Source organism: Chiloscyllium plagiosum, unplaced genomic scaffold (assembly GCF_037043375.1).
Source record: "Chiloscyllium plagiosum isolate Xiang-an unplaced genomic scaffold, Cpla_swu_hap1 HiC_scaffold_18, whole genome shotgun sequence".
Lineage (NCBI taxonomy): Eukaryota > Metazoa > Chordata > Chondrichthyes > Orectolobiformes > Hemiscylliidae > Chiloscyllium > Chiloscyllium plagiosum.
In genome coordinates, this window is record NW_028270156.1 from 21,928,288 (window position 1) to 22,000,376 (window position 72,089).

The following is a 72,089-nucleotide window of genomic DNA, read 5'->3' on the forward strand; positions in this document are numbered from 1 at the left end:
TTGCTGGACTCACTGCATAAACAGGGTGGATGTGAAGGCAGGTGAGAGGCTAGGAATATTGCAGCGAGTCATTCAGCTCCTGAATCCCCAAAGCGTGTCCATCATCTGCAAGGCACAAGTCAGAAATATGATGAAATACTTGATACTTACCTGGATGAGTGTAGCTCCAACAACACTCGCAAAACTTGACACCATCCAAAACAAAGCAGCCCACTTGATTGGCACCACATCCACAAGCATCCATTGCCCCTGCCACCAACACTCAATAGCAGCAGTGTGTACTGTCTGCAGAAATTCAACAAAGGTCCCCAGACAGAAACTTCCAAGCCCATGACCACTTCCATCAAGAAAGACAGATACCTGGGACCACCACCTGCTAGTTCCCCTCCAAACCACTCACCATCCTGACTTGGAAATATGTCACTATTCCTTCAATATTGCTGAGTCAAGTTCTTAGAATTCAATCCCTAAGGGCATTATGGGTCAATTTGCAACATGTGGACTTGCAGTAGTTCAAGAAGGCAACTCATCACCACCTTATCAAAAGCAACGAAGGACAGGCAATTAATGCTGACCCAGCTAGTGATGCCCATGTCCCAGGAATGATAAAAGAAAAGCTTCAGAATAAACGAAGCAAACTGAATTGGTTCCACCATCATGTTTGAGTCAGTCGTGTCTTCACAGATACAGGGATCCCACTCCTCAGCTGGAGTTCTCTTAGTTCAAAAACGACTTGCTGAAAATTTTCTTCAAATTCTCTCCCTGTTGTACTTGATCTTTCCTCAGTATTCCATCTCTTTCTCTCTCTCCATTTCTCCTTTCTTCTCTTTTTCATGAATTTCTCATTTCCATAACTTGAATTTAAAATTTCTCTTACACTAACTGTTTCATCTCTCTTATTTTCCACCAATAAACCTTTCCCCATTCCTTTTAAAATTTCAGGTTTCTGGCTTTCAGGGAAAATTCTATTCCAAAGTGTCTTGTGAAATCTTTCAATTGTTTGAGAATCGTAGCATTTAAATATTTAAAATTAACTTCCCCTAATACTGCTAGAAGTAATCTGGCATTGCATGAAGACATTTCTGTACTGTAGCAATGTAAACACAATCCATTTATAGGTATTTCCTTTAAAATTGTTTTTGATGTGTCAATTTACCTCATTCTTTTATTTTGACTGTGGATTCATTTTGTCACATGAGCCAGCAATTTGTTATGAACAGAGGTTTGGGTTACGCAAATGGTTGCTCCAAATCATTGAACACCTGAAAGATAAGGAACAAAGATTAGGGCAGTACAGTTATTCTGAGGTTAGCACTGCTGCCTCCCAGCACCAGGGTCCCGGGTTCGATTTCAGCCTCGGGTGACTGTCTGTGTGGAGTTTGCACATTCTCGCTGTGTCTGCATGATGTTCCTCTGGGTGCTCCGGTTTCCTCCCACAGTCCAAAGATGTGCAGTTCAGGTGAATTGGCCATGCTGAATTGCCCATACTGTTAGGTGCATTAGTCAGAGGGGAATGGGTCTGGGTGGGTTATTCTTCAGAGGGTCGGTATGGTTTGGTTGGCCGTAGGGAATCTTATCTAATCAAACCTTCCCTCACTGATTCGTTGGAATAAATTCAATTTAAAAATGGATTCTTTCCCTTCTGAATACAATTTCCCAAACCCAAATGAGCTTCGGAGGGTCAGTGTGGACTTGTTGGGCCAAAGGGCCCATTTCCATTCTGTAGGGAATCTAATCTGAATCTTATGTTTGATAAGAGCCAATTTAGCAGGACTTTCTTAAGTTATCAAAAAGATTGTTGAGATTCTGTAGTTCTTACTCCTTTTGATTCTATTCAATTCCAAAATTCAGGTGAGAGCCCTTTTGTTGTCCTGTTGCTGTTTTATCTGGCTGCCAACTAGTAGACTTCTTTAAAGACAAAAAAAACTGCAGATGCTGGAATCCAAAGTAGACAGGCAGGAGGCTGGAAGAACTCAGTGAACCAGGCAGCGTCAGGACGAGGAGAAATCGACATTTCGCGTGTAACCCTCCTTCAGACTGGGGGGGCTGGGTGTAGGGGGAGCTGCACCCACCCCCCCAGTCTGAAGAAGGGTTCCACTCGAAATGTCGACTTCTCCTATTCCTGCTGCTGCCTGGCTTGCTAGGTTCTTCCAGTAACCTGTCTGTCTACTACAGCTTGGTGACTCCTAGAAATCAGTAAGAAGACTTTCATTCCTGAAATGCACGAGTGACTTCAGGATAGTTCTTCAATTTCAACCTTCACATATGCTAATGCTCAAACCCAGGCTGCTATATAATGGAACATTCATGACAGTGTCAAGCTCCTGGGAGTGGTCATCCACAACAAGCTTTCTGGGACTTTTCATGTGGATGCACTGGTTACAAAGGCCCAACAACATCTCTTCTTCCTCAGGCAGCTGAGGAAATTTGGCATGATGGCAAATACTCTTGCCAACTTTTATAGGTGTGCCATCGAGAGCATTCTGTCTGGATGTATCACTACCAGGTGTGGCAACTGTACCATTCAAGATCGGAGATAGTTACAGAGAGTGTTGAACTCAGCCCGGACAATCACAAAGGCCAACCTCCCATCTATAGAATCCATCTACCAGGCCCACTGTCAAAGAAAGGCCGCCAGCATTCTCAAAGCTCCATTCCACCCTGGCAATACTTTTCTACAATCTCTACCATCGGGGAGAAGGTACAGAAGCCTAAACACACGCACAGGCTGGTTTCATAACAGTTTCTACCCTATTGTTGTTAGAATACTGAATGGACTCACAAACTCTTAACATTTGCCTGTACCTATGTTTTTGTTTTTGCTGCTGTTTACCTATTATTTACAGTAGCGCCTCGACATACGAACGACCCCATTCACGAACAAATCGGTTTACAAACAGGATTGTACGTAAAATTTTGCTTCAATTCTTACGAAATTCAAGGTATGAACGAAGGTACGAACGAAGGTACGAACGCAAAAAGCCCGTGTGTGACCACGTGGTTTCATTGTTCTGCTTTGCTACACGCGCTTTGAACGCAAAAGCTCTCGGGCCCCATGTGATCTCATTCAGTTCGTCTTTGGCGTGCACGCTGTGAACATCGTTCGTTGCTACGTCCAAGCATTCTTACGCCTTTTTTTTTGGTTTTTGCATTAAATTAGCCCTCATTATGGCTCCCAAGAAAGTGAAAAGTGGTAGTGATAGTGGTGTTAAGAAGCCTAAACATATTACTGTGGAAACGAAGAAGGAAATAATAGCTAAACACGAGAATGGTGCTCGTGTATCTGATCTCACTAAGCAGTACGACATGGCGAAATGGATCAATTGGGAAAAATTGATTCAGTTCGCAAACTTTTCGGATCGCGAACCAGGTCCCGGAACAGATTAAGTTCGTAAGTCGAGGCGCTACTGTACTTATCTATGCTACTTAACTCTGTGATCTGCCTGCATTGCTCACAAGACAAAAGTTTTTACTGTGCCTCGGTACATGTGACAATAAATTCAATTCAATACAATTCACCGGTACAGTCAAAATTGACTTTTTAACCTTTTAATGTATTTGCTGCTTGCAATCTGGTCTCCGCTACACGAGGGAGACAAAATACAGACTGGGAGGCTGCTTTGTGGAACACCTATGTTCTGACTGTAAAAATGATCCTGACCTTCCACTTGCCTCAGATGTCAACAAATCACCATGTTCCCAGGCTAACATTGCTCTATTAGGTTTGTTGCAGCGCTCCAGCAAGGCTCAGTGCAAACTGGAAGAGCAGCATCTCATTTTCTACTTGAGGTCCCTGCAGCCTCCAAGATTCATAATTGAGTTCAATAATTTTACAGCCTGAAAACCTTTATCTATGTCCTTGTACCATCCCCATACCTCAGGCTTCATCATGACATGGGCTGTTTTCAGCATAGCCAACCCATTTTCACCTACTCATGGTCCCCATTATCAGTTTTCTCTTCCCTGGCTTACCATCATCTATCCTTTTCTCAGCCTAATTTTCTTCCCCTTCCTCTGGCCTCCATCTCTACATTTCTCTTCACCCCTAACCCCCCCCCCCCCCCCAACCTTTATCATCAACAGAAGTACCATTTTCTCCTCGCTGCTATTAGTTCTGCAGAAGAGTGTGGACTCAAAACATTAGCTCTACAGATTTTGCCAGACCTAAGGGGAGGCAATAGCCTGGTGGTGTTATTGCTAGACTATTAATTCAGAAACTCAGCCAATATTCTGGGGTCCTGGATTCAAATCGCACCAATATGCATTTTGAATTTAATAAAAGAATCTGAAATTAAGGGTCTAATGATGACAATTATACCATTGTTAATTGTCAGAAAAAAAAAAATCTGGTTCATTACTGCCCTTTAGGGAAGAAAATCTGTCATCCTTATCTGGTCTGGCCTGCTTGTGGCTCCATACCCACAACATGAGGTCGATTCTTAACTGCCGTCTGAACAATTAGGGATGGGCAATAAATGCTGGCCTAACCAGAGATGCCCACTTTCCATGAGTGAATAAAATAAAAAGCAGAGTTTCCCCAACAATTTCTGTTTTTGTTGGCTTTTTAACCCTTGTCCTTCATTGGGGAAAAAAAGTACACAAAATGTGTCTATAGTTTGGGACATAAATCACGGGGGGTAGTGTGCTGTTGGTTAGGGGACTGCCAGCACATCATGTTCCAGTCTGGTTAGAGTCGCCTCTTCCCGCCACTTTGCATGTTGTTTGGAGTTCCCTTCATGTCCGTGGAAGTAACATTTGGTGGTTCTCTCTTTCTGTTTCCAAAAAGCCACATAAGTTATATCCACAGCCAATTTTTTTGGCTGTATCAGCCTCTTTTAACAAAAATTGTTAAAATTACAAGTTAAAACTATCTAGAGTACTTTGGGGTTCTGACCCCTTGCCATGACAAGAGTAGTTGCAGTCACCAACCTCCAATCCATTTCTTGGCACTGTTAATATTTTCAGTAATTACTGGGGATGATCCTTATTAGAAATTATGCTTTTCATCAAAAAAGCTTGAAGGGACCAATGGGGCTCCTCTTGCTCCATTAATAATGAGAAGACGTATTCGTGGCCAAGTAATCTCAAGGCCTCATGCTCTGATGAATTTCCTAGTAACTAGATCAATATCACTGTGAACTATGCGAGAAGGCAGTGTCCTTGGCTCATGGTCTTTGAAATATTTCCCTGCCCTGTGCCATTCATTTTATTTTTCAATAAGTTTCCCCAATTATCAAGCCATTTAACAAATATTCTCTTCCTTCCTCTTTTCTACTTGAAACCTTTCCTTCATAATGTCACACAGTCCATTTTTTTCTTAGAATCCCTACAGTGTGGAAACAGGTCATTTGGCCCTCCGGATAGCATCCCATCCAGACCTATCCCCCTACCCCCTTTTCCTTTCAACCCTGCATTTCCCATGGCTAATATACTTAACATGTACATCCCTGGACACTATGGGCAATCTATCATGGCCAATTCACCAAACCTGCACATCTTTGGACAGTGGGAGGAAACCAGAGCACCCAGAGGAAGCCCACGCAGACACAGGGAGAATGAGCAAACTCCACACAGACAGTTGCCCAAGGGTGGAATCAAACCCGGGTCCCTGACGCTGTGAGGCAGCAGTGCTAACCACTGAGCCACCATGCCGCCCTTTTCCCTTAAGATGTACCTGACCCAAACACTCTGTTCCTAATTACATTCAACAGATTTCATCAGTTATACATTCTCTACAGCAGCTTATCATTTATCTTACTCTCTCGTTGATCCTTTCCGTTCTCCTTCAAACCCACAATTCAAAACTGTTTATCTGGTTGGCCAGGTTGGTTGTGTGAGGTTTTCTACTGTTGGTTGTATTGTAGCTCAGTGGAACCTGCCATATCGGTTGGTTAGTTTGAGAAGAACCTGGCACCACAGTAGAAGGCAATGGCAAACTACCACTGAAAGCAGCCAGGAAAATAGTTCACTTCATTTGAATTTCCTAACCAGACAATCATGTCAATATTATACCACCATCTAATGGATGCTTTGCATCTTTCATAGATATTTGGAAATGCTCCGTAGATATGAAGCAGAGGCAGTATGCTTAATAAAACATAGATTTAATAAAGATGAGGGTTGTAATATAATAACATTGTGAGACTGTCTCAGGGAATATTATCTATTGTACTGAATCAAAACTGATTGCTTCACAGAAATATTTAAAATCCAACTAACAGAGTTTGGTGTTATGCACCAAGCATAATTTCCTTCCACAGGAGTTCAGCATTGAAGGCATTACTAATGGAAAAAATGAAAGACAAGCTGCAGAGAAAAGGAAATGAAATTCAGCCTCAAGAGAAAGTGATGATTGAAATAGGTGTGTGTGATAACTCCAATACTTTTATGACCCAACTGACGGTGATATTCACTTTGTCAAAGATCAATCTGGATAGAGTGAATATGCAGAGGGCGTTTTCACTAGAGAGAGAGACCATGATCTGAGGACACAGCCTCTGAGTAAAGAAACAACTCTTTCGAACTGAGATGAGAAGCAATTTCTTCAGCCAGATGTTGGTGAATCTGTGGAACTCATTGTTACAGAAGGCTGTGGAGGCCAAATCACTGAGAGCATTTAAGACAGAAATAAATAGTTTCTTGATTAGTAAAGAATCAAGGGAAGGCAGGTGAATGGATTTCAGAAACATTAGCCATCATCAAATGGTAGAATAGACTTGATAGACTGAATGATCTAATTATGCTCCCATATCTTTTGGTATTATAGTCAGCTACACTCTGCTTTACACCCGAACCAATCTCAGGGAACATCTTTGAGACACCCGCACCAATCAACCCCACAGCCCCGTGACTGAACATGCCAACTCCCCCTCCCACTCTGCCGAGGACATGCAGGTCCTGGGCGTCCTCCATTGCTACTCCCTTCCCACCTGACACCTGGAGGAAGGATGCCTCATCTTCCACCTCAGGATCCTCCAACCCCATGGCATCAATGTGGATTTCACGAGTTTCCTAATTTCTCCACCTTACCCCAGTTCTAACCTTCCAGCTTAGCACTGTCCTCATGACCTGCCCCACTTGTCAATCCTCTTTCCCATCTATCCGCTGCACCCTACTCTCCGACTTATCACCTTTACCCCACGTCCACCCACCTATTGCACTCTCAGCTACCTTCTCCTCAGCTCCACCCCCTCCCATTTATATCTCCCCCCCGGAGGCTCCCACCCTAATTCCTAATGAAGAGCTTTTGCCTAAAACATTGATTCTCCTGCTCCTAAGATGCTGCCTGACCTGCTGTGCTTTTCCAGCACTACTCTAATTTTGATTCTAGTCTTCAGCATCTGCAGTACCCACTGTTGCCTGCACTCTGCTGTCTGTCAGCACTAAATACCATTTGGATAGAAAACTCTTTAACCTTAGTCATCTCCATGCCAAAATTAAACTGACCTCCATAAACATAATTATCTAGTTTGTGGATAAGTGCAGTGTCATTGTCCACTCTGCTCCAGGTTTTCAAGATAGCCTCAAACTCTTCAATTCTCCATGATAGAAACTGAGCCTGTCCATAGAAATTGGTGAAACAAAATTCATAAATCTGTTGAGACCTGGTCAAATCCCATACCTCCCATACATGTCGAAGAAATGACTCAGGAATAAGTTGAGCACTAAAATAGGTTGGCCTGGCCAGTGCTTTGTCATGTCCAATGAACATATAAATTTAAGCAGAGAAACATAGCAAATAAGAGCAGGAGTAGCCCCTCTGCCATTCAATGTGATCATGGTTGATCATCCAGTTCAGTACCCTGTCCCTACTTTCTCTCCATACATGTAAATCCTTTAGCCCGAAGAATTGCATCTAACTCTTTCTTGAAAACATTCAATATTTTGGCCCCAACTGCTTTCTGAAGCTCACCACTTTCTAGCTGAAGATATTTCTTCTCATCTCAGTTCTAAATGGGCAATGCTATATCCTTAAACTATAAGCCCTGGTTCTGAACTTCCATGTCATCGAGAACATGCTTCCTCCATTTACGTTCTCTAGTCCTGTTAGAACTTTATAGGTTTCTATGAGATGCCCCTTCATTCTTCTAAACTCCAGTAATAAAGTCCTAACTGGTCAATTTTCTCTTCATACATCTGTCCTGCAATCCCAGGAATCAATTGGGTAAAACTGAACACCCATACCTTGATAGTCACTTCTCTTAAAAGGTCACCATTGATGCGGAAATCCAACAATGGATAACCCATGCCAGTTTAGCCTTCTATTAACTGTAACATTGAGTATTGACAACAAAGATCAGTGCAAGTCAATATAAGTGCTAGTATACAGAGCAGTTGTCGTCATCACACACCTTTGAAACTTTATTGCTGGAACAGCACAGCAGGTCAGGCAGCAAACAGGGAACAGGAGATTCGACGTTTCGGGCACAGGCCCTTCTTCAGGCACCTATATTGCAGTGAGATCTGGAATGTGCCGAAGTAACACGTAAGAGAACAAAAGAAATTTTGTCAACAACAGCTCCACCATTTTCTCTGGATTAAATAGTCCAATAACTGAGCAAATGTCCTTCACAAAGTCGGCTCCACAAACATTCAGGAAAAAATGTCCTGTCAAACCAAGTGCAATGGATGGGATACCATTGACACTAATGAGTGGGATGAACTTGCTACTAATTGTTCAGGATATGGCTATGTGTTCAAGTTGTAACCTTCATTAGCTCACAACATCTTAATAATGAAGCAGAGCAGAGGAAGAGATGAAAAGTAAAGGAAACAAATCCTGCCTTCCAGATCCCACTAGATCATGGCACCTACTGCTCCATGCACTAAAAGATCATTAGATGGAGAATTGAATTTTTCAGTCACATGCAGACCCATGGGAGAAATGTTTAACCGTGAGTAGACATTATCATTGAAATGAGGGACAGTCAATGATACATTGACATTAATTTTGAACATTTCACTGCTTTTTTGCGGACAGTTCTCAAAATTGTATTATTTTGAAACATTAACACTGAATTAAATATTCACAGATCTACAAATAGTCCAGTATCGATTTTTCTCACAATCAATTTCATTCTATTTTCATTGTCATATTATTTGTAATAACAATTCCTGGTATAATAAGCATATTTCATTTTGAACTTGTGTCCAGACACAACCTCCAAGTCAGACAGATAATTATGTATATTTATTTAATTGAAATAGATTTTTAAACTGTGCCTACAAGGTTAAAATTTTCATATATAACTGTAGATATGCTTTAACAACAAAACAAAATTTATTACATGCTGGTAAAAATAAAAGTGGAATCTAAATATGGCAGATAATTAAAACAATCTTAAACTCAGAGTAAAGCAAAGTTTCGATCTGTTTTTCAATTTTATCATTACAGAGACCATGGTCCAGAGAGCTCACTCCCATATCTCAATTATTTTATTTTCTATTTCCCTGACTCCTCTCAGTTTCCTTGCCATGGACAATGAACACAGATTGTTGAGTCCTTTCCACATCTGCCTACAATGAGCATTTCTCAAATCTGAGAGCCTAATCATCCTCAGTTCAAATAACCTGCAGATTTCCAGCTACACACTCTATTGGTTTGAATTTTTTACAAAGGATACCTTTCAATTCAAGTAATTGTTTCCCAACTGTGTTGAATTCTTCTTCTGGGATAGTCACTAAATTTGCTTCTAATCTCAATACTGGTGTCCACTGAACTGAACAGAAACATTTTTTCTAAACTGAGTTAAGAAAAAATTCTGAACTGAAAACCAAATAAAAAAAGGCTTACATGTTTACTCTACCAGTCATAAACCTAAAAGCATAAACATCTTCCTATGAAACCACATGTTACCCGCAAATTACAAAATGCTGGATTTATTCACTTTTCCAATGGGCATTTGAATCTTGTTTATTTTACAAGAAAACTCTTCACAGAAGTAACCAACAGCTACGTGCATTTATGCTGAGATCCAAATTCCAAAAATGATGTTTACATATAAATTATACACCTTTCACTCCATAACAAAATCACTGGAGCAAGAGAGAGTACCTAATACAAATATTTTTGCAACATCTTTGAGTGTGGAGTTGCAGGTAGACAGGGTAGTGAAGAAAGCATTTGATACACTTGCCTTTATTGGTCAGTGCATTGGGTACAGGAGTTGGGAGGTCATGTTGCAGCTGTGCAGGACATTGGTTAGGTCACTTTTGGAATATTGCATTCAAGTTTGTTCTCCCTGCTATAGCAAAGATGGTGTTGAACTTGGCATAGGTGTAGGTGAGAGGAGAATGATTTAAAAGGGACTGAGGAGCAACTTTTTCATGCAGAGGATGGTGTGTATATGGAATGAGTATGGAACTCTCTACACTAGCACTTATTTTGACTTGCACTAATCTTTGTTGTCAAATACTCAATGTCAAAGTTCATAGAAGGCTGAACTGGCATGGGTTATCCATTGTTGGATCTCTTCATCAATAGTGACGTTTTAAGAGAGTTGACTATCAAGGTATGGGTGCAGAAATGATTGACAAGGTTGTTGCCAGGGTTGGAGGGTTTGAGTTGTAGGGAGAGGCTGAATAGACTGGAACATATTTTTTCCCTGGAGCTTTGGATGCCAAGGGGTGATCTTGCAGAGGTTTATAAAATTATGAGAGGTGTGGATAAGGTGAATAGCCGCTGTCTTTTGCTCAGGTTGGGAGAGTCCAAAACTAGAGGGCAGAGGTTTAGGTGAGAGGGGAAAGATTTAAAAGGGACCGAGCGGCAACTTTTTTATACAGAGGGTGGCACGTGGATGGAATGAGCTGCCAGAGGAAGTGATGGAGGCTGGTACAATTACAGCATTCATAAGGCATCTGAATGGATATATGAATAGGAACGGTTCAGAGGGATATAGACCAAATACTGTCAAATGGAACAAGATTAAATTAGGATATCTGGTTGCTGTGGATGAGCTGGACCAAAGGGTCTGCTTCCGTGCTGTACAACTCTGTGATGCTATAGCAAAAGATCATGGCCACAATACATGCAATAATATTGGAGCAGCTGGACCTTTTTAATCAGTCATGGGATTTGGGGATCGCTGGCTGTCTCAGCATTTATTACCCAACCCTAGTTGCCCTGGAGAAGTTCGGGGGGAGCTGCATTCTCGAACTACTGCAGTCCATGTGCTGCAGGTATTGTTCCCAAATTTTGACCAAGAACTAATGATCATTAATTTAACTGAGTAATTTAGAAGAGCTGATAAAAGAAAACTACAAAAGTGAAATGAATGTTTAGGGATGGGCAACAAATGCTGACCAGCTAGCCACACCAACACTCCACAAATGAATTTTGTTTTAAAAATTTGTAATCTTCGGCCGGCAAGTTTATTTAAGAAAAAAGTTGGCAAGTTTGTGTACATTTGATACGGAAATCCACTGCAACTCTAATGAAAAACAGTGGAATTTATCAGAAAAGGGCAAAAGTCAGTCGTGTTGGAACTCTTAAAGCATTTTGTGATTTACTGGAGAGTCTTGTGAGGGATAGAATTGTCCTCTGCCTCTTACAAAACAAGTATCAAGGGAGGGACATGGAGGATCAGGATTTGTTCTCCTCAGAGCAGAGGAGACTAAAGGTGACAAACATAGAAACTCAAAGAAAGAAAGGGCTTTGTAGGGAAAGCTGTTTGCTCTTGGTAGTGCATTACATACCATACATCATATGCTTAAATAACTGGGAAATGAAACAGAGGCATTTTGATCAGAAAGTTTACCACATTTATATTCATTAAGATCTGCAATACACCACCTACAAGGGTGTGGATTTATAGTCCATATGGATTGTAAAATGAAATTGTATTTGCAATTGAGGAGGATCATTTGCAGGAATATGGAGAACAATCTGGATGATAGGATGAAGTTGGACATCTCTATCAAAGAAGTCGCATAGCCATGATGGGTCAAATAGACCTCAGTAATGAATTTCAAACCTTTGAAGCTCATATCTTTGCTCGCAAGAAATTGAGACTCTGTGCAATGAAAATTAACCTTATCAGAATCAGTCATAGCGTTCCTTGTTACAAGTCGACATCAAAGCACAAGTTTAATTTGGCAACTCTTGTGCTGTCTGATCCTCTGACACAGAAGTTCCAAAGGCCAGACAGTCATTCCAGCAGTGTAGACTGGAGTTGTACGTTGCCTCCAGGGGAATACCAATGTAGCAGACTCTGAGGCAATATATAGGAAATTGAAAATTCTGATGGACACGTGGGGGGGACGATTTTCACAAATCATTTAAATTTAGAGAATTTGAAGGCAACTGACTTATTCAAGCTTAAGAATGACTCAGAAAGTATCAGGGGATTTAAAATTGAGCCTAATTCTTAGGTAACTATTAAACTGACACTACAAGCACATTGTCTGATCTCTGCCACCCCATGCATCTGAAGGACCTAACCCAACATGACCCATACAGACATGACCTGATCTCCTAACCCAACAACAACCCCACTGAAATCACCAACCCTCCAATTCCCCATACTGCAGTCAAAACTTTCAGAACTGATATCTCATCTCACCAACCCACATCCTTGTCAAAATAACCCTTCCTGGACCTAAGCCAGCCAAAACTAACACTCACCCACTACAACACCAAACCTCCTGGTCCCACTGTCCAAACCCAACTCCCAGCATGAAGCCATCGCTCCGTTCTGACCCAACTTGAGAGTAACCACACCCCGTGTCCAGGCAACGGACCAACATACCCTCGATCTGAGTTTCCCTGACCTGAACCCCAAACTTACCTACAGCACATATCTATTTGCCCTACCTGGTACATGTGCCCTCACCCATCTGGAGCCCTAGTATCCCACCTCCATTCGCATACCTAGAATCTTACCCCCACTGCGACCTAGCACTTCAACACCTGCCCCAACTACCACCTTAACCCCTAGCCCACCTGACAGACTACACCTTCACCATTTGCCGCTTTATCCGCCTCACCCATCTGTCACCCAACTGGCATCTTGCTGTCTAACTCATCAGGCAAATTCCTCCATTACCTACTCCACCTGCCACCTTACCCCCTCACTTACATTACACACTAACCTGTCTTTGTTGCCATCATTGTGGCTTTGGGCCTATAAGTAATCTGACCGCTGAAACTTGGCAGCATTGACAAAATAGGAAGGGGCATGCCTTGATCTGCAGAAATGCTCCTGCACTGAATGGCTTTCTCCTGTTGCCTCACATTTCGATTTGGGACAGGACAGGTTGAGAATTCTAACTGAAACAATCATCTACACGTAAGTGGTAATCTCAAAAGAGAATTACTACTGATTCAGTCTGGTTCCAACTATAATTCAAAAATATCCTCAGAGTCAGAGTTAAGAACAAGACTTTCCCATGCTAGAGCAGTGCTGGATGCAAGTGTAATCATGTTAGTATCTAACTAAAATGGGATTCTCTCAGGGACTTCAGATCAGCAGACAATTGACAATATGGCATGATTTCCCTTTAAAATTTTGATTGGTTCTCTTAAGCCAACGGGCTGTGAGGGATACATATTGCATTTAAAGAGCACTTGATTAATCAGCCTACTTGTGTTCAATGGCCTCAAGACTGTTCTTAAGTCATAAAGTCATAGAAGTTTACAACATAGAAACCTTTGGTCAAGTTGGGCCCAGCACTGTGGCCCAACTTGAACATGCCACCCAGTTTTCACAATTTGAACTAGTCCCATTTGCCTGTGTTTGCTCCATATCCTCCATACCTATCCCATCCATGTACCTGTCTAAATGTTTCTTAAATGACAAAATTGTATTCACCTCCGCCACTACCTCTGATATTCACCACCCTCTGTATGAAACAGATGTCCCTCAGGGCTCTTTTGTATCTCTCCCTTCTCACCCTAAGCCTACGCTCACTAGTTTTGGACTCCCCTTTCATGGGTAAAGCTGTTTACTATCTATCTACCTTATTTATGTCCCTATGATTTTATAGACCTCTATAAGGTCACCTCGCAGTCTCCTACGCTCTAGGGAAAAAAAACACAGCTTATTCAGCCATACCTTTTAACTCAAACTTCCCAGACTGGGTAGCATCTTAGTAAATCTTTTCTGTACTTTTCTAGTTCAATAATATCCTTTTTGTAGTATTGTGAGCAGAACTGCATGCAGTACTCCAAACGTGGCCTTACCAAGATCTTGTCCAGCTCTCAACTCCTTAACTCTGACTGATGAAAGCAAGCAGGCCAACAACCTTCTTCACCTGTGTACCCCTAGATCTCTTTGTTCTATAACACTCCCCTGGCCCTACCATTGACTGTGTAAATTCTGTCCTGGTCTGACCTACCATAATGCAACACCTTGCATTTATCAAAATTAAACTGTATCTGCCATTCTTCAGCCTACTGGCCCAGTTGTTGAAAAACCCGCTGTATTCCCAGAAAACCTTCTTCACTATCCACTATACCACCAATCTTGGTGTCATCCACAAACTTACTAACCATACCTCCTCAATTCTCATCCACATCATTTACATAAGCGATGAATAACAGTGTACCCATCACCAATTCCTGAGGCACAAAGCTGGTGACAGCCTTCTAGTTTGAAAACAACCTTCTACCACCACCCTCTTTCTTTGAACTTAAAGCCAATTTTGTAATCAATTGGCTACCTCTCAGTGAATAACCTTACTCAACAACCCACCATGCAGTATCTTGTCAAATGCCTTGCTACAGTCCATGTGGACAATGTCTACTGCACTGACCACATCTACTTTCTTGGTCACCCTTTCAAACAATGAGTAGACAACTAGGCCAATCTGCAATGTAGATCCAGGAGTGAGCTAAGACTTTAGTTTGATTCTGTGTGTGCTTCTAAGCACAATGTTCAATGTGCTTAGAACTTTTTTTCAGTAAGTTTCAGAATTTAATGGGTTATAGTTAATCCTTTTGGAATTAAGCACTTTGAGCAGGGGTCTGTACAAAGAATTTTGATCTGAAGTGAGAACGTGTTCTCTTAATACAGAAAACGAAACCATTAACGTAGGTGGATGCAAATACTGTGCATTAATTTACAAAATATTGTATTTGTCTGGGAGTTGGTTAGCTCAGTTGGCAGGACAGCTAGTTTGTGGTCCATACAGCATAGATTCAACTCCTCCACTGGAAACCAGTCCCCTCACCTGAGGTGTGGTGACCCTCAGGTAAAGACCTGTACCAGTCATCTTTCTCGAATGAAGGAGCAGCCTAATGGTCCAGTAAGTCTTTGGTGACTGTAATGCATTTACCGCTTTCAATTGCATGTAGATTTTCTTTTCTCATGCCAACTCTTTTCTTTCTTTCTTTCCCAAAAGCTAGTGGCTCATACTCTGAACAGAAAAATAACAATCAAAGTATGTGAGACCTTGTTCCAAAGAGCTTAAGCCATTAAAGGCCTGAAGACTTGTGGGTGGATGCAAAAACTATGTGAGGGTTTATTGTATTGTTGTGCATTCTTATTCATTGCTACATTACGTTGTATGACAAATTTGTAAAATATGGACAGTGCATACCTCAGTAACATTCCTATGTTGATCAGATTTCCTCTTCAGCCTTTCACAAGGACAGCTGAGATTGCACCTCTGCATTTTTCTACAATTTCTTTCCAAGATGTTCTGAACGCTCAAGTACTTTTCGTCATCAAAAGGACACACTTTCTGTCCATTTCTCATCCCTCCCCCAGAAAGCAGTAAGTACAAATAATAGCTCTTTAGAAGCTTTTACATTGCTCTCGGGTGTGTTTCCACTTTGTCAACGACTGACAGCCACACATGCTGTCAGTGATCTGCCTTTACATTATAGCACACGGTCAGCTCAGTGCATTTCAGACACTTTAAACAATGTTCCACTCAGACCATGTTACTGGTTCTTGTATATGCAGCAGCTTCAGAGAATGACAAAGAGAGAGGAAATCAGTTTGAAATAAGATTGATGAATTCACAATCAAATTTGGCTTGAAATTAACATTGATCTCATGAGCAGCAACATGAATTATATTCCAATTACACAACAAATGCCGTAACTTGAAAGTTAACTTCAAGGTAATTCATTTTGAAAAATTATTATTGAATTTTAAAATCTACCATAATGAGAACAGAAGAAGTTTTAAAGTTCATATGATACTAGTTTCTTACAGTGATCCAACTTGGATCAATGTGTTTGAATAAAGCATGTAGCAATGGACATTGCACTTTGAATTAGGCACTGCTGCCTGGTGCTACAAAGACACTGAACACAAGCAAATGGCTCTCCGCTGCTGACTTATTCTCTCACAATTCTCCTGCTGCTGGGAGTTTGAGATGCAGCCTCCCATTTGCCCACCATCACTCCCAGCCAAATGGAACACAATCATTGTCCAGATTAACTGAATGGGTACACAACTTTATCATTTGACTTTTATTCTAGTGTTTGGACAGTATACATATGGTATTGGTAACTGAAAGGAAACTGAGGATTTTGTGGAGATAATAACTGTGTTACTATTTTGAATTGTTATAACAGATCATACTGTCAATTTCATGTTCAATTTCATGGGCAAACATTCATCATCCTTTCGGCATGAGACTAAGGACTCCCTTTTTCAGGTTTCCAATTACGTACATTGTAATATAAGAAAATGAATGTTAATGTGGTAGTCAGCCACTGTATGCATCATTTTCCTGAATACAGTATAATTTGATGTAGTTCCATGCCTCTGACTAAAATTACCTTTTATAGTCTCACCTTGAGCTACAAGGAAGACATGTGAGAGAGATAAAGCCTTGAATGGAGGAGCAGCTCCTTATAGATTTTGATAGCACTTAAGAGGGTGACTTGCTCTGATTACAAAATGAATTTTCCAGGGTATTTTGGGGATGAAGTGATCCTGTGCCCCAAGTAATTTGAGTGCTGTTCTTAACTATGGTCACCATTTTTTTGCCATCCTGCTTTCACCCCTTCCCAAAACAACGTTTTATTGTTTGAACATTCGGTTCCAAAATTCTTCACCTTCAATGATCACACTGCACCGTTTTTGCTTCTTGCAACAGGAAACCCCCAGAAACATCTTCCTTTTCCCTCCACTTTCAATCCTCTGACAGGAACATTCCATCCAAAACATCCTGATCCTCCTTCTTTTGGATACTTCTCCTGCCACTGGGCCTTCTTAAAACCTGATACATAGCCAGTGTTTTCCAGCACGGATGAATGGCAACCAATATGAAATGTAAGCTCTGATTTTCATTCAGATGAGGTCAGGTGAGCAGAGGCAGGGGAAACCCTGGTTCCACAAATCATTTAAAATAATGGTTGTCTGCATACTCCCTGTTTGGTCTCAAGGCAGAATGGGCTACCTCACATATCGTAAGAGGTTAAAGATGACCCCAATGCTTTGGTTGACGGTGCCCCATCTGAGAGGTTTGTAGCATTGGCTTCATCGTTTTAGTTACTGAGCTTTGGAGGAGATGTTGCCCTGTAACAGGTTGAGGTGAAAATGTTGTTGAACAATTAGATTATCCTGGAACAGATGATCCATCCTGGGTGTCCCCCACGGGAGAAATGTCACTGCCACTAGCTCGTGCAGAGTGCCTGATTGGAGCAGACTTTCAGATACGGCATCAGGGATGGCTTCACCCTGCCACCACTGCCCGTGGAAAATAAAATGCTGTGATTTGGCAAACTGGTGAGTGAGAGATGTGCCAACCTCACTCTCCCATCTACCTGGCCTCTTACCACTCTGAATGTAGCCACACTATGATCCATCTTATCAGTACAATGTTATAGCATAGCAGTGAACAACAAAAAGAAAGTCAATAGACCTGTCAGCTGCCATTGAGAACAAGCAGATCCACTTGGAGTTACAGCCGTAACGTATGTGGGCTCTCAGCATATGTGCAGAGCATTTAACTCAATCATATTGTAAGTAGCATTAATTTATGAATGAGGGAGTGTTTGCAAGCACTGCAGAATTGAACAGAGCAACTATTCTCATGACCCATTTTTGCTCTCATTAATAGGCTGTTGCAACGAGGGGCTGATGGGCAAAAGAATGGGGCAAGTTGCCCTCATTTCTCAGCACAGGGCTAGTAGGTCTTGATAGAGAGGTCTACAAGGGGAAGAGAATTAATTTACCCTGATGATCAGGGGAAGCTGCCTGCCACTACAGGGATAGAGCTTGCAGCATGGTAAAGGCTGCAGGAGACCAGCACAGATCCAGTGCTGCAAAAGATTCAGTGACCTGCTGCGTTCCCTCAAGTATGGGTCATAGATACCAAGTTCATAGACTCCAAGTTTCAAGATAAGAGCCATATCTGCATGTTATTCATGTGGTGTGAGATACAGCGCATACTATCCTTCAGCATTGAGGCTTTTATGTGTTAGCAGGTCGTGTGGTTGCGCACAAATAGTTATGAGCAGGCAGAGACTAGAGATTAAGATCTGTATTTGTGCTATGTATAGAGTCATACAAGGCGGAAACAGACTCTTTGGTCCAACTCATCATGCCGACTAGATTTCCTAAACTGAACTAGATACATTTGTCTGCATTTGGCCCACATCACTCCAAACCTTTCCTATTCATGTACCTCTTCAATGTCTTTTAAATGTTGTAATTGTACCAGCCACCACCAGTTCCACTGGCAACTCGCTCTGTATATGCACCACCCTCTATGTGAACAATTGCCTCTCAGGTCCCTTTTAAATCTTTTCCCTCTTGCCTTATGAAAGGATTGGACACTCTGGCAGTAGGAAACATATTTCCACTGATGGGTGAGTGCTGAACCAGAGGACACAGCTTAAAAATACGGGGTAGACCATTTAGGACAGAGCTCAGGAGAAACTTCTTCACCCAGAGAGTGGTGGTTGTGTGGAATGCTCTGCCCAGAGGGCAGTGGAGGCCCACTCTCTGGATTCATTTAAGAAGGAGTTGGATAGAGCTCTCAAAGATAGTGGAATCAAGGGTTATGGAGATAAGGCAGGAACAGGATACTGATTAGGAATGATCAGCCATGATTATATTGAATGGCGGTGCAGGCTCGAAGGGCTGAATGGCCTACTCCTGCACCTATTGTCTATTGTCTATCGTCTATTGTCTATTAAACCTCTCTAGTTTGGTCCTCCTTGCTCTGGGGAAAAGACCTTGTCTATTCACCTTATCTATGCCCCTCATGATTTATAAGCCTCTTTATAAGGTCACCCCTGAGCCTCGTACGCTCCAGGGAAAAAAGTCCCAGCCTATCCAGCTGTGACTCAAACCCTCCAATCCTGGCAACATCCTTGTAAATCTTTTCTATATCCATGCAGAGAAAAAGGGTGAAGAGCAACAAAGAGAAGATTGGAAGTGAGTCAGCCGGCTTGAGACTGAATGGAATAGATGGCCATCATGGAGATTGCCACAGTGCCTGAGGAACAGTCTGATAGAGGTAGTGAATTGACACTAACCCGTGGTAAAGGTAATGTGGAGACCACAGTAACAGTTGGTGGTAATCATGGAGCACATGCTGTCATTTCACAGAACACAATGGGACATTGCAATGAAATGGAGTGTGGTATTACTGCATAAGGGTAGTGCAAGCATGATTAAAAGCAATAGCATGTACTGGAATTTGCCTCCATTGTAAAAAGGGCTGTACCAAAATTTCTCCTTTTATTTCTCACAGAGGTCCCAGCAGTAAGCTCTCATCTCACTCCCATCCCAACCCCACTCTACCCCCACCTCAGGGTAGATCATTCTTTACACATTAAGAGCGCCAAGTGGTGTGCAAGGATGCAACATCACATCATCTTAATAAACTCAGATAGAAATACATCGGAGAGGGTAATGTTGATGGCATAGGGTGAAGGGCACTGTACCATGCTACAGGCAAAGATATCAGGATCAGAGGTACCTGTGCTCAGTGCCCCGGTGAAGACAGGAGAGTGACAATAAGGCTCCATGGGCAGGAACACAAACATTCAGGAGACCCCTTTAAGGGGCAGTATTTGTCCAATCAGAAATGGCGTGCAGACATCTAGTGGGGTTCCCTGAAGCTCTGGAACTGTGAGTAGAGGAGTCCATCACCCCATGATACATTGCCTCAAAGGCTCAATCCTATGAGTTCGGACTATGAGAGATCGACCAATCTCATGGAGTGACAAATGACCAGCTCTCAGAATGGATGCAGTCTCTCAGACAGGAATGGACGCAAGTCTTACTCTGTAACCTGAGTCAGTCTACTCAGAATATAAGCACTGACATCCTCAGAATACACAAGGAGCTGTGTATCCTGAACAGGATGGCTGCACTGTTGGCACAGTGATTGCTGAAATGGACAACTGGTGCCCTCCAGTGGCCAACTACATCAGCCCTACTTGAATCCCAACCCAAGGCTACACAGGTCTCTGAGGAGGGCAAAAAAGCCAAGACCTTTGCAGCATTTTTCCACCTTCTGTGGCTCTCTGCCAGAGGCCTCACCTGCCCCACGGCTGCTCATCGAGAATGCAGAGGCTGTATTCTGAAGAAGGTCTCAATGGGTGCCTGCACACACCACGCAAATACCGAAGTGAGCAACTTGCTTCCAGCCCCTCCATGTCAACACAAGGGCACTTTGCACAAGTGTATGGAGGCCCAGGACTCTGTCTTTCTTCCATTTACATGTTTACTGAAGTGACATGTCACATAAATATAACACTTGAACAATTGTAAATATAGATCATTCCACACCTATGTGACCCATGATTTGGTTGGGCAGTGCACAGTTCCAAAGGATGCTAAAATATGAAGGCTCTTGTTGCTCACAATTGAGAGTGGCATGCAGAGTTAGAGCTTGGCATACCTTCAACCATTACGTGATTGGTGAGGTGCATGAAGAATTTGTCCTTCTTTGTTGATTCACATACATTCAGAGGACAAAGAACAAGCACTAAGGTGCTCCTTACATTGTTCTTTTCCCATCTTGGCAACCTATACAAGGCACTGGTAAGACTGCACCTGGAGAAGGTGCACAGTTTTGGTCCCCTTATTTGATGATAGGTGGAGTGGCATTGGAAGCAGTTCAGAAAAGGTTTCACTAGATTGATCCTAGAGACGAGAGGCTTGTCGTATGAAGAGAGGTTGAACAGTTTAGGGCGATACTGACTGGAATTTAGAAGAATGAGGGAGATCAAATTGAAATGATAAAAGGTCATAAAAGCGATAATAAAGGAAGCCTCCTCTTGTGGGGCATTCGAGGATGAGAGGTCATAGTCTTAAAATAAGGTGTAGAAAATTTAAAGGTTGTGAATCTGTGGAATTCGCCACCCCAAAGTACGATGGATGCTGGGACAGTGAGTAAATTTAAGGACGAATTAGACAGATTTTTAATTGGTAATGGGTTGAAGGGATATTGTGAGAAGGCAGGAAAAAAGGGGATGAGAGTCATATCAGCCATGATCAAATGGAGGAGGAGACTCAATAGGCCGAATGGCCTAATTCTGTTCCTATATCTTATGAACTTATGAACTTTAAGGGATAATTAATGAACAGACAATATGACCAGATGTTTCTCAGTAAATGGACCTTGAAGAGAACTGAGTAAAAGACATTTGACAACAGTGCAGTGCTATTCCTGCTTTGGCTCAGCCATCTCGGCTCAGTAGGTCATGGAAGTCCAGGGGAAACTGGTCATTTGAGGGTGGGGATTCATCGACAATCCTGGTATCGTATGAAGTGCTTTTTCCAGTTTGCAGAAGAACAGAGGAGTGAGAAATGATGCACACACGAGCCCGGTTCCTGAACATGATCATTGACCATAATGGATGCGTTCTGAGCTCCTTCAAGGAGGTGCAGAAGCTGTAACATGACCATGCATAATAATCCATATCTACTTCAGTAATTCAATAGCTTCTCAATGCTGCATGATTGGGATTTTGTCTTAAATTGCATCAATCGCTGCATTTTGGGCACAGTTTTCTATTGGACAAGTTGGTAACTCCCAAAGCTCCATAAGCCTGACCACAGAGCCTCATTGTCATTTGCCCTGCCTTCCCAGGGGCACTGTGCTCAGTGCTCTGACACTGACACCGTTTCCTGCATGCTGCACAGCGCCTATCGCTCTCATTTACAGTCAATGGTTCACTAATGCCCTTCAGAGAAGAAAACTACCACTGTCACCTGGTCTGGCCTCCATGTGATGTAGCAATGTGGCTAACTCTCAGTTGCCCTCTGAAATGGCCGAGCAAGCCACTCAGTTGTATCAGTTATTACAAAGTCCTTTCAAGGGCAACTGGAGTTCGGTGATGAATGCCAGTGATGCCCATATCCCACAAATCAATAAAAAAAACACATTCATCTGGATGGGCACATGAATAGGAAAGGTTTGCAGGGATATGGGCCAAATGTTGGCAGATGAGACTAGATTGATTTAGGATGTCTGGTCAGCATGGGCGAGTTGGATCGAAGGGTTTGTTTCTGTGCTCTACAACTCTGTGACTCTATATGAGTACACCAGATTGTGATAGTGCATCCACTGCACATTGTTGTGCAGCATGCTCAACAGGCATCCATCAACCCATATTGGAGAGTTCACCTGAATGGTTCATGTACCTGAATCTCTGGTGGCTGCTGTCACATCCTGCCATGGATTGTAGGTTTCGAAAGTGTGTCATCAGCCAAGATCTTAACAAGTAGCTCTTATCCCCTAAAAGCCAACCCCAGATTGGTGTCAGTGGCTGAAATGTATAGGGTACTTGGAAATAACTCCACAGAGGCGGGTATCCTGTCACCCAATCACCCTTGATTTACATGTGCATTGTACTTGACACTAGTCCAGCTCCCTCAGAGCCAGCTCTCAGAGTGGGCAGAACTTGTGACACTCCTGTTTATGTCTGTCAGCCAGGGCTCCCTGATTAGACTAGGTTAACAGCCCCAATCAGGGAACTCATGTTCTATGAGTTCCACCTGGCTGACCCCGTTACAATCATTATATTCCTCCCCATCTCAGTACGGGGGTGTAGGCCTGTTCTTTTTCTTGCAGAATCTCCTGGAGCATTTTCACACCAGATCCGGTCCCTCTGACTCAACCTCAGGTATGGACGGCGTGTACCAGACCATCGCCTGCCTCTTGCACCCGGAGTGATTCGGAAGTAATGTCTTTTCTTCTTCTTCAGGCAGTAAAGGCATCAATACTGTGCCATCCACCATATCCATCTCAGACTCCAAGGTTCTTTAGATGCTAGTCAGAGGGGGAGAACCCATGGGTTCTGACAGCCATTCCAGATATTTTGAGAGGCTGGTTATGTTTTACTTCAGCTCCGTTTGCGAGTTTGCAGTTTTCATATGCTCCACACACTTGTTCAGAACTGCCTCACCTACCTGAGCTTTGTACGACCCAGGACCCGATCTTGCCTTAACCACACTGGGCCATTTCTGTGTTTTCAGCACCAAACCTCATCTCCTGAAGTAAACGGTCTCTCTCACTTAGAGGAGCCTTGTGTCTGGCATTGGCGTTCCTGCTGCCATTTCAACTTCACCCCCAAGGTCTGAGAAGATCAGATTCAACCTGGTATGGAGTCTCCTCCCCATTAGCAACTGTGCTGGAGCTATCCCTGTAGTTGCATGAGGGGTGGTCCAATAATCACACAGGAACCGGGACAGTTTGGTATCTAATGAAGCTGTAGCCCATTTCTTTCAGCCTACCTTCAAAGTTTGAAATGCCCTTCCTGACAGGCTATTGGACGATGGATGGTATGGAGCTGTCCTTACATGCTGAATGCCAATCGACTTCAGGAAATATTTGAATTCTCTGCTGGTAAATGATGGCCTGTTGTTTGTGACTAACACCTCTGGGAGCCTCTATATTGCAACAGATGCTTGCAGTTTGTCTATCATCATCCCTGTATTTGACGAATGAACTCTATACACATCCCACCACTGTGAGCAAGCTTCCGCAGTGATTAAGAACATTAAACCCACGAAAGGGTCAAAATACAGTCAATGTGTAACCAAGTCCTTGGTTTACTTGGCTGTGCCCATGATCATGGGGCAGCTGCTTGTCCATGTTAGCACTTTGGGAACTGCCCCACCAATGCAGCTATGTCTTCATTCAATTCTGGCCACCAGACACAACTTCTCGCCAATGTTTTCATTGGACACGAGGAAAGGAGAAATCATCACTAGCTCAGCATCTACAATTGCCAGAGATGCAACAGAATCATTGGCTAAAATTCAAACACAAATGAAGCAGCTCGAATTTGGGACAAAAGCAAAAGAATTAAAACAGTTTGAGTAAAGGAAAAGAAATGAAACAGTTGGAATTACGTTTAAAAGCAAAAGAAAGGGATAATGAGAGAGCTTTTAAACTTCAGGAATTGGAACTGAAAGGTGAAAGTCAACTTAAAATGGTGGAGGTACAGGTAAAAGATAGAAGTGGTGATGAGGTTAGTGATGAAGAGTAAACCCAACGCAGTGAAAAGCCTGGTGACAATTGGTTTAAATAATTCCAAGCGTTGCCAAGGTTCAACAAGGATGTAAAAGCCCTTTTCATTTCATTTCATTTGAGAAAGTGGCTAAACTAATGAAGTGGGTACTGAGCATGTGGATATTGTTTCAAACAAAGATTGTAGATAGAGCTAGTGAGGTATTTGCAACACTATCAGAGGAAATATCTGGAGAATATGATGAGGTGAAAAAAGACATCTTAAGTGCATTTGAACTAGTGCCAAAAGCCTACAGACAACAAGTTAGGAATCTAAGGAGGAACCTTGTGAAATGTACATAGAATTTGAAAAGATCAAACAAAGTAGCTCTGATAGGTGGAAGAGGGCTTTGAAAATAGATTAAACATATGATGCTTTTAGAGAGACTGTTCTTTTGGAACAATTCAAAAATTTACTTTCTGAAGTAATGAGAACTCATGTGGAAGAGCAGAGAGTTAAAACTACAAGATTAGCAACAGAAATGGCAAATGATTATGAATTAGTTCATAAAACAAAGTGGGGCTTCCGATATCAATTTTAATCTCTGAGCGATGGAGATTAGAGAAAAGAGAAATCCCCAGGTGGTAAGGTAAAAGAAGATCTCACTGACGATAGTAAAGATAGATTTCCACATGGTTATATGTCTGATATAGCTGGATCATGGCTGGGAGCGATGGCTACTATGATGGAAAAGCCAGAGGAAAGTCAAGCAACTGAGGTATTACACGGAGTATATCCTGGGATTTTTCCTGACTGTGGGGCAACAAGGTCACAAAGCCACCGGTTGAGACATGAGGAGAAATCAAAGAGTTAAAATAGGAAGCTGAGCTTCAATTACCAGAAACTATTTTTTATTAAATGGTTGAGAAATAAACAAGAACGGGTGGAGCACAAAGTGGATATTTTTACTGCAGGGAAGTTAACTGAATTACAACAGCAAAATGGGAAAATACAGCAATTGTGTCAAAAAGCACACACAGAAGATGAACCTGAGCCCAGAATGTTAATACCTTAAAAATGAAGTTTTGACAAGCAAATGGAGACCGTTACACATTCAGGAAGATGAAAAATGGACAGAAATTCATCAAATTATATGACCGGTGGGTTTTTGAAAGGAGATGTTGTGGATAGCTTAGTAGTGGACTAATCAAATCATATCTGGAACACACTTGTCTTTTAGAAATATACAAGTTAGGGTCTAGGCTGTGTCCAAATATATTTTGGGAGTTTGGTCTGGTTCATGACACCACTTAGTACAATTATCAGTTTACCAATGTGCTCAGTTTACCTTCTAACAAACGAACTCTCTGCCAATGAAAATTAACATTTTGACTATTCTACATCTTATTTCTTCAGTCTTTGGTCTCTAATGGAGAAATAAAAAGCTAACATCTAAAATAAATTACATTACTTCCTTTTGCTATTTTTTCTCTTCTCATTTTTCCCTCTCTCCATTTCACTTTCTGCATTACGTTGATATTAAATTCATCTACTCTCATACTTCCTGCTCAGCCCTTGTACCATTCTTCAGGCTAACAAGAAAATCCACAGTTTTTCACTTTTTCGCCAAAGTTCCCAATGCCCTGTTACTCCTCATTATATTAACAGTTCATATTTTAAGCATTTTATAGCAAATCATGTTAGTAAAAAGCAACTCAAAAATCAGAAACCACCATGTAGGAAATTATGACACAATGACTATTCATTTCTTTCTTTGAAATCTCATTATTTTATTTGTCTATAAACTGTGATTGCAATTTAAGGGTCGTAAGGATAAAAGCTACCCAGATCAGAATCAGACTGGAGTTTGTCGTATGTGGGGAGGATAGTTGGTTATGTAGCTCAGTGCTTCTCCAGTTTGTGCCTGTTGGAAATTAATACAGGCCCAAAGTTTTAGGAAGGTTGGAAGGCAGTGGTCATTTGATGTTGCATAGAGCCACACTGTATATACAACACTGAAACAGTCCATGCCAGCTGTCAGAACCCCACAGAGAGGCTCAATAACTTTCAAAATGATTTTGGAATTTTTAGTGAACAAGTGGGAAGAACAGTTAATTAGATTCCAAGTTTTAAAATGTTTACTGCAATTAGCAAACTACTGGCAACATTGTCTAATCTCAATTCAGTGTAGCCTATAAACTACAGAAAGGATCCCTATATCTTAGACCATAGGCATGATGTGAGAAAAGACAGAAGCCTGGGCATGAGACCAGGTTCTTCCATCTTAAGTATACACATGAACGGGGGCTAAATCCCATCTCAACTCTGGTCTGTGTTTTCTAGTGGAAGGAGCTGTGTTAGTGAGCTGAGATGCTTTTGTGTGGCAGTAGGATGAGATACTCACGTGTGCTAGCCTGGTATTCCACCTGGAACCAAAAATTAACTCGAGGAACCTTGCCCGATGAGCTGAGAAGTGGCAGATGGAGTTTAATTTAGATAAATGTGAGGTGCTGCATTTTGGGAAAACAAATCTTAACAGAACTTATACACCTAATGATAAGATTCTAGGGAGTGTTGCTGAACAAAAGGACCATGGAGTGCAGGTTCATAGCTCCTTGAAATTGGGGTCAGAGGTAGATAGGATAGTGAAGAAGGCATTTGGTATGCTTTCCTTTATTGGTCAGTGTATTGAGTACAGGAATTGGGAGGTCATGTTGCGGCTGTACAGGACATTGGTTAGGCCGCTGTTGGAATATTGCGTGCAATTCTGGTCTCCTTCCTATCAGAAGGATGTTGTGAAACTTGAAAGGGTTCAGAAAAGATTTACAAGGATGTTGTCAGGGTTGGAGGATGTGAGCTATTGGGAGAGGTTGAATAGACTGGGGCTGTTTTCCCTGGAGCATCGGAGACTGTAGAGTTTTATAAAATCATGAGGGGCATGGATAAGATAAATAGACAAAATCTTTCCCCTGGGGTGGGGGAGTCCAGAACTAGAGGGCACAGGTTTGGGGTGAGAGGGGAAAGATATAAAAGAGACCTAAGGGGCAACTTTTTCATGCAGAGTGTGGCACATGTATGGAATAAGCTGCCAGAGGAAGTGGTGGACGCTGGTACAATTATAACATTTAAAAGGCATCTGGATGGGTATATGAATAGGAAGGATTTGGAGGGATATGGGCTAGGTGCTGGGAGGTGGGACTAGTTTGGGTTGGGATATCTGGTCGGCATGGACGAGATGGACCGAAAGATCTGTTTCCGTGCTGTACATCTCTATGAGTCTCTATGACTCTATGACTCCATATGAGCTCCTTATTTTTCTTAACAAAATGCAAAACCTCACACAAATCAGAGGACTGTGGAACACAAATGTGTTCCATTGGCTTGAAGTCAAGTTATAAATAATCAAATATATTCTTACATCTGACATGCAATTTTATTTGCATCACATTTTGGTGATATAATTATAGACAAGTGACTCACAGCTAACCAGTCCCTGTATAAATTTCTGTTGCAATGTTTCTTAATAAAGAGATGGAAGAGTATTTTTTGGAATGTTTGGAATTTTATGAGACATTCATAAAAGTATCATATAATATGTGTCAGATTATCTTTACTTCATAATTGACAAAAGCAGTGATTACATTTCAAAAAGAGGAAGCCAGCTAAAAATATCTCCCAAGCTTTTGACTTGTTAGCTGAAGAATAATTAAACTCTCATTGATCTTGCCAGCAACAGTTGCCTCATCAAACAATTAAAATTGAATTAACCTGAGGCTCTATTTATTTAACAATTAGAGTCTGTGTCGTTAAAAGACACATCTTGTCACTTGTCAGCATTTTAGAGCACATCGTCCCAGAAACTAGTTCCAATCGCATTGATACCTTCAGTAGCTCAAGCTGTTTTGTTTTTGAAACACCTTTATCAGATATGTTTCAGAAATTACTTGTAATGCAATGGCAATGTACCTATCTCTGAGCCTAGAGGCTCAGGTTCAAGTACCATCTGCTCTGGATGTGTGATTAGGGAAAATATATAAGATGCGTTTCAAAAGACTACTTAATTCGGATGCTCACGAAACGCAGGCTTCAAATGTGCAATAGAATTGAGGTATTTGGGGAGGTATGCAGCTTATTTTACATACAAAAAAATTCATTACTTCGAATAACAAAGGTCAATGGATATTTTGTGGATAAGGGTCTAAAACTTAAGGGACAAGGGTCTTACTTGAGGAAGCAAGGATCTGGCACAGCTTTAGAGGGATATAGAGAAATTTGTCTGTCTGAATACAGAATCGGCTGCCCAAAAGAAGACAGCGAGTGGCAGTAGAATAAAAGTATTCCACCTGGAGGTCGGTGACCAGTGGTGTCCCGCAGGGATCTGTTCTTGGGCCTTTGCTCTTCATGTTTTTTTTATAAATGACTTAGAGAAAGAAGTGGAGGGGTGGGTTAGTAAGTTTACTGGTGACACAAAGGACGCAAAGGTCAGTGGTGTTGGAAATAGTGTTGAGGGATGTTGCAGGCTACAACAAGACATCGACAGGATGCAGAGCTGGGCTGAGATGTGGCAGATGGAGTTCAATCTGGGTAAATGTGAAGTGATTCATTTTGTAAGGTCAAATTTGAATGCTGAATACAGAGTTAAAGATAGGATTCTTGGCAGAGTAGAGGAACAGCGGGAACTTGGGATCCATGTACACAGATCCCTCAAAGTTGCCACCCAAGTTGATAGGATTCTTAAGAAGGCGTATGATGTTTTGGCTTTCATTAACAGGGAGTTTGAGTTTAAGAGCCGTGAGGTGTTGCTGCAGTTCTATAAAACCCGGGTTAAACCACACTTGGAATATTGCGTGCCTCATTATCAGAAGGATGCAGAAGCTTTAGAGAGGATGCAGAGGAGATTTACCAGGAAGCTGCCTGGATTGGAGGGGTTGTCTTATGAAGAGTTATTGAGTGTGCTAGGGCTTTTCACACTAGAGAGATGAAGGAAAAGAGGTGACTTGATGGAGGTGTATGAGGTAATGCGGAAAGTATGGGGAGATGTCAGAGGTAGGTTCTTTATACAGAGAATGGTGGGTGCGTGGAATGCACTGTCAATGGTGGTAGTGGAGGCAGAGACATTGGGGATATTTAAATGACTGCTGGACAAGAACATGAGGGGTGTGTAGGTCAGGTTGATCTTAGGTTAATATAAATGCTCAGCACAACATTGTGGGTCGAAGGACCTATACTGTGCTGTACTGTTCTATGTTCTATGTCCTATGTTCCATATTCTATGTTCTAAAACAATTTGCAGTCAAGGCAGGAGGATAGAGTCAAGGTATAGTTCAGCTGTAATCTTGGTTCATGATAGAACAGGTTCATGGGGCTGAATAGCCTTTTCCTGTTCCAGTATTCCTTGGAGAAAACAACTCTGATGTTGATCTGTTTAAGGATTTTTCATTCAAACATTCTCATTAAAGAAAATAAACTGAAACTTAAAGTAACCAGCTGTCATGTGGTTCTAATATGGTGGATTGGCTTATATTCAGAATAAATGGTTCTTGTGGAGAAATGGTAATGCCCCTCCCTCTGAATTCTGGAAGCTGGGTTCAAGTCCCACCTGCTCCAAAAGTTTGTAATAACGCACCTAGAAAGTTTGATTAAAAATGCTTCTGTTCAGAGCAACACCTACAGGGATCTGAGATATCCAGGAATATAAAAGGATGAAGGAAACTATCATCTTCAAATAGAAAGCATCTGCTTGCTGTTGAATGTATTTTGAGGCCAGATTTCTATGGCAAACAAATTGTACTATTTATGTTGTGAACAACAGTCCAGTATTGTTTGTCAATCAGGCAAATACAATAACAGAAGGAGGATATATTTACTTTCTTCAGGTTCCTTCTGTGTTGGTCTCATCCTGTGGTATTTCAGAATGAAGATCTGCCACACATTTTTTTAAAATAAAAGATCTCTTTACACTTCATTATGAGTGAAGAGGTGCAGAATAATTAAGTACACAAATGTGGGGAGAATAGTTGCACATAAACTCTCCAAAAACACAGTCACTGCTGGACTGTAGTGGTGCATTATGTTGCACGTTAGACAGATTGAGAAACTCACACCGAATCTCACTGCCTATAACCCACTCTCTCAAATCACAACGCTTCTGGTGCAGGCCTTCCTGGTGTTGCTGACAGCAGATGCTACACCAAACATAATGTTATTTAGGCCTGTCTAACTGGAAGCTTTTAAGCACAAAACAAAGGAGTTCTGCAGAGCAACAGTAAGCTATGCACCAGTAATGTTGTGACGTGGGTGGATGAGTTATGAGCTACTGTTCCAGTATGCGAAATCCGCACTCTGTGTTAATGCATTAGTCACTGCATTGATTCATAAACAGTGCTCTGTTGGTGATGTTTGTTTGGATGTTATTTTCTTGCATGGCCTGAGCACTTTTCTGTTTTTAAAATATGCAGAAATGATGAGTCTATTACATCTTGAATTATGTTATGATATAATTTTACAGGAAATCTTTAAAATTTTAAAAAAATGTCAAAATGAATAGTTGCATGTCCACAAACATCAGATGGAGAGAACTGTTGAGAATTTGATAACATTATTATTTCACTGGCAAAACAGCAAAATCTAAATAAATACATTTGTGTTTATTTAGTTACATCAACAGACATCAGTAAGCCTGTGGTACAGAATGGCTGGCTGGAATATATGTGCGCACATTTTACTGAAACTACCTGGAATCGTGACAATTTGTCGAATGCATAATTTATTGTTCTAACACTTATTCATCACTTACATCGAAACAAATCAGCACGGTTCTCAATTAGCTAAAATATTTACCTCTCTCTAAGAATATTCAGTTACATATATAGCTTAGTGTGCTAAAGAGACAATTCACTGTGCTCTCCTCTTGTGATATAAATCTCACCTATTCTGCAATGCTGACATAGTGACACCATCTGCTATCTTCTTTGCACCAGAGGAACAGGACTCGAAATAAAAAAAAGAACGGTGCATTTGGTAGCAAATAACCTGCAGATTGTTGTTTTTTTTTCCAAAGACAGCAGTTTGGGAATAATGTGAAGTTTTTCTTCAAAAATAAGTAACTCAAATGATACTGTAGCTCTATAAAACACAAATAACAGAATATTATATTTTAAAACTCATATATTGAGGCATTGTTATGAAGTTTGCATGCTACTCATTTTTGGCTGTGCAATATGAAAAACAATATGCTATTTTGCTTTATTGTAAAGAGAAATCATCGGTACTGCATGTTCAATTGGCACTATTAATTCAAGTAACTGTGCTAAAAGGAATAAAGACTGTGAGACACCAGAATGAATCCCTGCCATAAGCTGCAAATAAAGCAAACTAAGTCAACAGAGCCCCCAATTAATCAACTCGAGATAAATTTGCTGTGTTTCTGATTTCATAGATGGGAGGCTGTAATTTGTTGGCAGACAAGGGAGCGTTGGATAATACTGCCTTGAGTGACAAATTCATTAACCTATTCCCAACTATTTTTATTGCACCAAGTTGAAAGATGTGAATTGGTACTGCAAAGAGGCAAAAGCCTTGATAAAAATGTGAAGACAGTTTCTGAAAAGCAGCTGAAACGAAGTAAGGAATCATTGGATCAGGTTCTCTGATTTCAGCTTAACTGAGACAACAAACTTTGGCTCTCAGTTTTGCACCTCTGCCCAGCAGGATGGGATCTAAACTCTATTGAAAGGAACTATGTAGAATGGGAATGGGAATTTATTAAGAGATGTTTAGGACAGATGCACTGAGAGGAAGACAGCAGTCAGAATCATTGCTGCATTCCTGAAAGTACTGCTGGATGCAGTCAGGAACAGGAGAGACAGTAATTTCCCTTGGAGGATAATGGAGGAAGAATCCAATGGCTGTCACCAAGAAGATGTGGTTAGAGTTAGCTTAGAAGCAGGAAGGTCACATCCTGATCTTGGGTGCGATACAGCAGATGATTTAACAGGTCAGCTAAAGTGGAAATATTCAAATAAAAGCGAAATACTGCAGGTGCTGGAAATCTGAAAGTATTTGTGAAAGTGAAAATATTTGTTAATTCCCCTGTTTGCTGTTGTTAAAGCAGCTATACCAACCACAGGCCAACTTCCACTACTTTTTGCAAAATATACTCCATCATGTAACTCTTCGCAAACAAATTTCAGAGTCCACTCTTTACTTCCTATGCACTTGGTCACTTCCTCAGCTATCCACTGTGGTGATTTAACCCAGCACATTTACCTACGTATTACCATTCCTGAAAGCACATTTGTTGAATGCCTCATCTTTATTTAGTCAAAGGTCTGTTTTTTCTACATTTTGTGACAAAAAAAGGTATGAAATATAGGAGACAAAGACTCAAGGTTTATCAATTGTGATGAAGCTGCTCCTTTAACAAGATTATGCTGTTCCTTGGCCTTTTTTTTTTCATAGAGGTCGTAAATGACACAGATTCCAAAGAATCTGTGGTTGAAGGGTTTAGGGCTAATTTGGAGATGGCTAACAGATACTGCCTCAGGCAGAGGGCTTTCAGGTTTTCAAAGAAAAACACTTGTACAATGAAAAGGGTGTGGCCAGTTCTCCCAGCTAGGATTTTCTCTGGTTTGGTTTGGTTTTAAACAGTAATGTGAAAAAAGCTGCTGGACCCATAGAAGCAGGTCCAGGCTGGTAGTGTCTCTCTCTCTCTCTCTCTCTGACTTCTTTCCTATAAGAATTTGTGTTTGATGTTTAGATTGATTCTAATCTGAAAAGTGAGATAACGAGTTTTACATAAATTCATGCAGTTTTTGAGCTTAGAGTTCTACATGAATGCATGCAGTTTTTGAGCAAAGTACAATGTAACATCATGGCATAGACAGAGAACACAGGGGGCCAAGACCTTCAAACATACTGTCTAGCTATCACTATTGTTAACAGCTAACCCGAGAATGCAACTTTAAAAAAAAGGTTTTGTGATTTACACATGAAAGAAGTGAAACTATCACTATATTCTAACAGATGAAAGGCTTAACAGACAATCAATTTTTCAATGTATAATTTCAGTTACATCACACTGTAAATTTTTGCTATAAATTCTGTGTTAGGATTGAGCTCTTCACTATCACCTGATGAAGGAGCGTCGCTCTGAAAGCTAGTGCTTCCAATTAAACCTGTTGGACTATAACCTGGTGTTGTGTGCTTTTTAACTTTGTACACCCCAGTCCAACACCGGCATCTCCAAATCATGACTAATTTTGGTGGCATCCACAAACCTTTTAGGCCAATCCAGCTCATTGTATATGTTCCAATCAAGTCTCGTTCTATCCTTCATCAACTAAATTTATCAATGTAATCCTTACTTCCCTCTCTTTTGAAAGGTTATCTACTAGTTTCTCTTTAAATCGATCAATCAATTTTATTTGCATCAACTACTCCCTATGGTAACGAGTTCTCACCACTCTTCATTACTGAACTTGTAGTTACCGTGTAGTATTGATGGTCTCAAGCTTTGCTCTCCCCAGAAATTGTCCTCACATGAGTTCACAACTTGCTCCACTGTCTGGCAAATAATCCATCCATCACCTGCTTTAGATTCATTGGACTCTGAGATCCACAATGTGTCTTTGCTAGGAGTCTGAAAGTAATCCAAGGAAGTAACCGAAAAATTACAATCCTCTTTAGGAGCAAATTATTACAGATGCTGGAATCTATATTGAGAACAACAAATGCTGGAAATCACAGTGGGTCGGACAGCATCCATGGCAAGAGAACAAGCTAACAGATCTAGATGACTCTCCATCAGAGCACAATCCTGTGTACATGCATTTACCAGGTAAGTAAATATTGCTGAAAAAGCTCAGCAGGTCTGGCAACATCTGCAGAGAGAAATCAGAGTTAACATTTCAAGTTGAGGTAACCCTTCTTCATAACTAAAAATAGCAGCGTTCTCATTGAAGATAGCTATGACCAACCATCTTGAACAGTTCAGTCTATGAATGCATTATTATTCAAATAGGGGAATAAAGCTAAACCTTGATCATTACACACACACACACACACACAACTAAACCTTGATCATCTCTCAATCTCTGTCACACACACACAAACCCCTCAATCTCTTCCCCCCATCGTTAACTGATTTCTGAATCTCACCACATCATGTCGAAAATTCTCCAACACACATATGGTCTCAGGAAATATTTTCCTGTGAGAATCAGTTAAATAATCTGTGAGATCTGAACACTTATTAAATTTATGCAATTTGAAGTTCATAGACCCCCCCCCCATGAAGTACTCCTCTTTTTTCACTAATCAGTTTGCTGAGCTCCAAGGTTCCTATGCTGGAATAGTTATCCTGACAGAAAGTTAAATTCTTGTGAAAAGGCCCTTTTTGCAACTCATTAACACCTTTAAATATGTGTTCATTTCCCACCCACCTGCAGTAATCTGATTCTGACAGGGGTTTATACACATAAAGGTCAGCATACCTCAACAAAGCTCAGTGCTTTGGAGCTGCAGTGCCATCACATTTTTAAAAAACAATTGCTGTCTAACTGCTTACAGCGCTAAGTTCCTGTCTACTAAAATTCCTCCAAATGGTAATTAATGACCAACCTCCTTCCTCTAACTCCACAATGCAACACAGCACTGACAGAATTGTAACAGATTCTTGAATATGTATTTTCTTGTTGGGGATGAGAGAATGGGTGCAGGAATGGTTTTCCGTGACCCTCCCACTCTCTGGGACAAACAGACATGATGGACATCCCGTGGTAATTCCTTAACTGACATGGGGACAGGATTGGTCCCCAGTTAGTTGGTCATGGGAACAGGGAATGAGGCTGGACTTCCAAAGTGCAAATTTGATTTAAACAAACCAGGTAACAGCTAAGTCTGGATACTTTCAAATCAACTTGATGATCTTTGGACATTTGGATATCCCTGGATAGACAGAGACCTGGATCACAGTACAGGTTTAGTACCAGTGGTAAATTTGGGAATGGTGGACAAGAGTGGAAACCAGGCAAGGGCTGCCCCTAGGTTCTGCAGTGCTGATCTGGATTAATCTTGAACTGTGAAGGTGAGCAGCAATGGAGAGTGTGAGGAGGACACCAGCACATTCAAAGGTGTCCCAGTGGGTCTTGACAGAGGCTCTAAACAGCAGAAGTGTGACATTTAAATCTGGAATTTATTGCCAGAAATTGTTCAATGGTCATATATAAAATTGTAATTGCATTCACCAGTTCAGGCTCTCTCTTCCATGGGGTGTCACTCAGGCATAGGGAGCCATGTCTTCAAAATGTAATCCATATTGCCAGTATCCATAGCCCTGAGGCAGCCCCAAATGTATGAGTTGTAGCAGCTTCCCAGAACCTCACACTCATCTACAGGATCCAATCGTGTGATCACACACTGGCTGTATGTTCTTTCCTGTTGACTGAGACTCCTGGCTGCTCAGCAAGGATTCTACAAGTGCATTATCCCTCCACATCTGGGAGAATCCAGTTAAGGCTTGGAATCTTATTAACCTCACACACTGAAAGCTAAAGAGCTAAGGTTGTTACGGTATGTAGTTGGGGTGATGCCCCTTTAAGAGACCTGGTCAGGTGACCTAGAGGGGCAGAGCTTGGGTCCAGTCCAGAACCAGCTGTGGATGTGTGGGTATCATCAATAAAGTGTTCCTGTTTAGATTTACCAGTCCTATATAATTCCTGGTTCCAATGGAAGCACCAACGTAACATCTCGGTGAATGATGGAGCAGGCACCAGTTCCTGTTTCTTAGTTTCTTACATTCTAAATGACTTGAAGTGTGTGAAAGTATTTCTATTGGCTTGCCCTCTCATAAAAAGGCACAGGAGACCAGCTTTACTGCAATGCGTAGCGATCTGAAGACATTCCACTGATATCGCCAAAAGATTGTTATATTGTTATATTATTGGGATACTAAAGATTAGATTACAGTGTGGAAACAGGCCCTTCGGCCCAACAAGTCCACACAAACCCGCCGAAGCGAAACCCACCCCATACCCCTACATTCACCCCTTACCTAACACTATGGGCAATTTAGTATGGCCAATTCACCTGACCCTGCACATCTTTGGACTGTGGGAGAAACCGGAGCACCCGGAGGAAACCCACGCAGACACGGGGCGAACGTGCAAACTCCACACAGTCAGTCGCCTGAGGCAGGAATTGAACCCGGGTCTCTGGCGCTGTGAGGCAGCAGTGCTAACCACTGTGCCACCGTGCCGCCCAAAGTTGAGGACCACAGCGAATCAGACTGCAACAGTGAATGGGTGACCTCCTGATGGCTTCAAATTCTTGTCCATCGTAAGCACAATGAACACTAACACTAACTGCTTGGACAGGCACAGATTTTGTAAACTCTGATGCTCTGACTGTTCAATTGATTGTTCTGAGTTTGATGTGTGTGAATAGTTTACAATTGATGTTTGCTGTGCTTGATTGGTCAGGCCTGGGCATGGACTCAGAAAATAGTCAGCAAACTATAGAAAAAAATGGAAACCAGAGCTCATTGTTTGGCTGAAACACAGTGAATGAAGTCTCTTACGCACATTTACCCAATGGGCAGTGCGTTTATTATCCTTCTCCCATTTTCTCCATTTACTCACGATGAAAGGTGCTGCTCTCATGACATTCCCTTTCAGTCACCTCTCACCGGTGCCTGGACCCTCATCTCCTTACCTGTGTGCCCAGGTTAAAATTTGAACATTGCTCAGTATAGCAGTCAACTGGCTTCTTAAAAGCGTTTGATTGGCTGCCCACTGCTGTTACACGTGTTCTTGAGCTGAAAATGTGTTGTTGGAAAAGCGCAGCAGGTCAGGCAGCATCCAAGGAGCAGGAGAATCGACATTTCGGGCATGAGCCCTTCTTCAGGAATATGCCCGAAACATCGATTCTCCTGGTCCTTGGATGCTGCCTGACCTGCTGCGCTTTTCCAGCAACACATTTTCAGCTCTTATCTCCAGCATCTGCAGTCCTCACTTTCTACACGTGTTCTTGACTCAACTTATATCAGTCTTTAATGGTGCAGTGGTCATGCCCCTATCTTCAAGTCAGTTATGGTTTGGCTCAACTCCTCCCTGCACCAGACGTGTACAATAACATTTTTAAACAGGCTTTTTAAAAACAATATATTCTAAATGTCATTACCATCCTTCTCCAGATGGTCAGTGATCAGCCTCCCAGTCCCTTCATTTTCCACTTTACTGGGCTGCTTTCCCCCTGGAATGAGAGAGAAGGAGTCATTACAGACTACTACAGACGGGGAAGTGTCCTGAGCCAGTAATTAGGCAGCCCAGGGACAGTAAACCTCAGACCAATGTTTCGAATGACGTAAATTGATGGAAAAAGAATTTATGCTGCAATTAGAAATATAAACTGTACAAAGTCTCAAGAGCACAGTCCACAATGCCGCTACCTTATCACCAGAGCTACTCCAAATTAATGGATCTTTAAATACTCTATCATACAATACTCTGTATAATAGGTGGAGGAATTAGCAAATAGGTTAGAAGATCCTCACTTGTTATTAGGTGCTATCATACTGATAAAAAGTTCATTTTTCCCAATAGAAAATAGACATTTGATAGATAAGCCTCTTGGAGCTCAAAGTGGTATTAAAACTATTGCTTTTAATGCTGGAGAAATGAGGAGAAAGACCAAGCAAAGAACTGGGGGAACTAGTAAAGCAGAAATAATTGTTCAGGAGCACTTTGAATAGCCTATTCCAATGTGAACTCTTGAAGTTATCTCAGGCAAATAGAAGTGTTTACAAAATACTCACAAAATCATTTTCTACTCAAATCACTCACACAGGAGGATGATAAACACAGAAGGAGACAAACAGAATTTACAATGCCTGCAAAAATTACTCGGCTCGAATAAATTGCAATGCCCAAGTTATTTTATGGTCAACGAACAACTCCAATATGAATTATCTTAAGGTTCATTTTACACATTTTTCAATAGCAATGATTACTCATTCTAATAAGCTGATCAGAGTCAATTTCTTTTTACAAGAGCTTTTTGTGAGGGGTACTAGTTGGTTTAACTGTGTTGTCCATTCATGATTTTCACCAAACTTGTGGTGGCTAATGGGGGAGTTTTTCCCCATGCCCCTCCACCCAAGGCAATTACTATCGAGAAACCTCTTGGAAAAAGTGACACGGTAACTGAAGAAACTGAAGTCTAAAGGACATACTTCCTGAGACCTCTATAAATTTGGAGTAAAAAAGCATATGCAGTACTCATTTACAAACTAAAATCAGTGAGCCTGAGACATGGGAGTTGAAGGGGTATTTATGCTCCTCTTTGCAGATAGGTACTTGGAAATATTGGTGGCTGGGGTTGATGAGGAGATCTGTCCTCTTCCCTTAGGGTTGGCAGTGGAGGGCACGACACCATTCCCTGCCAACCTGATCTGAATCAGTGCGCTCTCATCATCCAGAGGGACACACAGTAATGCCACAAGAACGTAATTGACCTTTTCCACTCTGCCAAAGTATGTTCCACCACATTGTTTCTGCTTGCTCATACTCACTGTGGATAGAAGCTTATAAGGCTCTGATTGACATGGGTGATGGTAAAATGTATGACAGAATGAGACAACCTGTGCAGCAAGACCTGTCTCGATGCGGGAACCACACACATCAATCTTTTCCAAGCAGCATGACAAGATTCTCGCTAGGCAGTGGCAAAATACCAGCTGACAGGATTAATGCTTAGAACATAGAACATCGAAATGTATAGCACGGAACAGGCCCTTTAGCCCACAATGTTGTGCCAAGGATTAATCCTAATGTAAAATAAAATCACTTAACCTATGCACGCCTCAACTCACTGCTATCCATGTGCATGTACAGCAGTTACTTAAATGTCCCCAATGACTCTGCTTCCACCACCACAGCTGGCAATGCATTCCATGCATTCACAACCCTCTGCAAAAAGAACCTACCTCTGACGTCCCCTTTATACCTTTCTCTTAAATCTTAAAATTATGACCCCTTGTGCCAGTCAATCCTGCCCTAGGGAAAAGTCTCTGGCTATTGACTCTATCCATGCCTCTCATTACTTTGTATACCTCGATCAGGTCACCTCTCTTCTTCCTTCTCTCCACAGAGAAAAGTCCAAGCTTCATAAGACAAGCCCTCCAATCCAGGCAGCATCCTGGTAAACCATCTTTGCACCCATTTAAACGCATTGCTAATGCCACAGTTTGCCGCATTAATATTCACCAAACTTCCCGACAAGTTCACCATTGGGAAAACTCGACAAGGAGACCTGAGTGAGCACCTACCAAATTTAACGTGTCTCTCACTCCAAATTGGAATCTCAGGGGAATCTCAACATCTCCGGGCACACTCCAAGAGCACCAGCCACATACACCCCCATGTTGACGGTATGTCTCAGTTCCACTGCCAGGTCACTCCTGCACTTCAATGCTGCGTTTCAGGCTGCATCAGTAACTGTCATTGCATCCTGCAGCATGGGCACTGTACACTCAGGGAAATATACCCAGTTCATTGAGTGAACTAAACAACTTTTCTCCAGCTCTTCTCTAACTCTCATAGCACTCATAGACACTGAGCCCACCCGAGTGCTTATAGCATCCCTGTCTTTCATCGACTTTGTGTACCCCCTCAGCCTGAGATACCAGGCTCATTTTACTCCTGTCTTTCCCTGTTGTTCGGCACAGACACATAGGCTTCTTGTGCCTCTCTGTTTCTCCCTATCAGTTTCTACCTTCTGTTTCTTTTCCCTGTTTCTGCCTCTGTTTTTCCCCTTTTGTTTATACCTCATTGTTTCTCCCCCTCTATTTCCCCCATGTTTATTGCGCTTCTCTGTCTCTCCCCATTTGTTTCTCTCCTTTGTTGTTTTAGTTGACAGTTGTCTTCGGTAACATGAATGGGACCATTGCTAAGCAATTCCGGTCAAGGGCAGATACCAGTCCCAAAAAGTCAGACTGGTCAGAGTCAGGACCCTCTCCTCAGAAGGAATGAGAATCCAAATATCAGGTAGCACACACCCACTGCCTTGACTCTTTCTGTCTTATCTAGGTCTGCATTCCTCTTGGAATGAGAGTGAGGCAGTTATTACAAGCGATAAAAGTGAGTGGCTACTACAGATGGGGAGGCGTCCTGAGCCAGTAAGGAGGCAGAGGGTATGCAAGATGGGGGGGTTGGGTGACAGTGAATGGGGAAGATGTTGCAGACAATGGTAAGAACAATAGCTTTGGTGGGAAGTTGATACAGTAGCAGAGATAGACTGAGGGTGAAGTCTTGGAGTGAAGATGATGAAAATTATCCTGGCAGAGTGCAGAAAGCTATTAACTTTTCTCCTACAGATTTGGGTATTTCTCCAGATGGATAAGACCGCAACCTCAGACCAGGGTGATGAAGGCCTTGTGTCATGGGAGGCACTGTTGGTCCTGGGGAAGGAGAAAGTCCTGCATCAGTAACACCCCTTGTCTTCAGCTCGGCGCACCAACATCCTACTGGTTCAAGGCTAATGTCAGGGCAGCTCCAGGCTTACAGTGTTTGTCCAGGTGTACATGGGCTTTTGAAAGTTGGCTTGGATGAAAGGCTTGCTGGTGAATTCTGGAATACCTGCTGGGTGGCAAGATGTTCCGGGAGTGAGTTCAGAAGTGAACATATCACGAGGGCTGTGGTAGAAAATGAATCAGCTGAATTTGGTAAGATATGGAGAGAGAACTCGCTAGGCCTCACAGGTACAAACCCTGAAAACAATTGACATAGCCAAAAAACATAAGAGCCAGCGCTATATGGAGGTAAAGATTTTACATATGCTGAAAAAGTAGTTATAATTAAAAAGCCCTCAGCAGTTTAATCATTTAAACTAAAAGAAGATTTCAATGATTAGCAGTAAACTAGATCATATTGATTGTAATATGATATGATACAGTAGCACAGTGGTTAGCACTGCTGCCACACAGTGCCAGGGACTCGGGTTCAATTCATGCCTCAGGCAACTGTCTGTGTGGAGTTTGCACATTCTCCCCATGTCTACGTGGGTTTCCTCCCACAATCCAAAGATGTGCAGGTTAGGTGAATTGGCCAGAGCTAAATTGCCTGTAGTGTTAGGTGAAGGGGTAAATGTAGGGGAATGGGTCTGGGTGGGTTGCTCTTCAGAGGGCTTGTTGGGCCGAAAGGTCTGTTTCCACACTGTAAGTAATCTAATCTAATCACTCGTAATCTAGCTGATCTTTGTTTCATTTAGAAATACACCCCAGTGCAAGCATATAGCAAGAAGTGACTCTGTGCTCACTTTCTAAGTAAATGGGTATTATGCCGCAGTTTTAATCTGGACAAACGCTGTGGGAAACAACAGAATACTGCTAGGCAAATGAACATGGCCACAGTTCATTTTGAACCCTTATGGTCTGTAGGTAGTGAATCAGAAAATAGGAAAGCAATGCAAGCCGATGAAATGCAGTGAATATGAATGGATTCTGTGAGGACAACCTAGATGGAATGGCTGCATTGTTAAACAGAAGGTTGTATTGTAAGTTAAGTACATTGAAAGAGCAGAGCGACATGATTGAAAATTGTCAGCATGGGAGTTAGAAGCCGACATGAATAAAATACAACACAAATAGCAGACCAGAATTACAGAATGGTCACAGAATAAAACCCTGACATTATTTGTGTTCTTGAATAACTGACACACATCACATAAAGGCTGACAATTTGCTTACATAGTGCTGTGAGATTGTACACAACGTTCGTCACAATACGTGACTACTGTTGTGAATGACTTTATGTCTCCCTAACAATGTGAAAAATTGCCCAGGTACATCATGTCCACAAAGAGCAGGGTAAATGTAACCTTGACAATTATTGCTCCAGCAATCTACTCTCCATTATTATCAAAAATGAAGGCAGGGGCTGTCAACACTGCCACTGAATGTTACTTGCACATGAATAACCTGCTCACCAATTCTAAGCATGGGTTCTGCCAGAGTCACTTGAGTCTCTTGATCTTCAAACTGCCTAGGTCCAAACATGGATATAAAAGGTTAAACTCATGAAGGAAGCTCAAGTAGAAAACAGCATTTTACCAAGTATGGTTTCAAGAGGTCTGTGAAAAATTGAATGCAATGTGAATCAAGAGGAAAACTCTTTGTACTATCTCATTAACCATTGGTTGCCTGCACTTGGGTAGAATGCTGCTGTCAATCTTCCTTTTTGCTCTTTTAGACAAAGTTTCAACAGGTTAGACAGCCCCTGGTTGGGGTTGGGGCAATGGAGAAGTCCTCCTTCCATCTCTGTTAAAACAAAATGTTAATGCAAAGTACATAGTCAGTCATTCTTCTAATGGATCCTCCTTTGCACTGTTTTAAGCAAAATAAAACTTTAGCTGGTTAAATAGTTCCTGTTGGGACAATGTATCAAAAAAAAAATAGTCAATAGAAGCTTATAAATCTGTGGACTGGATGTTTATCAAAATCAAATCAAGGTGTTATTACCTGGGGTGGATCCAGCCCAGCCACTGCCTGACCCCAGTCTCTAAAGGCCTCTATTATGCAAATGATCACTCTCTACAGACACCCGAGCATGGATATAACCACAGAAAAGGAGCAGACAGTCGAGTACACTGACATCCCCCCCATGCATAGCCTGCTGCCTGAACCTGTTAAATGGCCAGATTGGCCACACCTAGGAGCAGGCCCGTGAGGATGCTCTCCAATCTGTCTCCTTTATGTATGGAGTGCTCATAGAACAGCAGAGAATCAGGGATTATTCCAATAGCTATGCTAGAGGATAAACCACTATTCAGTATTAATAAGAAGAAGCTTCATAACAAGATTTAGTTTATTATATGACAGCAAAAGATATAAACTACATTCACTAATTAGGCATAATTAAAATATCTATAAGATTCAAGGATGACACATCTGTCTTCATCTAAATCTCATTCTATACCACTCTCTACCCAGGTCGGTATGATATCATCAGATTAAGTGTAGCTTAATGCAGAGTAATCAAAACAACCATTTGATATAACAACTCCTCCCAGGTTTGCTCACCTATAGCTAACATTATATATTCAGATGCATGACTATATTTACATTTCCCATAAACCCATCTCCCCTCAGTTCTTCACAAGTTTATTTTGAGAGGACTTGAATATAAAAGAAGGGATGTACCACACGACTCTGGTCAGACCACATTTGGAGTATTGTGCATGGTTTTGGGCCCCATACCTCACGAAGGAAGTACTGTCCCTGTAGCGGGTTCAGAGGAGGTTCACGAGAATGGTCCCAGGAATGAAAAGCTTAACATATGAGGAACATTTGAGGACTCTGGGTCTATACTCGATGGAATTTAGAAGGATGAGGGGGGAATCTAATTGAAGCATACAGAATACTGAATGGCCTGGACAGAATGGATATTGGGAAGATGTTTTCTTTGATAGGAGAGGCTAGGACCCGAGGGCATAGCCTTAAAGTAAAGGGAAGATCTTTTAGAGTATAGATCAGGAGAAACTTCTTCAGCCAGAGAATGTTGAATCTATGGAATTCACCATCACAGAAGGCTGTGCAGGCCAAGTCATTGAGTATAGGTAAGATGGAGATAGACAGGTTCTTGATTGTCAAGTGGATCAAGGGTTACGGGGAGAAAGCAGAAGAATGGAGATGAGAAACTTAGCAGCCATGATTGAATGGTGGAACAGACTTGATGGGCTGAATGGCCTAATTTCTGCTCCTATGTTTTATGGTCTAAGTTCAGGTAGTTTGGAGTTTTTCATCATTCTTCTAGAATGCATTAGCTTCTGCCTGGGAGGATTGTTAGGTCATGTGTTTGACGAGAATTGAGCTTGAGTTTGATCATCCATAAATCATTTCTTTTCTGATGGATTTTTATCTTTCAGATAACCTTTGTTGAAGATGTTATTCTTGCTAAACCCAACAGTTGCTATGTGACATTATCTAAAGGAACCTGATTCTGCTGGATTCCATTCACCAGGTAACTGCTTATTGGTAATTCACATAGTTGCCCAGACCAGCAGTTGAAGAATTTTTAAACTCGTGCAATTCTTTTAAGGAAAATGGGAGATTTACGATGTTTTGAATTTCTGTAATGTAATTTACTGAGCATGTCCTGAATCTTTGGACATTGCTCCACCTTTCATGAAGTTGTATATAGCACATCATGTTGTTCAAGCAATTCTTTACTCTCACTCTTCTCATTAATCTGTGTTGAAGAATGTAATCTTCTTAACTCACTTCATTGATTAAGCCATTTACCTTTTGTGATTGTCTTACAGGTGAACAAGATCTCAGCTGCACAGCTGAAGGAATACTGCTTATTTCAGGTTAACATTGTCACTGGTACTGAGAATTCTTCTTTAGTAGATAAAGAATTAAAATGGGTGGCATGGTAGCTCAGTGGTTAGCACTGCTGCCTTACAGCGCCAGGAAGCCAGGTTCGATTCCAGCCTTGGTGACTGTCTGCATGGAGTTTGCTCATTCTCCCCATGTCTGTGTGGGTTTTCTCCCATAGTCCAAACACATGCACGCCTGGTGAATTGGCCATTCTAAATTGCCCATAGTGTTAGATGCATTAATCAGACAGAAATGGGTCTGGGTGGGTTACTCTTTGGAGCATCAATGTGGATTTGTTGGGCTGAAGGGCCAGTTTCCACATTGTAGGGAATCTAATCTAAAATGTTGATCAGGCCCTCATCCAGCATCAAAGTTGGATCTCCTGTGTCACCTTGTTCAACAGTCTGTTTTGCTTTCTAATAGTCCCTCAACACTATGGATGTACCTACATGGACAGCAGTTGTTCAAGAAGAGAAAGTGGGCACTGCAGATGCTGGAGATCAGAGTTGAGAATGTGGTGCTGGAAAAGCACAGCAGGTTAGGCACCATCTGAGGAGCAGGAGAATCAACATATTAGACATAAAACCTTCATCAGGAGCGAGCCTCATTCCTGATGAAGGGCTTCTGCCCGAAACATCGATTCTCCTATTCCTTGGATGCTGCTTGACCTGCTGTGCTTTTCCATCAACATACTCTCGAGTTGTTCAAGAAGGCCGACTTCTCAAAGGCAATCAGGGATGAGCAACAAATGCTAGCATGGCAAGTGAACCATTTCCTGCGAATGAATAAAATAAAGCTAAGTTGATGTTAAGTGAGCTGACATTATATTGCTGCTCCACAAACAGCAAGTCGGTTTCATAAGGCACAAGTGTTGTACAAATACCAAGGACTAGCATGAAGAAAAAGTCATAGATTGTAGGACATAAATTCTCATGAAAAACACAACTTAACTACACTTGGATTTGGTTTGATAGGTATATCAGCATATTGGCTTAGTTTAAGAAGGAGGACATAAAGGATTAATCGCTGCTGAAGAATTGCTTCAAATCAATCAGGGAGGTTTTAGAAGCAAAACAACATAATGTGGATTATTTCATGTTGAAACTTTTTTAAGATACTAATTCACTGGTAATTTTACACTTCAAACAAATTACTCATCTATATCTTCAGGTTTGAAATTAAGTAAGATGTGAACAGAAGCTGACATGACTATTACAACATCTAGCATTCATTTAACATCTACAAGATTGTAAACATCTTAAATCATTTCACTGGAGCATTTTAATCCCAATTCAATGTCAAACTACATGGAGGTCTTAGGACAGATAACCAAAAACTTGATGTATATGCACCTCACAGATCACTATAAAGCCCTAAGAATTGATTTTAAATGTAAGGACATAAACCACTGGTTAGTATGTATAAACTTGATTATTAACTAAACATTGCAGGCAGAAGACTGCAGAGATATATCAGCACATCTTTATTATGAATGCTGCTATATTTCCCACATTTATTGCAGATCTGTATTTAAAACTATATTGGACTTAAAAAGTAATTTCATCAATTCTCTGTTTCTATCTAGCAGTCTCTCTCAAAAAGAAGCATGGATTAGGCATTTATTTTTCCTGCATTCTTTTTGATGGTGTTCCCTAGTAAAATTGCAGGATTGTTGAAATGTTTTTACAGACTTATGGAAGTATTACGTTCTAGAAACTCAACCAAGTTGTGTTGTTTTGGTGAGCTTCTACAAGGACACTCCTTCCAATTCTCATGATCCACTGTTGCCTGTAGTACTGGCTTGAGTTGCCTGTCTCTCCTGACAGAATGTTGGCTCCATTTTTGCTCTTGTTTTCACCAGGTTTCCAATTAGCATTGATTATCTTAAAACTAGACTGTTTTTGGAAGGATAGAAGAATGCAATAAAAAGCTTTGTGCATCCATAGGAGTCTGAGTATCTACATTATGTGGAAGAAGCAAAAAAATACAAATTACATTTCTAAATTGTTAAATTCTAAGGTACACTGCTGGTGAATTATGTGATTAAAGTATTGTAGTGAGTGCACTATTCACAAAGTGTAAATAACTTCACCTGGTGTATTTTATAGTGAGAGTTCAATCCTGATCATGAATCCTTATTTCATGCCAAGTTATTACTATTACTGTTACCTTTCCACTTCTATGGAATATTAAGCAAAGAGCATGAAAAATATGTAATTGTGCAGGAGAAAAAAATATCTTGTGCATGTAAGAATGAGCCCAGAACAAGTTACTTGGTCACTAGGTTGTGATGTGATTGCAAAAGGATGGACATTCCTGGTTGCTCAGGTTGTGTTATTTATTATTTGATAGAATGGATTAAAATCAATCAGCAATCAATAGCAAAAACATTGTCACACCATGAGACCAGAAGATAGGAGAGCAGAATTAGTCCTTTCAGCCCACCAAGTCTGCTCTGCCATTCAATCAGAGCTAATTTCAAATCCACTCTCCTGTCTGCTCCCTGTAACACCTGAACCCCTTACTAATCAAGAGCCAGTCCACCCCTGTCTTTCAAACACTCAGTGATGTGGCCTCTACTGGCCTTCTGTAGCATTGAGTTTCACAGATTTACCATCGTCTGGCTAAGAAACCCCTCCCCATCTCAGTTCCAGAGGGACATCCCCTCACTTTGAAGCTGTGTCATAGAACATAGAACATAGAAACGTACAGCACAGAAGAGGCCCTTTGGCTCACAATGTTGTGTTGAGGATTAATCCTAATGTAAAATAAAATAATTTAACCTATGCACCCCTCAATTCACTGCTATCCATATGCGTGTCCAGCAGTCGCTTAAATGTCCCTAATGACTCTCCTTCCACCACCACCACTGGCAATGCATTCCATACATTCACAACTCACTGAGTAAAGAACCTTCCTCTGACGTCCCCTCTATACCTTTCTCCCAATATCTTAATATTATGACCCCTTGTGCCAGTTAATTCTGTCCTGGGGAAAAGTCTCTGGCTATTAGCTCTATTCATGCCCCTCATTATCTTGTATACCTCGCTCAGGTCACCTCTCTTCCTCCTTCGCTCCAGGGAGAAAAGTCCGAGCTTAGTCAACCTCTCTTTGTAAGACAAGCCCTCCAGTCCAGGCAGTATCTTGGTAAATCTTCTTTGCACCCTCTCCAAAGCCTCTGTCTTTAATCAGCATTCGAGTTCGACCTTCCAATATGCATCACTTCGCATTTATCCAGGTTGAACTCCATCTGCCATTTCTCAGTCCAGCCTGCAATAGCCCTCGATACTATCAACTGCACCCCAACTTTTGTGTCATCTGCAAATTTACTAACTCACCCCTCAACCACCTCATCCAAGTCATTTATAAAAACTACAAAGAACAGAGATCCAAGAACAGAGCCCTGCAGGACCCCACGCAACACTGACCTCCAGGCAGAATACTTTCCATCTACAACCACTCTCTGCCTCTGTCAGCCAACCAATTGTGAATCCAAATAGCCAAATCTCCCTGTATCCCATACTTCCTGACTTTATGAATGACCCTACCATGGGGAACCTTATCAAATGCCTTGCTGAGGTCCATATACACCACATCCATCTGTTTTGTCACCTCCTCAAAGAACTCAATAAGATTTGTGTGGCATGAACTGCCCCTGACAAAGCCACGTTGACTGCCTTTAATCACACTATGCTTTTCCAAATAGCCATGAATCCTATCCCTCAGAATTCTTTCCAAACTTTGCTGACCACAGACGTAAGACTGACTGCTCTGTAATTGCCAGGGATTTTCCTATTACCCTTCTTGAAAAGAGGAACAACATTTGCCTCTTTCCAATCCTCCAGTACAACACCCATGGAGAATGAAGAAGCAAAGATCTTTGTCAGCGGCTTAGCAACCTTCTTTCTCGCTTCCCGGAGCAACCTAGGATAAATCTGGTCTGGCCCTGGGGATTTATCAATTTTAATGTTTGCCAAAATTTCCAGCACATCAACTTCATCAATCTTGATCTGTTCAAGCCTGTATCCCAGCTCCTCAAAGTTCTCATTTACAACAAGGTCCCTTTCCTTAATGAAAACTGAAGCAAAAAATGCATTTAGGGCTTCCTCTATCTGCTCAAACTCCATGCACAAGTTCCCTACACTATTCCTGATTGGTCCTACCTTCTCTCTGATCATTCTCTTATTCCTCACGTATGAGTAAAATGCTTTTGAGTTCTCCCTCATCCTTCTTGCCTTTCTCGTTCCCCCTCCTGGCTCTCCCCAGTCCATTTCTGAGCTCCTTTCTAGCAAGCCTGTAATCTTCTAAAGCTGAGCTGGATCTTTGCTTCCTCCACCTTATGTAAGCTGCCTTCTTTCTTTTGACAAGAAGCTCCTCTGTTCTTGTCATCCAAGGTTCCTTAATCTTACACCTTCTTACCTGTCTCAGAGGAACAAATTTGTGCATCACTTGCAACAACTGCTCCTTAAACAGTCTCCACATATCTGCCATGGCCTTTCTGTGGAGCAATTGCTCCCAGTCTGTATTTCCCAACTGCTGTCTGATAGTGTCATAATTTCCTTTTCCCCAATTAAATACTTTCCCTTGGTAACTGCTCCTTTCCCTCTCCAAGATTATGGTAAATGTGAAGCAGTTGTGATCATGTCACCAAAGTGTTCTCCCACCGCAAAATCTGACACCTGTCCTGGCTCATTGCCGAGCACCAAATCCAAAATGACCTCTCCCAGGCCAGACCACATACTGAGTAAGGAAACCCTCCTGAACATACCTGACAACAACGGCTCCATCCATACCATCTGCACTAAGGAGGTTCCAGTCGATATTGGGAAAGTCAAAACCACCCATAACAACAACCCTGCTACATCTGCATTTTTCCAAAATCTGCCGCCTATGACTTCTTCAATCTCCCTCCTGCTATTAGGGGGTCTGTAGAAAACCCGCAATGAGGTGACTGTTTCCATGCTGTTCCTACTGAGTCACCCTTACTGACTCAGTAGATAAACCTTCCTCAACAACCTTTCTTTCTGTAGCTGTGATGCACTCTCTGATGAACAACGCTACACCACCTCCTCTTTTTCCACCCCTTTAAACAGTCTCAACCCTGGAACATCAAGCAACCATTTCTGCCCCTGTGAAACCCATGTCTCCATTATGGCCACAACATCATAGCCGAAGTACTGATCCATGCTCCTTGTCCTCAGGTTCTTTTCACTCCTATTAGTGGAAACACCTTCTCCACATCTTCACTCTGTCCAGGCCTCTCGGTATTCAATCAGATCCATCATCATCCTTCTAAACTCGAATGAGAATAGACCCAGAGTCTGCAACCACTCCTCCTATGACAAGTCCTTCATTCTCGGGATCACTGTGGTGAACATCTACTGGATCCTCTCCAAGGCCAGCACATCCTTCCTTAGCTACATGGCCCAAACTGCTTCAATATTCCAAATGTGGTCTGATTAGAGCCTTAGATAGCTTCAGCAGCATATTCCTGCCCTTGTATTCTAGCCCTCTTGAAATGAATGCTAACATTGCATCTGCCTTCCTAACTGCCAACTCAATCTGCATGTTAACGTTAAAAAAATCTCGAACGAGGATTCCTTAGGAGTTCTGAGGAAGAGTCACCAGACCTGAAACCATTAACTCCGATTTTTCTTCAAAGATACTGCTAGACCTGCTGAGCTTTTCCAACAATTTGTTTATGTTCCTAAGATACTTTGTGCATTAGATTTCAGAAGCCTCTTCCCATTTAGAAAATAATCTGCACCTCTATTTTTATAATCCAAAGTATATAACCTCACACTTTTCTACACTGTATTCCATCTGGCACTTCCTTTGCCCACTCTTCTAGCCTGTCCAAGTCCTTTGGCAGCATTCTCACTTCCTCAACACCATCTGTCCCTCCACCTGTCTTTGTCTCATCTGCAAATTTCACAACAATGTCTTCAGTTCCTCCATCCAGATAATTAATGTATAACGTGAATAGTTGTGGTTCCAACACTAATGCAGATGCCTTTCTGAAAAAAAAGAACTTTTCCTCCCCACTCTCTGTGTTCTGTCAAGAGTTTATTCCCAACAAGTGGATACAACCATGAAGCATTTGTATAAGGTAATCAAAGTTTCAAAAGTGAATTGCTAAAAATAGTTAAATATGTAATGACCCATTAATTACCTTTATTAAAGAGTCTGAAACATACGTCTTAGTCTAAGATAATTAGAATTCAGGCTTTGATCATGGAAAAAAAATGAGAGTACTGAGTATTCCTCAAAAGATTGATGAAACATCTCAAAGGTCCTTGATAATATGATATTACTATCTTGATCCAGGAAGGTTGACATTTCAAACAGAAAGGCATTTACATTTCTGAAGAATTTTCATGTAGATATTTTAATCAAACTTTTCACATGTTATGACATACCTCTGGAGCAGGTGAAACTTGAACTCAGGTCTTCTGGCCAAGAGGTAAGGACACTACCACTGTGCCACAAAAAACATTCAAAGTGTGCTGGAGCAACATGACATAAATCAGGAATAAATTAAGCAGAAAGAGTTAATTAGCAGCCTGAGGAATAAATGACTTATTCTAACAGAAAATATCAGTCAGCTTTCCAGAAGGTGTCCTTTAACATCGTGCTTCACACGAGTTCTCCTGTTTAAAAAGGAAATCAATAATGTTACTTGATCAAATCTGGAGACAGAAATTATGGAAGCAAAATGTTATTAGCTCAGATGTCAGTCTGGGAGAAGTATTATTTTGAGACAGATATGCAGTGCATGTTAGAACAATTTGAACAATTGCATTCAGTATTCAGCAAAAATGAAAATTTTAAGCATTTCAGCAATAAATAGCCATAAGACAAGTACTAGATTAATTTTATTCAATGATTCTTGAGTTATTAAATATAATGATTTATTGGAGAATTTTACACATGAAGTAAAATATTAGTTGGTGATTTCGTGACTATTTAATGCACTGAGCTCTCACAGATTATATCAAATGCAGATTTTAATTGATCACTGATGTAGAGCTTTCAGCCACTGTGCTACAGTTAGATGGCGCCTAGATGTTACTACGAACTTTGGCTTCAATGTAGTGGAAGCTTTTGAAACTTCTGCAGCATAGTGAGAAAGGAAGTGCTGCATCTGAAGTAAATCTATGACATTTCTGCTGATCTTTCACTTAAAACATTTTAAACTCCCTTAAATTGTTTTTGTTTCTACAGTGTAATAAACTGTACCCAATTGATTTCAGTTCACCCAGAAGACAGGTGCACCCGATTGATTTTAGCTTTGTTGGAAGATAGTTAATTTCATTCTTAGTGACCCACAGCTATGTCCTTGCAAGGTGTACTTCTGAATCACTGTAAACCCAATAGCTTTAGCTTTAATTCCAAGACCGAAGAACAAAGGTTAGTGCTTTTTCATCATCTTTTCCATTGCCGCTTTCTCAGCTTGCCTCTACCAATACACATTGCATGCCTGCTGCTGATTAGAAAAGACTGAAGATGCACTTGATTTCAGCTTGTATTTGGTTCCATGCTTCCCTGGTTTATCAATTATAGAGTTGAATTACTTGGGTTTGGGCCTTTTGTAATTCTGCCATGGGCACTCAATCCTATAATCAAACAAACAGTGAAAACAAGAGATAAACTCAAATTACATACTGCATGGACAAGAGGCAGCAGAACATCAAATGTTTATAGATTGTTGGAGGAAAACTAGATGGAAACATTACAAGTGGTCCATTGGTTTTAGCTACAGGCACCACTCACACAACTCCTGCAAGACATTTTCTTGTTCTTCATATTTCAAGGGACACTTCTTTTTGTAGCTTCCAAGCAATATAAACTGGTCAGAACACATTGCAGAGGTTCTTGTCTATGTTATCAATACTTCAATGCTTATTGTATCTCTAAATATTTCATTCTTGTTCTTCCTAAGCACTCACTATACATTTCTTCATCTATTAGTCTTTGATTGCTGAGTTTAACACATTCACAAATAATCAAATAGCTTTCCACAACTGCTTGCATGTTGGAAAATTTATATTTAAAACTAGTTGTTACCTCATCTCTCCTGTCTTCATTATTCCCAGCTCTCTATTATTTAGGTTCATTAAATTAAAAAAAAACTCAAAAAAATCAATGTTATCAAACAATAGGTCCCACATCAATCAAATTTGCAGTACTATGAGGCTGGAACAAAACCCTTCTTTGATTGATTAAGTTTGTTGGAGAGTTCACAAACATATTGATACACCAAATCAATCAAATATTTCTCACACACACTAAAAGTTTTCAGGGGAAATACTTTGCACAAATTACACAAATTAGGCCAGTTTTCTCGAGAATTTACTTTAAGGGCTGATTTGATGAAAGTCTTCAAGAGAATAACAGGAAAAGATGGGGTGGATAAAGAGAAGCTATTTTCACTGATTGGAGATTCCAGAACTAAGGAGCATAGTTTGAGAATTAGGGTCAGACTGTTCAGGAGAGATGTTAGGAAGCACTTCTACACACAAAGGGGAGTAGATGTTGGAACTCTTGACCGCAAATGGCAGTTGATGCGAGGTCAGTTACAAATTTTAAATCTGAGGTAGATATATTCAGGTATTAAGAAATAGGGGGGTCGAGAGTGTGGGTGCTGGAAAAGCACAGCAGGTCAGGCAGCATCCAAGGAGTGAGAGAGTCGATATTTCACGCATAAGCCCTTCATCAGGAATCTGAAACGTCAATTCTCCTGCTCCTCGGATGCTGCCTGACCTGCCGTGCTTTTCCAGCACCACACTCTCGACTCTGATCTCCAGCATCTGCAGTCCTCACTTTCTCCCATTAAGAAATATAGACAAGGGCAGGTAATTTAATTTAGGGATTGGTCAGCCATGATGTCATTGAATGGTGGAACAGGCTCAAAGGGCTGAGGGGCCTACTCTTGATCCTTTTTCATCTGGTTATATAGAGGAAAGTTCACTTTGTCACCAATACAAGTGCATCCAACTGGAACCAAAACTTTCCATCCCAGGCAACATCCTGGGATATCTTCTCTGTATCTCTCCAATGAAATCATATCCCTTCTACAATGTGGATTACAGAACTGCACACAATACTGTTCTGACACAGCAGTGAACTCTTCTGTTAATTAAACCAAACACCCAGAAAAGCTCACCTCACATCATAATCTGTTAAAATATGAATGACAGAGAACTTCCAAATTCCACTATTTAAAGAAAATAACATCAATTTATTATTTAACTTTAAAGTGAATGTTAAACAACAACTATTCCAAACTCTATCCCAAACTCCCTTTCTCTTAACTGCTCCTTACCTGCCTCTAATTCTATAACAATATACAATTCCAATAAAACACTTATTAAAATTACATCAACTTAATTTCAAAACCGTACAGCAGCTGTCATCATCAGTGTCTTTTTCTTCCAGCTATAGATCTCCCTGTGTCATCTTCTTTCTTTTTACTACAAATATGTTTCATATGAAAAGGTTTCTTTGATAGAGACTGTTCCTAATTTCTTGGGCTGATCTCAATTTTTGAAACGCCTGCCTTTTTTACATCCCCAACATCGGATCGTCTCATTGGTTCAATGTTGGTAAACAATAAATTCAAACTCAATTGGGTTTTAGTATCCTAAGGCATAATTTAAGTTGATTGGTTAAATTCAAATTGTTGTCAAAACAGTAACCAACTCAAGTATCCATTTCACAGCTAAATGTTGCATATTTTCAATTTTGCAGTACACTCTGAGACTGCTATTTAGTCATATCACAAATGCTTGTAAACTCTCAGTGCAGAACAGCATTCTCTCTCTCTCTTGAATTTCAGTACATGTGTTAACAAATAAAGGCAAGGATCCCTTATGCCTTCTTGACCATTTCATTAACTTGTCCTGCTATCTTCATGAACCAGTGATTCCCATGGTCCTGCTGTTCATTTTGATTCTCTTGTCCTGCCAATTGCATCACTTCACACTTTCTGGATTGAATTCTAGTTGCTACTGATCAGCCCATCTGCCTTGGCTCTCCATATCCTCCTGTAATCCCAGACTATCCTCCGTGCTATTTACCACTCTGCCAATTTTCATATTAAATGCAAACTTACTGATCAAACCTCCTCCATTCAAGCCTATTTTTTTATTTTAATACCACAAACAGTAAGGACTCAAACACCGATCCCTGCGTAACCTCCCTGAACACAAGCTTTCAGTCACAGTCTCCTCAACCAGCTGCTTCCTGCCATTTGACCAATTCTGAAGCCAATTCTCCAAGTTTCTTGGATCCTATGAGTTCTTCCCTTCATTATCATGCTACCATGCACAATCTTAAACCTTGCTAAAGTCCAAGTAGACGATGTTGAATGCATCATATGACCTGAAGTATTTCCCTATTCCTGAGGAATTGACATCATGATAAGTAATAGATTTTTAAAAAGAAATGATTGCATTTCAGGAAGGGCCAGCACTTATTGCCATCCCACATTAATATCCAACTGAGCAGCTTATTAGGCCATTTAAGAGGGCAGTTACGAGTCAACCACTTTGCTGGCACTCTGATTCACACATAGGCCAGATAAGAATGGTAGGTTTTCTTCTGAGAGGATATTTGTGAACCAGATGGATTTTTGTGACAATTGATGAATGCTTTCATGGTAATCATTACTGAGACTAGCTTTCAGTTCCCAATTTATTAATTGAATTTAAACTTCATTTGAACCCATGGCCTGAATATTGTAAAGGACTCTAGATAATTGGTGCACGGACAAAGTGATTATGTTAATCAATTAATTTGGATGAGGTTTATCTGGGGGAAAGTGTGGACTGCAGATGCTGGAGATAAGAGTCGAGAGTGTAGTGCTGGAAAAGCACAGCAGGTCAGGCAGCATTCAAACAGCAGGAGAATCAACATTTCGGGCAAGAGCCCTTCTTCAGGAATCCTAATGAAAGGGCTTTTGCCTGAAACATCGATTCTCCTGCTCCTCGGATGCTAAGGTTTATCTGGGCCAACTGGCTGAATTGAAGAAATGAAAATTGGAAATGAGGGAATCTGCTGGTTTAGTACTCCTATACTTCAAATCACATGAGAGTAAGATGTAACATTTTTGTCAAATGTCATATGATATCTACGCTACAGTAACTCAACATAGTTAATCTGTTCTTAATCACTGTTGAAACAAGTTCATTTTGCATGAGTGGATGAATAAGGAAATGCAAATTGCAATGATATGTTGAGGTTGGAAAAACAAATTGGTGATGACTTTGCAATGAATATGGCAGGATGCAACAGAAACATTTGGAGCTTGACAGCTTCCCAAGAATGAACAGTAACCCAATTCATAATGATTTGATCCGCATGGCTGGACTGCAGGGAGAATGTACTGTGCATTAGGTAATTGGTGGTTAGTGGTACAATTGCAAGCTTAACAGAGAGTCTGGAAACATGACTTTCTTTCTGCATGTAATAAATTCCACATGACTCCCAGAGACAATAAAAGTAGAGCAGGATGCTGAGTGAGTACCATGCATAGTGATAGAAAAATTGTCTTTAGAAACTGGCCTTCAGCTGGAATTAGCACAGACAATGCTGGAAATCCTTAGCTGGTCTGATAATGTCTGTGAAGACAGAATTAGAGTTAATGCTGAGATCTTTCATTGGACCTCGGGAAAATTAGAACTGTGAGTGAGGGATGATAAGCAGTAAAAACAAGTATGTCATGATGGGATGGTGACAGGAGGGACTGGATAACAGAAGAATTAGTCCTTCAATGCCAAAGGGAATGGTAACGCAGCAGGAAGAGAAGGGCATAACTTCAAAAAAACTAAAGGAAGCAGATTTAGGACTGAATTGAGAAGGAACTTCTTCACCCAGAGGGTTGTGAATCTATGGAATTCCCTGCCCATGAAGTAGTTGATGCTACTGCAGTAAATGTTTTTAAAGCTAAGACAGATTTTTGTTTTTGAACAGTAAAGGAATTAAGGGTTATGGTGAGAGGGTGGGTAAGTGGAGCTGAGGCCATGAAAAGATCGAAGGGCCATTTGGCCTACTCTTGCTCCTAGTTCTTATTTTCCAGGAGAAACAAGAGATTTGCCTTGCAGAAGATGCGCTGGTACACTAAAGCAAGAATAAGAGAAAAACTGAAGCAGACAAATAAAATGGAGCAAGATGTGACAGAGTTTATCGTTTGAAATAGTTTGAACTCAGTGTTGGAAAGCTCTATAGTGACCAGTTGAGAGATCGCTTTCTTGAGGTGTCTAGGTAGGAAGCCTCAATGAATCCTTTATTATAGAAAGAGAGCAGCTGACCAATTCAACAGGACAAAGACACCCACTGCTTCTTTATTAAGATTTACTTCGCAGATAAAATTATAACACATTGCCCACTTACTGTTACAATTAATATTATATACATTGAAGATTTGACAGGAACTTGGTCATAAACAAAGTTTAATTGTTCTTAAAATATATATATATATAGTTATATCTATTTGATATGCTTGAAACCAAATTATATTCACAATCGCAGAGATTGACTGTGTAAGTTTAAAAATTGTTGGCAATTTATTTCAAAGTCTTGGAATTTTTAAAATTCATTCTCAGGATGTGGGCTTCAATGGCCAGGTCAGCATTTATTGCCCATTCCTAATTGCCCAGAAAACAGTTAAGAGTCAACTGCACTGGTGTTGGCATGGTAACACAGATAGGCTGGGGCAGGTAAGGAGATGTTCTAAAGGACATTAGTGAACCAGATGTTTTTCTTTTCTGAAAATTTTTGGTCGTCATTAAACTGTTAATTCTGGATTTTTTATAAAATTGAATTCAAATTCCAGCATCCCACAGTGGGATTTGAAACTGAGTCACTCGATTAATAGTCGAGTGAGTAAGGAACTGTTACATTAGTCAGAGGGAAATGGGTCTGGGTGGGTTACTCTTTGGAGGGTCGGTGTGGACTTGTTAGGCCGAAGGGCCTGTTTCCACACTGTAGGGAATCTAATCTAATCTAATCTAATAGCACGACAAGGCCACCATATCCCCAATTGTGCGCATGTTAAGTAAATGTTACTGCTTTCATTTTGTGATGGAGATGCCTATGAAGGAATGTCATGCAATCCATAATGATGATATCTGCACCTTTGTTACGTTGGCTGTAACTTTATTATTTCCAAGGATTATTTCTACAACACTTTTGAAACTATAATTACATTTAAACATCAATAAACTTTGCCACGACATATTTTATGCACCTCAGATCCAGCATTTAATATCTTATAATAAAGTAATTGCCGAAAGATTTGGACTGTATTGATATGGAATGTTATATAGGAATGGTTTGATTACTTTAACCAGTCATAGAGTCATAGAGGTGTACAGCACAGAAGAAAATCCTTCGGTCCAACTCATCCATGCCAAACAGATAACCCAACTTTACGAGCACTTGGCCCATATCCTTCAAAACCCTTCCTATTCATATACCCATCCAGATGCTTTTTAATTGCTATAATTGTATCAGCCTCTATCACTTCCTCTAACAGTTCATTCCATACGTGCACCACCCTCTGCTTGAAAACGTTGCCCCTTAGGTCCCTTCCTAATCTTTGCCCTCACACTGAACCTATGCCCTCTATTTCTGGACTCCCCCACACCAGGGAAAAGACTTTGTCTATTTACCCTATCCATACCCCTCATGATTTTATAAACCTCTATAAAGTCATCCCTTAGCCTCTGATGCTCCAGGGAAAACTGCCTCAGACTTTTCAGCCTCTCCCTATAGCTCAAACTCTCTAACCTTAGCAACATCCTTGAAAATCCTTTCTGAACCCTTTCAAGTTTCACAACATCCTTCCAATAGGACTGAGACCAGAATTGCACACAATATTCCAAAAGTGGCCTAACCAATGCCCAGTACAGTCACAGCATGAACTGCCAACTCCTACACTCAATGCACTGACCAGTGAAGGAAAGCAGACTAAATGCCTTCTTCACTATCCTATCTATCTGTGACTCCACTTTCAAGGAGCTATGAGCCTGTACTTCAAGGACTCTTTGTTCAGCAACACTCTCCAGGACCTTACCATTAAATGTATATGTCCTGCCCTGATTTGCCTTTCCAAAATAAATCATACTATAATGATTGTGATGAGGAACAACATGAAGCTCTCTGATTAGAAATTTCCTTTTAACTTCAGATTTAAAAACATATGATTTTTGAGTTTGTTTTATACTATACTGTCTCTGTACATCAATATTTTAATATTCCCTATGTACAGTATAATGTTGGAACTATGATGCAAATTGTCATGATTACTTAGCGAACAATCCTTTCACTGTGTTATGATATTTATGCAGCAGTGCCTTTTGCAGATGCAAACTGTGCTCATGCTAGAATATTAATGAAAAGAGCCACTGAATTAATGTTAATCTGTATTGCTTCAATGTGTAATATTCTGTTAGAATTCCAATCTGGTTATACAAGCAGCAACAGACCTCAGAACTCCTCATTGGCAATAGTATTTTATTTCCCTCTAGATGAAGCAGATAAAAAGCAAAGTGACCTTTACATCAAAGGAAACGAAATGGAATTGTACACTCTACCAACATGCAATACAGTATGAAAGGAAAGCAGGCATTTAAGCAAAGAATAATAATGCTACATGAGAAGTTTTTTGTACGACACAATAATTGTCACTAAATCTACCTTCTAAATATTTTACCATAAAATCATAGAATCCCCACAGTATGTAAGCAGACCAGATGGCCATCGAGTCCATATGACCCTCTGAAGAGCATCCTACCCAGATCTATCCCTATCCTATCTCTGTAAACCTGCTAATGCATGGCTAACCACCTAACCTACACACCCCATGTATTAATGTTCTTTATCACAGTTTGTTGTGACACAGAAACACTAACATAATTCCCACCGGTTAAAATGATCAAGCAAAAACAAAAGTGCTTCTATTTCCTCAGGAGGCTAAAATAGTTCAGCATGTTTTCCAAAGACTCTTACCCATTTTTATAGATGTGTCATAGAAAGCAACCTATCTGGATGCATTACGGTGTGGTATAGCAACTGCTCTTCCCAAACTACAGAGAGTTGTGAACACAGCCTAGTCCATCTCACAAACCAGCCTCAGGAGCTCCTCCCATCCTGGTTATACTCTCTTTCACCCTCTTCTGTCGGGCAAAAAGTATAAAAGTTTGAGTACACATACGAGCAGATTCGAGAACAGCTTCTTCTTTGCTATTATCAGACATTTGAACGGACCTCTCAAATACTAGTGTTGATTTTTCTCTCTCTCTCTCCCTGTACCTTCTCTGCTGCTGTAACAGTGTAGTCTGCACTCTGTTCTGCTACTCTGATGTATTTTGTATGATATGATCTGCCTTAGAACACGGAAAACGAAACTTGTCACTCTATCTCGGGCACATGTGAAAAAAATAAATCAAATCAAATCAAAACAAATCAAGCCAGACAAACTTAAGGAGCCAGCAGTGTAAACTCACCAAAGATTTTATTCCATTGAATTCCATGAGTTATTTCTATTCTAATTCAGTAAAAAGTGCAAAAGAACATGAATCTATATAATGTCATTAACATAACAAAATATCGAGGCATCAAGACAAATTAGATCAAAGAGAAAGAAAATACATTTGAATAGATGATCAAAATGTATTGAAGGAGATAGTGAAGCAAAGGTGTAAAAAGCCAAAGTGCAGTGGATGTTTGAACAGTGAGTAAATTTAAGGAGGAGTTAGATAGATTTTTAATTGGTAATGGGTTGAAGGGTTATGGAGAGAAGGTAGGAAAATGGGGTTGAGGAGCATATCAGTCACGATCGAATGGCACAGCAGACTCTATCAGCCAAATGGCCTAATTCTGCTCCTATATGTTCTGAACTTATGAACCTACGCAAAAAGAATTCCAGAGGAAAGAAACTACATGGATATGTTACCGTGCTCTTTTCATTTAAGTCATTAATATTAATTGTAAATATCTGACACTCAGTTGAAGTATTTGAAGAACCACAGCTTGTCAGTATGAAAGTGATCCTCCTATTTGTTTCTTGTCTGTTTACCAATTCTCCATCCTTCTACTGTATAACCCACATGTCCATGAGCACTTGTGTTGCAAGTTAACATTTTGTTTGGCACACTACAATGTGTTTTGGATTTCTAAGTTCCTGCACACTATATGCCTTGGTTTCTCTTTATCTACTTTACTAGTTACATCCTCATAAGAAATGTTGGTTCCATATAATCATGCAATGCAATCAAACATTTATTGTTTAATCTTCTCTAAAGTGCAGCAATTTTTCAATGGCTAATGTAAGGTTAAATCACCCCACCCCACTCCCTCCCCTCCCCTACCCCTTTTACTCTCTCCTTCTGTTTTTGAATAGGAATGTTATATTTTCAAGCTCTCAAGCCACTGGGATTGTTCCAGAATCTAGGGAAATTTGGAAAATCTCATGTAATGCTCCCTCTCTCTCAGCAACTAATACTTTTTGAATTTTAAATATGGACCTTCGGGTCCTGAAAATTTGTCAACATTTAATCTTTAATACATATCTCTGCTGATTTTATATACTTTAATTTCCTCACTCTTAGTAGCCCTACAAATCATATATTTCAGGTACATAACTTACTTCTTCTATTGTGATAACAAGCACAAAATATTTGTTCAATATCTCTCACATTTCCTCAACCTCAATGATAATTTCTGGTTTCTGCAGCTAAGTGACCTACTTTCCTTTTACATAGTCCCCCTAGGTTTTAACAAGCTTGTCTGGGGATTGGTGGGGGGGAGCAGTCCTGATATGGAAATCAAAAAAGAGTTGATGTTAAGAAGGCAGAATTAAAGCCATTGCATCTGCCTGCACTCAACCTTTGAAACAAGGTAGGTGAGTTGGTGGGACAAATACAAGTAAACAATTATGATTCAGTGGCAATTACAAAGACATTGCTGAAATGTGACTAATGGTGGTGACTGAGTATTCAAGCATATTCTATACTTAGGAAGGATAGATTTTTAAAAAAGGAAGTGATGATAGTAGTTATAATTGAGTTATAGAGTCATAGAGATGTACAGCACAGAAACAGACCAACTTGTCCATGCCGACCAGATATCCTAAATTAATCTAGTCCCATTTGCCAGCATTTGGCCCATATCTATCTAAACCCTTCCTATTCATATGCCCATGAAGATGCCTTTTAAATGTTGGAATCGTGCCAGCCTCCACCACTTCCTCTAGCAGCTCATTCCATACACGCACCGACCTCTGCATGAAAAAGTTGCCCCTTAGGTCCCTTTTAAATCTTTCTCCTCTCACCCTAAAGTTGCTGACTAGTTCTGGCCTCCCCCAACACAGGGAAAAGAAGGGATTGGCATATTAAAGCGAGGATTAAGAATGGAAGAACAACATATGGAATATATTTGAATGAAGCTAAGTAATAACATGGTCTGGTAAATATTGGTAGGAATTGTTTATAGGCTGCAAGACAGAGCACAGTATAATCCAGGAAATCAGTGGTGTGCACAACAAGGGTAATGTGGGACTCTATCTAAATGGAGTCTAGATAAATCTAATGAGCACCAATGATGTGGAGGAATTGTTTCTGTAATATGCATTAGATACTTTGGTGGAGAAGTATGTTAAAGAACTGCCTATTTTGATCTAATATTATATAAGGCAAGAGTTCTAATGAATAATCTTGTTGTAAAATAACCTTGAAGGAAGAGTGACATTATGGATTGTTCCATTGAGTTTGAAAATATTGTGGTGCACTCTCAAACTAAAGTCTTAAATCTAAGAAAACCGAGGAGTATAAAATAAGGTGCTGTGATAAATAGAAAATTCATTAAAAGGTATAATGGTTGATAAACAATATTTGGTTATTTAAATAATTAATTTATAGGAATGGATATAAATGGTTTTATCATAGAAAGGATATTAAATTGGAAATTCAGCTCAGAATTATTTAGGATGTCAAAATTTCTATCCGTCTGATTCAGCATTTGACAGCAAACAAAGAATAGAGATTAAACACTTAGGGAGTGTACACATTTTGTGCCAGATGTCAAAGGTGATGGATTTATTCTTATAGCATTACTATTCTATGTATCAGTTTATCTAAAAAATGACACCAGACAATAATTCTAATAGCATTGAGGTGGAGAAAGAGTCAAGAGATTGTTATACAGAGATAGACCATAGATTTCATTAGCATACATGTAGAATCTGTCCCCTAAGTTAACTAATAATGTCATCAAAAATAAGACTAGGAGATTACAAATGGGTAGTTCTTGGTGAGAAATCTTTTGATACAACTTATGGTCCTCCCAAAATAAATTTATCGCTATACAACAGCCTTACCTCCTATTATCTCCTGAGCTCCTCATGGAAATCTGTCAGATTCTGCAAAAATATCTTTATCCCACATCATTCTGTAATTGCAGCTGCTCTAGATTCTTTTTTTGACTCAATCCCCACTGTCAAACATTGTGCAGGGACCAAGCCATCTGCTCTCTACTCAAGTCAAGCAAGGAATAAATCCTTTCAGCCAATTTAAGACAGCCGTTATGATTGACTCCTTTCATTCCAAACTGAGTATTCAATAACAGTCATGTTTACCCACTTACATTAAGATCTGTCCTCATACTGTCACATACAAGAGAAGACATGCAATTTTTTAAAAGTGAATTATAGCTTAATATTTTTTCAGTACATGAACGCATTAGTGGAAAGTTTGCACAGGGTGTTTCTGTTGCACCCATTGTAACTTTATCCATTGGTGCTGCAGTTTACGTGTGCAAAGACTTGTCCAAACTCACTGTCTACAAATTAATAACATTTTTCCATGAAATGCCAAACCATTTTCTAAGTTGATACATCAGTACAGTTGTAGGAAAATCTGGAAATGAGTTCAACTGTGAAGATTTTCTAGTTTGATCATGAGCTATAATTGGAATTTGTCTTTTCTTGTGAGGTGCTTAAGTAAGACATGGTCCTTTCTCTTGGATTTTTGGATGATAGAATCTTGATAATGGTCAGGATGTTCATCTCTAATTGGACAAGTTTATAGCCTGTCCAGTTGGTGTCAATATTGAGTGACACAGACATAAATCTTTGATCTAAATACAGTAATAATATATTCAGTACTGATTCGTGGCACTTCTATATAGTTTGCTGGAAGAGTGGGGTTTGTTATAATGATGCTATGATGAGCACACTTTGTCAGCAGGAGGATGCTGTTTGCATTGGCCATTCCCAATTCATTTTTGCCAATAGTTCCTCTCCAAACATTAGAGTCATTGACAACTTTGGCATTAAAAACTTCAGAAGGATCACCTTTCCTGGTATTTGAAATGACAGTGAACACTTTATCAAGGTCAGACTCAAACTGAACCTGAACATCTTTATTAGAGTCTAGGGTCAGGGTATAAGTCTGATGAGAGTGGCACATCAGATACGGCTGAGCTGGAGGATGAGTGTCATGAGCCTTTCGTTTATATAACTGTGGAGTTTTGGCAGTCCATCAACGATTCCATTACGGAAGACAAAACCATTGTGTTTCCACTAAAAGGTTGATGTTAGTCTTGATTTTACAGGAGGAAGTATTTCCACTTGATTGTTACTTCATCTGTCCCTTCCCAGGTGGGAAGTAGCTCTTACTGAATTGACAGAGCGGTCAATATGGAGTCTTGATATCTCCCTTAATCTGGTTATAGTTCTTGTTCCCAGACCCTAACCTTTAAGGTATTCAGTGAATGTTCTAATGATTCAAACTGCAAAGTTTTTTTATTTATCTGAGCATAGAGAAGGTTATCTGGATGAGGTGATACTTGCAGCAAGGATTGAGGGATAAATGACTTTTAATCTTTTTCTAGACTTCCTTCTTAAATATGGGGTGAGCATTGTGTCTCCAGATGAGAACTGTTCAGTCATAGATGCTGTTGCCAAAAAGCATCTCTCTCCCAAAGCAAGTGTAAAATAACCTTCATGCATCTATCACCAGTGTGCAGATTCTCAATCAGGGACTCTCAAATTCACAGTTCTGGACCCTTTGCCAATTGCCCATTGCCATAGAATTTGGCAAATGGACACTGGAGAAGTGATTCTGTTCAATGTGGAGGCAATAAGGTACTGTCAAGGTGTAGATGGTCTAAGCAGATTGATGGTCAGATTTCATTAACCAGTTGACACATGATTACCGGGATCACCTGACTGCTGCAGCTCCTTCTACCATCACAGTCTTCCTTCACCAGCTCTGCCATTCAGGACTTCTTGGACCACACCTTTTCTGATACTTCACCCTGTCATGGAACCCCTGATGGCATTGCTCAAGGTATAGCTCACATACACAAGCCTCTCCACCATGTCAAACTGGCAACTCCTAAAAGGTGAGATCAAATACATTCATCTGTAATAGATTCCTGAACCCAAAACCACTGGATTTGTGCATCTTTGTTACTGGGATTGATTCAGTGAAAATTAACCAGAAATATGCGGCCTCAGTGAGCAGCATTCATTGCCATGGGCAGAACAACCCAAGGTCACAAGTCAAGGCAGCATTCCAACAACTCAAGGCTCATGCCGAATAACAAATCTGGAATATGTGGTTGGAAGAGAAAGCCAGAGAGATGCAACATCATGTTGAGCATCACAACATGCAAAGAGTTTTGAAACTACGAGGGGATTTATAGACCAAGGTCATCTGGATAAATTACCCATGGTTCACACAACAGTGCTTCCCTTCTGAAGGATGACAACTGTTAACACTGGAGAGAACATTTTCAACGACTCCTCAATCGTACATCAACAGTGGAAGCTGGAAACTCTCCAGGCTCTCCCCATAGTACTGCAGAAGAGTGTAGAACAAAACTGGAAGACATCAGAAAATGTGAAGATCTGACAGTTACATTTATCATGGGTACATGTAAGGTGATGAATTTTGGTAAAAAATTTGAAGAATTGCAACACCATTACCAAATACAAAATGGAAAAGAACAGAAAGACAAATGAGATTTAGGTGAATAATTGAATGAATAACTAAAAGCAGCTTGCAAATTAGAAAAAAACAATTAATAACACTGAGAAAAGTTCTGAAGATGATTTCAAAAATACAGAATTCAGAAGTAATAAAGTTATGTTAAACTGGGTAGATCATCCTTAAAATATCATACACAGTTCTGGGTCTTCCTAGTATAAAGAAATGTTTTGAAAATGTGAATAGATTGGTCAGGGTAGATGTGGGGAGAATACTCCCACTTGTGGTTGAATTTAAAATGGGGGATATGAATGTAGCACTTGGGAAATAAGAAAATGTTCTTTACTCAATGAATAGTTATGTCAAGCACACAAACACTGAAAAGGTGTACACGAATAACTTACGTACTTTCAACAGTAAATTAGACAAGTGAATGATAGAATAAAGTGTAAAATGCTGATCGGGAGAAATAATGCAGTTAGAATGGGAGAAGATTCAAATGGAGAGAAAATCTCAGCACACACTAGTTGGGCTGAATGGCCTATTTCTGTTCTGCATATTCTTTGTAATTCCAGAAAGCACCTCCAAAATAAAGTAGACGTTTTAAATAAGGAAATAAAGGTCCCTAATAAACCTTGTATTGATGAAGCAAACATACCTGACAAATGAATAAGATGTTAGCTGGAATGTAACTACAGATGTTGCGTCCAGTGACAGCTGGTGGATAGTGGCATTTCCTATATTCTTCTGCCAAAGGGCAACATGCCCCATGGTTTTGGGATTGATGGAATCAAGGGAAATAGTCTTCTTGCCATATGTTGCTACAGCTGTGCAATGAAGATAGCATGGTGGATGAGAGCCAGGCTTGGTCTCTAGTATCAATATCTACAACAATTCACTTTCGGAATGATGGTACAGACCTAAAGAAACTCTGTGGCAGAGAAAGATAAAACTTTAAAAATAAGTAGCATATATTTTATAGCACTAGATAATATTTAGCATGCCTATCAACAGTCAAAAGTAGTAGATGTGCAATGTTACTTTATGAGAAACATGGAAAGAAAGTGGACATCATTGGTACAAAAGGAGTAAACAAACTGAGACAGTAAAGAAATAATATTATTCTTTATCACTAGAGAAGATGATATATTTTTGAACAATAGTTCCCCTTTCTCTAATTTTTCAAATGACAAATCATTTTTTATTCTCAATGCAAAAATGATGTAAATGTCTATCTTTAGGTCAGTTATATATTCGTCCTCCGCACTGCATATTCTTTCTCCCAAGTCCAAGTTCATTTCCAATAAAGTGTAAATGCCAACATTCACTCAACCACATTTTGTTGATCGCACTTTGATTATTATAAAGTACATGGTGTAGATTTTCAGCTTATTGTCTGGATAGGGAACTGAAGGCAATACAAAAAAAGAAAATTGATTCATTGATCTCTATAATGGATTGGCAATGCCAGTTTTATGTATGAGTAGTTAACAAATTATCCACATCTCATCTAACTTACTGTTAATGCTGCCAAAGAGATCAACTAGCATCCATTATATATATTAAAATTCTGGTATATGGTGTTAACTTCCTGTAATAGTGACACTTACTACTGCCACACTTGCCTCACAACACTGCCCCCCCCCCTCCCCAAAATTTGCTAACAATACCTCATTTCTATAAAATACCTCACCCTATGATTCACTTTGAGCTATCACATGGAAACTTTGCTATATTATGGACCCTCACTACTCAGAATACAATGGGTACCTTGCATGTCCTTGATAATGAATATTTCAAATATGACCAATATAAAATAGTGTAGGAGCATAACCCCCGAACCAGGGACAAAGACTCAGGAGGTGGGCAGGATTCCAGCACATGACAGACGTCATTCCTATTCCAGCAACAACTGGTTAATGCAAGGAGAAGGGTCAAAGATCTTTCCTGAATCTGGCCTTGACGTGAGAACCCAGTCGTTCTCTTAATCTTTAGCTCAAATCACAAGAGAAATCAATGATGCTCTGGTTTTTACAGTAGAATACGACATTTTTTTATATATTTGTGTTATGATAATCACATACAATGTGGTCACTGTGTCCTTTCGCTTATTAGAACATAGAACATTACACAGAATATTACAGTGCAGTACAGGCCCTTTAACCCTCAATGTTGTGCCAACCTGAGAAACTATCCTATACATCCAATCCTGTGAAACACCACATCAATGATGGGCATTCTTATGGACAGCCCCAATTTTCCATGATCCCATGGTGTTTAACAGGCATTGTAATCTCCAGGCCTTGGGATCTTTCTATGGATCCTACTCATTTGCTTTCCAAAGTTACTGGTTATAGTCTTTCGGATCTGTCTCAGACTTGCTTATCTCTAAGAACTGCTTGAATTCCAATGCCTTTTGTATCCCTTTGCCATCTTTATCAAATTCTATTACTCCTCTTATATTTTCCACTGTCTCAAAAATACAAAGGACAGTTGATTCTAACTAACTGCTATAAGATTCATTGTATTAACTCCTACTATAAAGTTAGTTTATGTAAAGTTTTACAGCTACTTCTACTGTTAACACTTTCTAACTAATAAGTTGCGAACAATCTGTCTTGTTCAGGACATGCCAAACATCTTTTTTAGAGGTAAGGAAAGCATTTCGCAAGATTAATTAACTTTCACATCTATGTTTGAGTGTTTTTCCTCTCATGTTTCTATTCTATTTTCATTATGTGTATCTATAATTACATTGAAATCTATTTTTGTGATTATCTGAAGAATCTTCAACTAGAACCTATCTCTTAATATTGTGAATAACTTCAAAGAAATCACTGATTACTACAAAATAACTTAAGGTGTTGTTTTCACAGCTGCACTATGAGATAGGCTGGCTGTCTCATGGACTGAGATTTACACCCTTCATTCTAACTGGTGCTGTTCACCTAATGAGACAACATCCTTTCATTAACAAGGCTGGAAGCAATCACTTGTCATTTTTTAATAAACTTGTGTTTATCCTTAGACATCCTCTTACCAAACTGTCTTGGATGGCTTTTTGTATAAGGCCTCCCAGTCACATTGGAGTAGCCATGTTCAAAGATACCATTGTATTTCACTTTAATTATGGAGAAGGCATTTAATTCTGTTTTAATTACTTGTCTGCCATTGTGTGTCTAAACTCTGGAGTAGGCTGTTTAATTCTGTTTATTCCTTGTCAGCCATTTTATGTCTTTCAAACATAGGCAGCCCTTACAAAGAGCAATATACAAGTCTTTGAGGGGACTGAATAAGTTGAATATCTGGAGGATCTTTCATGGAATGCAAAACAATACAGAACACAAACAGGGGAGGCAATGCCCTAGTGGTATTATTGCTAGACTCTTAATCCAGAGACCCAGGTAATGTTCTGGGGAGCTGGGTTCTACCTTACCCTCTTGTGTTGCCACTTTCAGGCAGCTCTGGATTTGCAAACCAAGAACGCTCTGCATATGATATTGCTCAAGGAATAGCAAATAGACATGAACTTTTCCACAGTGTCAAACTGGCAATCATAAAAGGTGAAATCAAATAAAGCCAACTATACCAGACTCCTGAATTCAGAAGCATTTGTACATTTTTGTCACTGGGATTGATTCAGTAAAATTGAAGCAGGCATATGAAGCCTCAAAGAACAAAAAATGATCAGCCTTCCATGCCTGGCAGAACAACCCAAGGTCACAAGTCAAGGCAGCATTCCAACATCTCAAGGCTCATGCCAAAAGACAAATCTGGAATATAAAGGACATGTGGTGGGAACAGAAAGCCAGAGAGATATAACATTATTTTGAGCACCACGACGTGCAAAGAGTTTTGAAATCACCAAGGCCACCTATAGATCAAGGTCATATGGATAAATTACCCATGGCTCACAGAATGGTGAAGGCCAACAGCCACTGACACTGTGTATATCAATGCTCCTAACAGTCCTGGTTCATCTTGTGAGGTAAACTAAACCCAGGGGACATTGCTTAAGAATATGAGGTTGAATTTTTAAGTCAGAAATGAGGAGGATTTTGTTTTTCTCTAAAGGTCATTAGAGTGTGGAAAGTGGAAACTAGATCTTTAAATTTGTTCAAGCCTTCATCTGATGGGCTTTTGATAGATAAGGGAGTCAAGAGTTATGGGATGCAGACTGCAAAGTAGAATTGAGACCACTACCAGCCTTGATCTATTTGAATGGAGCAGGAGGCTTGAAGGACAACAAGGCCTATTCCTGGTCCTCTGTTCCTGTATTATTGAGTTAAAACTATTACGGGTGGCACAGTGGCACAGTGGTTAGCACTGCTGCCTCACAGCGCCTGAGACCTGGGTTCAATTCCCGTCTCAGGCGACTGACTGTGTGGAGTTTGTACGTTCTCCCCGTGTCTGCGTGGGTTTCCTCCGGGTGCTCCGGTTTCCTCCCATAGTCCAAAAATGTGCAGGTTAGGTGAATTAGCCACGCTAAATTGCCCGTAGTGTTAGGTAAGGGGTAAATGTAGGGGTATGGGTGGGTTGCGCTTCGGCGGTTCGGTGTGGACTTGTTGGGCCGAAGGGCCTGTTTCCACACTGTAATGTAATCTAATCTAATATTTCGAGAAGACATTGAAGTTTATTTGAAATCTTCCAGAAACAACTATCTGGAACTGAGGCAGAGCTTTTGATATATCTATTCAAAAAGTCCCATTTTCGGAGAATTGTACTGTCATTTTTTTAATCTGGTCATTTATTGACAGGAAATTCTAACTGCTTTATTGTTATTATCCATTGGTATATTTGCTAAAATATTTATTTGACTCACTGAAGTTAACAAACTATTGATGCCTACATGTTCAAATTCTAAAGTAGATTATTAAGTGTGACTGAAAAGTTGCGAATATGAAGATAATGGTTGGCGGGCCAGTGTCTTTGAAATCTACATTGTAGGATGGATATTTCAGACTGCTGGTACATTACAATCTTCCTGAAGCATTTCCCAAGATGCAGTCAAATTCAGGTCAGGTCTCTTCAAATGCAGAAAGATATAGATGGTAGAACACAATACCATGCATTTACATAGGTCAGGCTTCCATTGGCTGTACACATCTTTCAAGTCCAGAAGCACGCTTCCCTGAACACAAAAGCTGTTGCTGTGCAATTTGAACACAATGGAAGCACACAGCTCAAAGCAAATGACTGACAGCAGGAAACAACACAAAAACTGATCTTCCCAGGTGGAAGGCTGTGATTGCCCTGCAATGATTGGTGTTCGAAAAGGATAAACAAGTCTGATCAATCACTCTTGTTAAAAAGAATGAATAGACAATCATTAGAATGAAAACAGCTTATAAGGAGATGCCTCGTATGAAAACCACAAGCCAAATATTGATGAGAGTTTGAGGTAAATATCATAAAACAAGACTTATACTTTATTAGACTGCACTAAAAAGCAAATTTATAAACTCTAACTCGAGGGAAAGAGCTCCACTGGATAACATGGTACTGAATGTTTCGTAAAATCAGCATCTTTACTCGATAGACAATGTGATAAACATTTTCATTAAATATGCCAGATATTAAAGACACACCAAGGAAATAAAGACTTGTCGCTCACTTGAATTCAAGGAGCTTTGTATTTTACCTACCGTTCTAGAGGCATTGAAGGAAACTCTTGTGTATATGTTTTATATGGATAAAAATACATAAACTGGTAAAATGGTGAAATAAAAATTCAAATGCTATCCATGGGCCACATAGACCTCTGAATGCACAGTACCTTGCCCTTTTGCTTTATTAGAATTGAGCCATTTTGTCAATCAATTGTCAATAAAGCAGTTAGTCACACCTTCCTGTGGATTTTAACCTTTGATTTCAATTCTGAACATTTTAGTTTATTATTTTGAAGCTGGATATTGTATTTAAGTACTATCAATACAAAATAATTGCTTTGGTCTTCAGCAGCACTCCCAGTGACAGCACTGAAATTACACCACCAGTACATTCCAACACTAATATTAGTCAAAGTTTACAGGATCAGAGGGAGGGTAATTCATTTGCATTTAGTATCAGGCACAAATCCCATTTGGAGTGCATTGTTGGCATCTTGTTGTCACATACCAGCTGAAATGTAGTTGGACAGATGTGCAAGGAGGTACAGTATAGATTGCTTTGAGACCTTCCTCAATCCTAGCACCAACAATGTTATGACAGGCTCTTAAACTGGGGGTGAGGGCAATCAGCATTGAAACAAAATCTTCCCATAGACAAAAAAAATTGTCTGTGCTTGACGGTGAAACAACAAAACATGACTAGTTGTCATGGAGTCATATAGCATTGAAACAGACCCATT

General features: G+C 40.5%; 1 long non-coding RNA gene across 2 annotated transcripts; it reads left to right on the top strand.

Annotated features, from left to right (window-relative positions):
- The first annotated feature begins 15,593 nt into the window (after positions 1-15,593).
- On the top strand, positions 15,594-46,824 carry LOC148146862 (uncharacterized). Of its 2 annotated transcripts, XR_015760018.1 has the most exons (5): positions 15,594-15,713; positions 19,304-19,422; positions 34,061-34,211; positions 44,294-44,388; positions 44,690-46,824. It is a non-coding gene; the product is annotated as an uncharacterized LOC148146862 (long non-coding RNA). The 2 variants fall into 2 exon arrangements; XR_015760017.1 differs by lacking the exon at positions 19,304-19,422 and having other exon boundaries at positions 15,599-15,713.
- Positions 46,825-72,089: the final 25,265 nt, after the last annotated feature.